The sequence below is a fragment of the Talpa europaea genome (assembly GCF_964194135.1).
Source record: "Talpa europaea genome assembly, chromosome: 8".
Classification (NCBI taxonomy): domain Eukaryota; kingdom Metazoa; phylum Chordata; class Mammalia; order Eulipotyphla; family Talpidae; genus Talpa; species Talpa europaea.
This window is the reverse complement of record NC_140075.1, coordinates 90,404,161-90,457,411: the sequence shown is the minus strand read 5'-3', so window position 1 is coordinate 90,457,411 and position 53,251 is coordinate 90,404,161. Positions and strand designations below refer to the sequence as shown.

The window sequence follows — 53,251 nt, the reverse complement described above, 5'->3', positions numbered from 1 at the left end:
CTAGCCCCCTGCCCTTCTTCCTGGAGAATCATCAGTTTATGATTTATTAAACTCCTCTGGAACCAAAAGAATTGTAGCTTTCTCCTGAAATGACACTTTCTAATTAAATGCAGACACAGAAAATGATTGGAGCTACAGATCAGTTTTATTAGAAAAAGAAGCTTTTTTAAAAAACGTACCTCACTTAATAAATTTTATTCGAAAACCATAAACAATGAATTTTTCAAAAGGAAACAATTTTTTAAAAAGTGTAAAATGTAGTCACCTGTGGATATGTAGATGTGAGGTTATTCATTCTAAGTAATACCTAGCTTTGTACTTTACATCAAACTGTACAGTCATAACATGCTAATTACAGGAGATTAAATTTAAGGCTTTAAGCTTTTCCACATTCCGTAAACTCACCCCTCTTCTATCTAAAATGATTATCTTCTCCCAACGAACTCTCAATAGCTGGCCTCAAAAGGTGTAGGTATACTACAAATTTAAAAACACAACAAGCAAAGGAAAAAGAAAACACCAAACCACTCGGGGTAGGTCAAGTTTCAATTTAATTAAGTATATCAAAGCGCATTCATTAAAATAAACTAAGTCTTTGGGTGCCTTAAAGGGAATACATATATTATTATATTTACACATATATTTAACTAGGTCAGTAGATGAAGACTAATTTTAAAAAACTTATACAGTTAACCACGTCCAACCAGCTAAGAGATCGGAGATATTTTTTCTATTCTACAAAGCACACCAACACTCCAAATCTTATTCTTGGAATTTGGGAAACAGTTCTACTGTTCACAGGGGGCTGTTTCATTCTCCCAGTATCTCCCCCACTCCATCTAAAAGTTTGGGGAAAGGCCAGATGTCCAAATTGAACATCACTAAGACAAAGGGCAGTGCTGAGCCCTGGCATACACCCGCCCAGCCCATTCAAAGGCAGGCGTGGCCTCGCTTCCCACATGCGCTCTCACACGTAGGCGGCAGCCGAGAGCAGCTACCCGGCAGCCAGGCGCGGCCCCCTGCGGCGGTGGAGCTCGGAGCCCAGGGGCGGAGGGCGGGCCGGCAGTGGTGCTGCGCCAGAGCACGTACCGGGGCGTGGTCTGCTGCACGGCGGGAGGGGTTTAGGGAGGCATCTTCAGGCCGCGGTGTTTCGCATCCTTACCGTGTATTAACAGCAGCACCAGGCACAGAGGGGTGCCGGGTTCCTTTGGTATCCCTGGTATTTTTCCCCCCCGCTGTCGGTCTCACCACTACTGCTCTCAGGCACCTGTTTTTCCTCTCCATCCCAGAAGGGAGCCAAACAAGGAAATAAAGGAAATTAAATAGTACCAGGAGATCGGGTGTCTGGGCAGCGTCTTGGATAAAACCTTCTACTACAGGTAAGAGTAAAAATTACGACCAAAGCTTTGAAAGGTGTGAACATAACAGATCTCCAGAGGCGCCCGTAGGAGGAGGATTTATGGTAAGGTGTAGCTCTTATCTTACAGGGGAACTCTTTTCTACCAGATTCTACAGATTGCACTAATTCTCTGTGAAATGATCTGAGACAGCAGGTTCAGCGCTGTTTAAAGGGATGAAATATGAACACAATGATTAGTTGCAGGCTTTGAAAACCGAGTAAAATATTTGTTTTTACGTTTTTGATTCCAGCTAGCAATGTTTGCGAAGGTTTTAACAAAACCCTATTGTTAAAACAAACAATTCTTATTTGCAACTTTTTAACATTGCTGTTAAAAAATTTAACTTATAGAACGCTTAAGTTTCTTCAAAACGAGCAACTTTAAGTTCATCTTTTCTGTATTTTTAGAGACTTTAAAGAGGCTGTATGGGAAAATTAAGATTTAGAATGGTACTTGTGAGGTTATACAGACTTAAACGAAAAACATGTCTATTATGTCATTAAATTAGACAGCTCTGGGATTCACCTTTCTTGCTTTATGTTTGTTTCATACACCATCTCATTTACATGTGATGGTAATGTGAGGTAATGTCTCCATTACCAGAGACATACTCTCTAGTTCAAACTCCCTAAATAGCATGACAAAACACCACTTTCAATCATTTCCTTTGCCTTGTCATTACTTTTTTAGAACCTTCCCTCAATGTCTTGTATTTCATTTCCTTCAAGGGACACCCACTTTCAGTTCCCACCCCAAATGATTTCTCCTGTTTGCCATTTAAACAGTTAACTCTGGGGACAGGGGTTAAGCCCTGTGAAATTGGCAGCAAGGCAGGGTAGTTAGCACCAAGATTATGGAGCTACCAATGGCCAGTTCAACACTGAACCTTAGGCCAACTCTCTAGAAAGTTTTCTCATCTACAAAATGAGATAAAGGTACTAATTAATTCATAGGGATTTTTTTTTTTTAATGTTATGAGATACATGCAAATGTTGGGCCCAAAAGACTAGCATACAGTAGTACTTGATAGATGTTAAGTTTATCTTAACTCCTAACTTAACTCCTAATCGAAGGGTCATTGTACCTAGTGGTAGCTTCTCAGGGGAATTATTTGTAGCTCCAAAGTTAATAGTAAGCTTTAAAGAAAAAAAGAACAAAATGCACTAAGTTTCAGTACTTTCTTCATATGTGAAAATAATAACTGTGGTCATTATTCAGCAGCACTAAAGAATGGGAAAGTATATGCATGCAAAGGGAAGAAAAGCTAATAAGGGTTACATTTCTTGGAAAAAAGCATTAAGAAAGGGCACAACACTGGGAAGAGCTGGTGGTGCTATTTTGAACAGCTTCAAAGCTCCAGGGGATTTTGTTTTCTGAATGGCCAAGAGGTAGGTGCTGGTTTTCTTCCAGCTCTCCAGACTAAAGCAGCTTTCCTCTCTAAATCATTTCGCGCACAGATCATATTCCTAGACTCCTGCTCATTACATAATCTGACGATTTACTAGTATTTGAAAACTATAAACAAGTTTTCTAAAAGCCAGTTTGCTAATCAAAATGAGCAGAAATTTTAACATTTCGACTTTGGAATAACAAGCAACTACCATTATTCTAAAACACCACCTCTAGGACTATCTTTAATTAAATGCAATTAAATGTAATTAAATGCAAAAGCATTTTGGTCTTAGTATTTGCACTGTACACGTGCCCCCAATATCTTAGACTGAGTCTAGAACTGAAAAAAATTTGTTAGCAAATTTTTGTATACTCATAATAAAAACCTCTTCATTCTAAGATAAAAACAACCACTTAAGATCTGTGGCTTGGCTCCTTTTGTTCAGAAAATTTTGTTGCCATAACCTTAGGCTGTTACATCTAAGACTCTGGTACTATCTATGTAATTGTCCATAAAAATTATCTGCTGCTATCTCTAAGTATATGGATTCATAGTGAGTTTTATATTTTTCATCTTTTTTCATCATGTGCTGATTTAAAAAAAAATAGTTAAGTATTATTTTTGATTAAAAGTACAGCTATTTAATTCAAAAAGACAACATGAATAAAAATTTTAAATATACATTATTATTAAAACAAAGATATTACTGCCTTTAGGGTATATTATGTAAAGTCTTTAAATTTCTTCATCTATGAATGGGAAAAACTAAAATCTTTAGAGGGATTTCTAGTCCTTATAAGATAATTATAATGTTCAGGATTTACTTCATTCATCCCATTCATATTAAATTTTAAGATTTTGTTTTACCAAAAAGGATCAAAAATTTATAAATGACAAGTTTCCTTTCTAAAAGCATACTTTTTTATAGTAGGACATGGTTTTTTTGTCACTACATATTACATTTAGGGACACATTCACATATATTTAGGTGGTGGCAATTAGATAAAATATGTAAATTGTCAATGATTTTATGAGATAAGGTATTGAAGCAAATATTTTAAGCTGATCAAAGGGGACCTGGTCCACAGAAGATGTTTATTTGATATAACAAAACAATACAGTTTAGTGTTAGATCCAACCACAAAAAGCAAAAGGAATGAAAAATTTGTACAATGCACATAGAAAAACAAGATGTTTACTGTGACAACTATATATTTCTAAAATAATGCTTCTAAAATTACTCAATTATTGAAATCTATATGAAAACATAAGGATGTTAATAGCGACAAAGTGCATAAAACCAAACAATCAAATTTTGAGCAAATCAACGTACTAGGCAATTCTGCTAACAAAGCATGATTTTTTTTTTTCATGTTCAGAATCTGCTCAAAACATTTTATACCAACAGGGTGGGCAGAACATTTAGGTTTAATATCAATTACACAATATTAGCATAACTTCCACAACTACAAATAGGGTTTTTTTTTTTTTTTTGAGCTGGCAAAGTGACTACAGAACATCAGATTGTTTCTCTGAATTGAGAATTTTATCCAAATAAATGCCACATACCTTCCAGATATATCTTTCTATATCAATGTAAATGGCTTTACCCATTTAAATAATAAACCATACAAGCATATAAGAATCATTATTATATGATTAACAATGTCATGTTCCAGGTTTAACAATTTCATACGCCAAAAAAAATTTCTTCTTAAAAACTAGTTTTATAAATGCAGAATATATTGCATGAGTAACTGCTGGTATTTTTTAAGAAAATATATTGTGCAATTGTGGCTACCATGTACTGCTGGCAAATCATTGTTTATGTAAAATGTGAAAAACTGAGTAAAAATTTTTCAAACTGATCATGATGAAAGGTTACTGCCTTCTTTAAAAAATTATATTGGCATTTTATTAAAAATAATCCAATAATGGAAAAACTCCCTAGCCCAAAATAAATAAATAAAAGGTGCATTTTTAAAATGAAGCTATTGCATTGCGATGGTTTAAATACCAAAGAACTGTGAAAATGTGGTGTCTGTGATCTGGCATTAAAGAACATACTTAAAAAGAGCACTAATGTAAATTAAGTACAAAGGGGATCAAAGTTGAACTAACCAAGTTTGTGCAGTATTGTAGCCAGGCTTCTAAAATTAGATATAGAAAATATAAATAGACTGCTTTAGGTAATGAGCCACCAGTGTCCAAAATAAGGAATGAGATTATGAAAAAGCTCAGTTAACTTGATCCAAAGCTCTGAGTAATTCTTCACCCTGCAGTAGGTTTCTGCTGCCTTGTACAGGAGCATTAACTTCACAATCATAACTGGTCAGCTGTGGTAATCCACTCTCATCCATTGATTGCCCCAGCAGTCTACATGCTAAATCTGAAAAACAAAGAGATGCCAAGTATTCATTCTTCTAGGCAATAAATATTAAATACCCACTATGTGCAAGGTATTAGGGAAAATAAGGCAAACTCTGGAACGGTTTACAGCTATATGCAAAACCACAGCTATGTGAATAAATAAATGCAGTTTAAGTGCTACTATTGCTAAGTCAAAAGTGTTTATAGGATATAGTAAAGGCAGACTCAGTGAAAAATTTGGAAAAAGGCATAAAAATTTACCAATTTCAGCCTCTATTCAAGATAGGTAGCACACAGTCATAGATACAGCAAAGATAATTACTAAAAATATAAGTTCTATCTTGAAACACTATCCCTCTGTTACACCTATTAGATGAAAGAGATTCCTAACTTAGCTAGAATCACTCTTTCATTTGGAGTAAAGCTCCTAAATAAAAAGGTTTGCTATATTTCAGCTGTCTCTGTGGTATTCAAGGAAATAAAAGAATAAACTAACCGGAGGGTATTAAAATAATTGTCTTTTGCTCCACTCCACTCTGTTCACTAGATTTGCATCCTTTAACGCGTTTCCAAGAGAGTGATGTAGTAGTTGCACGATCGTCTGACTGCTGTAATAATGTTCCCTAAAAACAGTTAAAGTTATTTCAATTGACTATGGTGAATTTTCTTAGATTAAAAATTAAAATAAGTGTAGTAATAATAAGTAAACAGTTTTCTTAAGTAAAATACTACTCTCTGTTAAATTCATTCTCTTATGATCAAGTTAGTTAACATTCATGACTAATGTATCTATAAATGCTTTCCAATTAATCTGGTCTGAAAATATCAGAATGAATTATAACAGCCCTGACTTATCCCCCAAAACACGTACTTATGTTAATAAGGGAAATTAAAAGAGAAATAAGACTAGTGACAATACTAGGAGTGTATTAAGGGAAGAACTTCACTTTTTACTCTGTATTATTTAGATTTTTATATATTAAATATATGTATTTATAATAAATAGTATGTACAAATTAAAAACCCAACATGTAACCTGAAAATCTAACTTTAGTAATTGAATGGAAGCAAGGAATTTTGTTTGTGTTTGTGTGTATACATATATAAAATGTATACATACATACAGAAATATAGCACATTAACTAGATTGAAAAGTAAACATACTCTCAAACTTACAATTCCTACTGCTTGAAAAAGTGAACCATCATGTTCTATTTTTCGTTTTCTCTGAGCATTTTGCAAAGCTAGTATCTTTGGATTTAGTTCTTCCTCAGCAACGGTAGTTCTAAAAAAAAAAGTTCAATAAAAATATAGTCATTATTATTTAAAAAAAAATAGCTAGTTCTTAAAACTAGTATTTTAAAACAATGCCTGTTTTCTAACATTACAGAATATAATATACATAAGAGAACTTTCCTAAGCTGCATCACCTTAAAAGCCAAAGGTCAATTTTTAAAACAGAAAATTTCCCAGTTTCATAAAATAGAACTGACATTTGTATAGGTCAAAACCAGATAAATATTGATCTTTCATTCTACTTAAAGCAGTAACATACAGATGTTCTTGGGACTACTGCAATACAAAATTCATTTGATATTTATATAGCATTTTCAGTTTGTAAGACATTTCATTAGTTAATTTTAACCTCCAGTTGAAACCTGTTGGGTAACCTGTTCAAAGTTCTACTAACTGTTGCAGATAGGGAAGATACTCTCTCAGTGACCTTCCCATTTTACCATCAATATTGACATGGCTATGAAACTCAATCTATCCTGCATCTAAAATTAATATTAAATAGTAAGCAACTGTTTCATGAGTCAAGTACACTAATTTTGTTATATCTACATTATCTTTCAAGTACCATAATCACAGTTGATATATGCTCTATTTAATATAGTTAGAATGCCATATATTACTTTTAAACTGTTTTACATTTAGTTTTGTTTTGTATTAAAAATTCTATAGACCTCTAATATATAGATAGGTTTTAAATTCTTACACAAATATCTTACCTTTATAAAGTATAACTCAGTCTAGTATATAAATACTATCTTATTAGCAAACTTTTAATGGTTTATCTTTGCTTTAAAGCTATAGGTAAATCTTCTGGTTTAGTATCGCACTTTGATTTTATAAATCATTACCTAGGGAAGTAGGGGGGCAAAAAGTCTACATAAATTTCCAAAAAGTTAAGTTCATCCTTTAAAGTGTCTAGTGAATGCTATTGATTTTTAGAACTAATGAAAAGAAATTGCTACCGTGATTATTAGATTTTTGTTTTGACACATACAAGGGGACAGCTGTTCAAAAAGCTTTATATCCCACGGTCCTCTATAGCTAATAGTAAACTATAAATTACAGGTTATTGCTATTTATATTACTATATTAATTCATCTGTCCATCTAGTTACCACTTATTGAGCAAGTACTGCATGTTAGATACTGAGTTAAAATGTCCAAGACATGTCATTGCCCTAGGAACTCAGTCTAAAGTCAGTTGGTGACATAGTAAATTTAAAAGTAATATAAAGCACATCTTTGTTAATCTAAAGCATAAAGTTATTTTCTTAGCTCTGTAAAAAGGCCTTTCCCAGAACTCGAGGTCAAAGTAGTAATGCAGGGCAGGAGAAACAGTCATAAACTTTGACTATGGCAATGCTGTTTCCAGTTGATAAGGATATCTGGGCTTAGTATAGGCACCAACAGTAGAGAAGGCATCACTCCTCTTCTCCACACACAGCTACACTGACCACCTAAAATGTGTTTATCTCTAATTTTAGCCTTAGATTTAAAATGCCATGTGCCATTACAGATTACGACCTAAAAATTGGGTGGTCAGATGTCTGTTCCAATGAATTCAGCAGCAGTGTTGTAAATTGTGCTTCGATTCCTATAGTAGCTCTTAACCTAGTTAACTAAGAATATAGCTTATGTTCTATAAAAATGTAATGAAAAATAAAGGCAACTGTAACACAAGTAACCACATAAAATTTAAAAAGAAAGCGTCTACGTATGTATTGAATATTAAGGATTGAAGATTGAAGCTCAATGTAAGGAAAATTGGGAAAGCCCTTACACTGGGAAGAGATCTCCAAGAGATGTAAAAAGTGCGTTAACTAGTCTGATTTAAACAACTGCAAACTGGGGTGATTTTTATACAAAAACGAACTTACTGGTGGTATTTTATTTTTCAAAGCATTATAAAGGCCCTCTGCCTCCTACAGAGGGTAATGATTAGATAGTGGTAATGATTATTAGATAGTGGTAATGATTATTTTGGAAAAAATATACAAGCTAATCTACAAATAATTTCTGGAGTGCCTGCTTTAAGTTCAGAATTTATGTCAATTTCATTTCATAAATTATATTTATATCAGAAAGTCTGCTATAATTTCTCATCAGACACATTTTTCAACAATAAAAACTATAACTTGAAGTGTTACACATAAATACCTTTGACTCAAAGTGACAGATAACACATTAGGGCTTCTTGGATGAGATTTTTCTGTCTGTTCTATGACTCCTTTTCCTGCTCTGTCTGGTGAGGTGGATCGACTTCGAGTTTCACTATATGGTGATGTGGCATTAGTAGTTTCTTTAGAAACGCGGGTAGCCGATGGAGATGCAATCAATATTTTAATGTCTTCCATACCATCTTTTGTCAATGTTTTTAATTCATCAGCGGTGGCAGTGGTAATGGTAATAGTAGGCTCTTGGATTTGGGAAGGCTGGAATACTGGAATTGTGCTTGAATTCTGAGGACTTGTAGAACTGCTTTCCAATGGTGACAACTGATCGAAGGAACGCAACTGGAAATCATCATCCATTGGGATATAGGGTGCTAACATCTCCAAGTCTAAATCAGTATCCTTTAAAACAACAAATATATGAGTTTTTATAGTGGCCATACTTTATAAAAGAAAAACAAGTAAAACCTATTCACTTTGTCTAACAATTAAATACAAAATATAATAAACAAGTTCATATACCTGAGTGGAAAATGGATTCTTTGCTTCTGTGTCTTCAGCAAAAAGTTTCTCTACTAATTCCAACTTGAATTCATTAACCATATCACTATCCACATCAAAAGAATATTCATTGGGACTGGTAGGCTATGAAAGGAATGAAATGTGTTTACTTTTACCTAAAAAAGCTTCCATATGTTTTACTAGTTGTTAGAATTATCAAGCCAGATCTTAGGGAATACATAACAAAGTCCATTTGTTCTAGATAGTTATTTTGAGCTTACACCTGTAAATAATTTTGTCAGTGTATATATTTCTGACTATATATAACATCATTTGTAAAATTAAAAGATGTCCTCATCTGCTTATTCTAAAGAATAAAACTTACCAAATAATTCAACTCTCACATGGTACTTCATTGGTCTACTAAATAGACCACATATATAATGGAATATACCTTTGTACTGACAGGACACACTCCTGATCTACCAAAAAAGTCTCACAGCTGTTCTGGAGGGTAAAGGTAAAGACTGCAGTTCGTTTACTTGCATTCACCTTACTGAATGTATTACTATTTTAGGAGTTCTGAACAAGAATCCTAATAAAAGGGGTCTCCCTGGTGACACAGGGGTTAAAATCTCAGCGCTATCAAGCTATCTTGCAGCCACTGCCACATGAGTTTCATCCCCAACAGGGAGCCAACCCACATGGTGCAGCGGACCTCTCCTGTCTCGCCTGCTGCTCTCCTCAATAGTGTATTTCAGTATTTCTGCCTGTTCTGCTCCCAACTGTCTGGTTAATCCTCTCACCCCCGACACCTCTGGCCTACACCCAGTTCTTATATGCGTAAATAAATAAATGTTAAAAAAAGTAAAAAATTCTAATAAAAATTACTATAGTTAGGTATTCTAAGCATAAACTTCTGCTCTCATGTTAATCTTTTTGCTAGATTTACTTTTCTTAGTTTAAAAAACAAAATGCAGGTCTCCCCGGTGGCGCAGCGGTTGAGCGCTGGGTTGCAAAGCTGCCCACAGCCTCTGCAGTGCCGGTTCGATCCCCAGCTGCTCCCAGCCACCGGAGGAGGGTCCCACATGGCGCGCAGACCTCCTGCCGCCCACTGCTCCCCTCAGCAGTGTACTTCGTCAGTCTGCCTGCTCTACTCTCCGCTCTGACTCTGGTGAATTCTCTCACCCTCCCTGACTGTACCCAATGCTTGTATAAAATAAAAATAAATAAATATTAAAAAAACAAAAACAAAATGCATCAAACATTTTGTGTCAGGAAGGTATACAATTTAATCATTCTAGATTTTTTTTTTAAGATTTATTTATTTATACAAGAACTGGGATACAGTCAGAGGTGCCGGAGGGTGAGAGAATTCACCAGAGACAGAGCAGGGAGAACAGGTAGATGGACCGAAGACACTGGTGAGGGGACCAGCGGGCGAGGCAAGCGAGGTCTGCCCCGCATCATTCTAGATTTTTAAGAGACCTGCATGATGGTACTTTTCATCTTGGTCCAGCCTAGCTTTTTATAGACTTTGTTTGCAAGACAACTGATAGCAAGATAGAACTAGAATTTTAAGAAGATATTACTCTGTATTAAACTTGTAATTTCATGTTACATTTTCCTACAATTTCAAAACAGTGATAGAAACTGAACTAAAAGGGGCAAAGAATTAAAAAGGCCCCTTCCCATGTAAAACTTGTCTGGCTTTTTGCCACTGAACAATTATACAATTCAAATGGTGAGAGCTATTTTAGGCACATATAGTATTGTTTACTGAGGGAAACAACTGATACATAAAGGAACAACAAGTTTTACTTTTTGCTTTATGTTAAGCCAGTTCCTTTCCATATTCTAGCCTTTGAGCATAAAACATGCGCTGTGGTCTAAGTTAGGCTCATAAAAAACTTTTTAAACAATTTTAAATCATGACATGTGGTTCAAATTAAAGTTTGAGTCAAATTTACAAATACATTTCTGAATATTAAACTCTAGAAGTTATCAGTTTTTTTAATTATATCTTGATACCTACCTCAGGTGAACTTTGTCTAGTGCTTCCATCAGAAGGACTGGCTGGCTGATCCTGAATCTGAGGCATGGTAAAAGAAAGTTCCAGCGACTCTGGATTTGGTTCTAATTTCAACGCGACTTCCTGATTGAGTGCAGGGTCAGCACTACTTCGAAGTGGCTTTGGAGATTCAGAAGCAGGTAAGGGAGACATTGCCAAATTTATATTCTGTAATTTTTCATTGGATGAGGGAAGCATTACATCATTATACAATGGTACTTCCTCAAGTTGTTGGTCATCAGTTTCTGTGTCTATAGGTGGGAAAAAAGCCAATTAAAAGATTATCTAGATCTTTATATCCCCCTTTACAAAAGGTTTGTTTACTTCATGCAAACAACAAAAACGGCACCAAATTTTTCTTAATGTGGAAAAAGTACAGATATGATAGAACCATTAAATCTGAGTTATTGTTTCAGCCCACTACTAACAGTTCCTATTACTTTATACAGCACAAAACCCTGAAAATCCAGCCTTTTCAGATCATTTATTCTTAAAATTTAGCCTAGTTAAAAACTAGTTTTTATTTTCAATGTTTGGTATCATAGTGTGGCTGTTTATTTCTCCTTTATTACAATTTAACTGAAACTATGGAGAAAATATGACAGGACATACAAATAGCAGAGCTGAGAAAAATTAAAGTGGAAAGAAGAAATACCTTAAGGGTATTTTGAAGCAAAATTTCTAACAATGTGACAAAAGTAGAAATGTTGAGAAATTATAGGGGTGAAAATATTTAAGCAATTATTTTTAAGATGATGATGAAAAACAAAATATATAAGGCAACAACATCAAATGATTTCCAACAAAATATGGTATAAAAAGTTCAGCTTACAGTAAGCTGATAGCAATAGACATAGTTTAGGCAATTAACAAAATAAATATTCACCATTACTGCCAAAATCTAAAGATATGATTGTGTCTCCAGCAGCTGGGGCCAGTAAAGTTAAAGCATCAGGTTCCTTCTTAAGTTTATCAAAGAGGCTACTTGTATCTTCTGATCCAACTTTGGTGAATATCTGAGTCATTTTCATATCTGAAGATTCAACTGGTTTGAGGATACATTCTGTTTGTTGAAGGGAGAAAATCAAGTCGTGCTGAATAATACCACTGTCAAAAAAGAGAGATTAGCAATTCTTAAATGAGTACTTCACAGGGGAGAGGGGAGGGGGACTATGGAATGCCTTTATCTCTCAAAAAATTTCTGCTTTTTCATAAGGAACATTTTAAGATTTCTTGACGTAAAGACATTATAAAGTCTATGATAAAAGATAATTCAAATATTTGGAACCTTCAGCTATCCCTTTGCACAAAGTACTGGTGACAAAGAAATGTAACCTGAAGGACATAAACAAGAGCCTCACAATTTTTGTGTTCACTCACATATCATAAGTTTGGCACAGAATAACTCTTGGCACTAATATATGAGGCATGACCTAAGGATGGTCCTAGAATATAGATATACATAAATGACCAAGGTATTTCTAAGAAGACTGCCATATTTTCTTTTATGGTAGGAAAATAATATGGTGGCATTACCTATAGGGTAAAGCTGAAGATGATTTATGAACAATAGTTTCAGCTTCATGTTTGGCATAAATATAAATTTCCTTTAATCAACAAATGTATACTAAGTGTCTACTATGTGAAATGAACTGAGAACACAATGATTAGAATACCTAACCCATGCCCTCAAGAAGTTTTAACCCATGTGAAAGCAGGCACGCAAATAATTTTAAAAAACTGATAAATGCTAAATCAGGTTTTCTTCACAGAGAGCTCAACAAATGAAATTTAGGTTCAAGTAGGATTTCCTAGGCATATTGGTGTGGGGGGGAAGGATATTACAAGTTGGTGATTCTTATATCATGGCAAAGTCACAAAATGGTGACAGAAGTGGGAAAAAAAAAAAATGACCAAAGTTTTCCTTAAAAAGGGTGACCACAGATTTTAGAATAAAGGCCAAAACTATGAAAACATGGGAGTAAGGAAAGTGATGGTAAGAAGCGAAGCTATGCAAGTAGGATTTAAAGTGGACAATAAAGGCATCTTTGAAACAATTTTAAAGAAAATTAATCAGATATGTATGCAAGAAAATTTAAAATGGTAGAAAATGGACTAGAAGAGGGCAGGAGTCCAATGAAATACATTACAATGACAGATTAATATTCACAAACCAATCAACTAAGAGAAGAGTTAATATATGAGACCTATGTCACATTATAGCCTTTTATAGTAATCTCACAAAGAATTTCATGGACTCATTACTGTAACAATTTTAAGCTGCATATTATCTATATAACCATTTGAAGTATTAGTCATCTCTGCTGTATACATGAAATTCAGAGAAATGAGAAGACTTCCCCAAGGCCAGGGAGCAGATGAGTGACAGAGCTAATAAATCCATCCCAAGGCCAATATTCTACCTGCAACTGAGATAATTATGTTTAAGTAAGACTGGAACAAACTAGTCCATGAGATTTGGTATTTTTTTAAGATCTTTTTTTTAAAGATGGGGTTGTAAAAGATGGGATACACAGCTATTGACAGTAGTTATTGGACAGTGCAATATGTGGCTTGAAAATCCAGGTCAGAAAACTGAAAAACATAATTCTAAAGAAATGTGAAACTAAAACACTATTTAGCTAATGTTTATAATTTTCTCTTCCTATAAAAAAGCAAAAGTATACAAAAAATGTTATTACTGCTTCCCCAAAATATATTTTTCCCAAAGCTTACCTCACAACATAATTTACACATACAATACACTGTGGTTGAGAGTTCTTATTGTTATATATGACCGTTGCTTGAGTTTCAACCCAGACATATCCACCTCTCTTGGCAAGCATCCTGTACTGCCCTGTGGTGACTTGTCCTTTAGTAAACACTAGGAATGAAAAGGAAAAGTCATGCAGAGAAAATAACTGAATTTTCAAATGAATGGATATTAAATATTAATCATTGTTTTAGAAAAGGGAAGAAATGCTGATTTTAATGGAATCAGTTGTTAACTGTTTAAATGAGGGAAAAAGCCCCAGCATAACTGAAAATATAACCATTTCATTCTTCTAACCCCCTCCCCCCAAAATAAACACCTTTCCTGCTAATTTTGACTTTAAATAAAATGAAGGTAAGGAGTGAGGGAAACAGTAACAAAAATTCCTTTTTATAGTTGAAAGTATCAGAAAAACTAAACAATAATCTTGATTGTAAAGAGAACATTCAAGAAAGTGGTACTGTTATCACTCCTTTAAATTCCTACTAGTTTCCAAAGAGCCAAAGATGCTTCAAATATCCGTGCTAGAATATGTGAGTTTTGACTATATTCTAAATAAGATTTCTGGCAATTTAGGCAATCTAAGTTATTTATTTGGGAGAAGGTACTGCATAAATATCAATAGTAATATTGTCATGAGTTCTAGGGCCCGAAATACAGACTTGGGCCACCACTGCAGTTCAAAGCAAATCACTCTGTCCCCATTTGCATTAGGAAGTTATGTTTAGGTACAGATATAACAGGCAAATAAGAAATTACAAAGCTTTACTTACCATGGGACACTTAAGTAACACTGATTTGTTAAAATTCAGAATTATATTTTAGGTTAAAGGTACCTGTTACCACTAGTACATGAGGATTGATCCCCTTCATGTCCACAGAGCAATTATTTTCAGAGTGCCTTCTATCTACCAACCAATTGTGTTTTGTATTGCCAACCACTGTTTTCATTGCTTAGGTTTGAATTCTGAAATGTTATCATAGTCTATGATTTTTTTGAGTCTTTGTATTTAAAATGCCAATAAAGCTTCATGTATTATTAAACAATTCTATTTTAGTGGCATTGGTTGTAACAAATACAAAATACAGATTTAATGATCAAGATTCCATATGAAAAGTTCTATTAAGATAAATTTAAATCTAGGAATACTAGTTAATTATTACCAAAAAGTCAGATGTACAACCAAATAGTAAAGAGATGGCAAGAGTTAAATAATTAGACTATGTATGAGTTCTTTCATTGTACTTACTATCATGATGAGTTTTGGTCAGGTGATCAGAGTCCAAAGCATGATAATATTCATAAATTGAGCGGCCCAACAGTTCTTCCGGCTCATATCCCATCAATTCAGTAATTCTGATAGGTAAAACATGAAAGAAAGAGACTAATGAAAAATTCTGCTTCTACAGAGTAACTGATATGTATTTTTTTATAGACAAGTGAATGTTCAAAAATAAAGAATGCCTTTTTCATGTACAGTGAATTTATATCTTCACCACCTTTAAGTATTCCTAGCTACTAAATGCAGTGCCATGTGTATCTTTAAGTCTCTGGGTTCATCCCACTTTTCTGACCCTTTGATCCCCTTCAACCAATTTTTTACCTGTTCTTACAATACCTTACTGTATACACTTTTGGTAACAAGACAGGATATAAACAGAGGAGAAGAACTACTAAATTAAGTTATAAAAGTAATCATTAGTAATTAACTTAAAATATAGATTAAATTCCTAAGATTACTTTCATCATAAAATCAATTCTTTATATAATGGTGCCCTTAGGCAAGGCTTCATTTTGGGGGAATCAATATCTAAAAAAAATCTTAGAATCATCAACCAAAGAGTATTCACACTAAACAGAAACTAAAGAAATAATTATTATGTTGGTTTTAGAAGATGCTATTGTACTTAAGTTTCTGAAATTATATAAAATCATAGGAGTTAATGTGCAATGAAACAATGTTTCCAAATAGCTGAACTGGAAAGTAATCCAGTTACCCCATCTATTACCCGGAAGTTCCTTTAGGACAGACACCATATCTTATTCTCTGTAACATAGTCTGAAATGGATCCCATTTCACGAGGAAGAGAAAGCTATCTTCTTAGTACGATACTAAAAGAAATATTCTCTTTCTTTGTGGGAAGCAAAACATGAGTTAAGCTTTTATTTCTCAGTCTTAAATTTCAAAGCACTTTATAACTGAGATTATGAGCAAAGTTATGTAATATACACCCCACCCCATCACGCTCCAAAAAACAACTAACTCTATACAGGAAGTACCTGGGAAAGATTTGCTTTCCCTAGAAATGTATAGAAGCAACACTATTTGTGTTGTATTCCAAAATAAATATAAACCTTTGTATTTGTAAAAGACCAAAAACTAAACCAAGCCAAGCCCAAATCCAGAATATTAGAGCTATCCCTAAACACACCAACACTAGGTGGCAGTATTACAAAGGAAACGTTAAAAACCAGTACTTCTTTTTAAAGATAGTTAATTGGTTTTACAAAAGCCCCTCAGAATTAATTTTTTGTCATTATTTAAATTTTCATATGCTTATGTATGCCTATTTTTGTTCTAGGAGTGAAAATGCAAAGACAAAACTCAACATATGGCTAATCTGGTCAACATCACATTACTTACGAAAGAATGTGGTTACAAGCAGTGATGAGAATCTACTGCAGAAATCAGAGGAAACACACTGTATCCATGAAGAATGACAGGATAAAGGATAGCTTCTTATAGGAGACTTAGAAGTTGAGTACAGGAGAAAGTAAAGAGAGAGCAAAACCATTTCACAAAGAAGGTATGTTACAAGCAAAGACAAGAGATGATAAAAAGTTCAACACTGTACAGCAACAAATAGTCTGTTGTGGTCAGTGGGAGCAAATGAAATGAAGCTAAAGAAGCAGGCAGGAGGACCAGGTTAATGAGGGTTTTGTATATCATAAAGATTTGATCTCAGTCAATGCTTTTTTCTTTTAAAGATTTCTTTCTTTATTTATACAAGCACCGGGTACAGTCAGAAGCGCAGGAGGGTGAGAGAATTCACCAGAGCCAGAGCGGGGAACAGAACAGGCAGACTGACGAAATACACTGCTCAGGGGAGCAGCGGACGTGGCAGGAGAGGTCTGTCACACCATGTGGGACCCTCGCCCAGCGGCTGGGGATCGAACCGGTGCTGCAGAGGCTGCGGGTAGCTTCCCAGCCCAGCGCTCAACCGCTGCGCCCCCAGGGGAAGCCCCTCAGTCAGTACTTCTTAATTTGAGCTGTGGTATGTCTACCAATATCAGATGCAAGACATCAAACTATAAACTATGTTTTCCTGGAAGACAATATTTACTCATATTTGAAGAAGATAAAGTTAACTTAGAGAATCACATAGTTTATATTCTGTACCCAAAAAAAGGAGTGATCCAGAAAATCTGATCAATTAACTATCTTTAAGTGTTTTTAACAGATAAGGAAATATATGATCTAAAACAACTATGCAGCCCACCATTACTTTACTGTGTCTCTGAGGGCAGGAAGTACTTATCTTTATTCCTACTTTAGTGTCAGTTACCATACCACAAATATAGAAGAAACTCAAATGTACTGAATAACTACTAAGTGGAAATCAGTATAATAAATAATAGTAGTTTTTAAGATATTCTGTATGTTATAAGATTTTCTTAAAACTGGGCAAAAATTTTTCTGTATCTTGGCTCTTAGGGGTTACAGACTGAGAAGGTCCTACAAAGGGTTCTAACCAGAAAACAAATCTGGTCAAATTCAAAACCTTTAGTTGATCGCTAAAGCTGGCTTTGTTCTTCTGTCATGGTCATTTTGTTAATTTTTTCATATAATCCAAAAGAAAAAGATCACTTTTCTCTTTTTCTCATTCTAGCTCCATCACTTTAATCCAGCCTACTCCTATACTTTATCTCAAAAATTAAAAAATTCCTTAAAAAAGAATGGGCAACTCTGTTCTATAATACATTCGTATGAATAGGACAAGAAATACTTCTTAGCTTTCCTATCTTCATTTTTCTGAAAGCTGACACCAGTGATAAAGTACTCACCATGTGCACTAGACATTCAACAAACTCCTTTAATTCTTGTTGTAGTCTTCTGACCCTTATTTTACAGATAAGGAACATGGGATTTAGAACAGTTAAATTCTGAGGCTAAGGCCACAGTGCAAGAGCCAGAACTGCAAGTCAGGATTATGTGTGAATCCAAGGCCAGTGTTCTGTCATATTTTCTTGTCTGATAGGGTGGCAAATTCTTATCTACTGTATTATGGCTAGTGCTTAAAATTGGTTTCCCCATATAATTTTCAAGTTGTTATTAAAGATGAAGAAACTGATGCATACAACAAACTAATGTATCAAAGATCATATCCAGCTATAGCTGGATATAGGCAACTAAGTCAGGATTTGGTAATCAGGTATAGAATCTATGCCCTTAGCCATTGTTACATAGCCTTGAGGCAAAAAAAAAAAGGGAGGGGGGAACAAGCAAGCAATTATAATAGTAGCATAAATGCTATGACCAGAGGTATGTATAAGGAATAGTGTAGTTTTTTTTTTTCTTTTTTTCAAGTTTTATTTATTTATACAAGAACTGGGGTACAGGCCGGAGCCGCGGGAGGACGAGAGAATTCACCAGAGACAGAGCAGGGAGAAGAACAGGCAGAAGGACCAAAAACATTGCTGAGAGGAGTAGCAGGCAAGACAGGAGAGGTCTGCTGTGCCATGTGGGTATCTCCCTGGCCAGCTGGGAATAGAACTGGTGCTGCAGAGGCTGCAGACAGCTTCATAGCGCTGCCCTCAACCCGCTGCGCCACCGGGGAGGCTCAGGAATAGTATAGTTTCTTTAACAGGGAAAGTTCCACAAAGGAGCAGATAAGGTAGGTGGTTCTTAAAAGTATGTGTTAGGAGGTGAAGGAAAGGTCAATGCAGAGTGGAAACATACATAGAGTGGAAAGGAACGAAGGCAATAAACACGTGGAACTCTCTGGCTAAAGGTATTAGGAACCACATTAAAAGGGGTCCCCTGCTTCTAATTAATTTGGGGAAATGTGCAGGGTCTACATCACAAATATCTTCGTTTGCCATGCTAAGAGATTTAGATTTTATTGCATACACCTATTTTTCTTTCATTCTATCAAAGTGCACATTCTTTTGGTTAGTAAAAATATCCCACCTTCCTCTAATATCTTTATAAACAGAACAAGTTTCATTGTACATGCAAATGAAGGGAATCAATGGAGTCATTTTCAATAGGAGAATGACATGATCTGATTTTCATGTCAGAAAATCCACGTTTTGGAAAGCTGGATGAGAGATTGAAATGGCTCAAATCTGGAAGATGCAGTTTAAGATATTGGCAACAGTTCAAGCCAAAGGTAATAATGAGCTGAGTGGCAGGAGTACAGGATGGAAAGGATCAAAATCTGTATGTAGATAGCAAATCTGTAAAATTCTTAGATCAATGGAGTGTAGCTAATGTGGGTAAAAGACAAGTGAAGGCAAGTTTTTGCTGGAATCATGTTAATAGTAATGTATTAAGCATGATAGATATTACAAGAAGAAAAGCAGTTTTTAAGTTGTCATTTTGGACCAATAATGGTATAGTTTAGTTACATAAATACTTAGTTTATGATACAGAAGATTATCCAGATAAAAATATTAAATTAGCCATTATATAGAAAGTGTTACAGATATAAATTTGGGAGATGGTAATAGAAACTACTTAAGGAAAATATGCAGGGAAAGGTGATGAACAAAGACTTTCCTTCCTTTCTAGTCCTTAACCAAAAGTAACCTATCCTTCCTCAAATTATGCAGTGTACATCTTTGAGCTATATTTATTCTCTCTTTTAAGTATATGAGAGCCCCCAAAGGAAAAATGCTTCATACATAAGTATTCAATCAATGTCAAAATTAATCTACAGAGTTAATATTACTGATGTATGAGTCTACTGAATTTAGTGGGAGAGAGCATATATAGTTCTTACTATAGTGAACAGCAGAAAATGCTGTGGACCTATTAAAAATTTTAAGTCATATTTTATATCTAATTTACCTTTCATCACAATAAGAAAATTTCATGTCCAGGCTGTGACGACTGAGAAAAGTCTTGCTATCTAAAGGAATTTCAATATTTGACGGATGAGGAATGGGTTCACAAATCAGCACCAGGCATGTCATGGGTGGTTTCTTATATCCACACTGAGACTGGTTACTGTTGGTGTCGTACACATGAATATGGCCTGTGCAGTGAAGAACCTGTGTAGGAACAAAGCAGTTTAAAAAATATCCAAACTGGGAAAGCAAGATGTAGATAAGTAGTTGAGTCTGGCATGTAAGTGGTAAGTGTTTGTTTGTTTGTTTTTTTAAGATTTATTTTTATTTATTTATGTATACAAGAACTGGGGTGTAGGCCAGAGATACGGCAGGGGAGAGGATTCACCAGAGACAGAGCAGGGAGCACAACAGGCAGGTCTGCTGAAATGCACTGCTAAGAGAACAACGGGCAAGACAGGAGAGGTCTGCTGCACCATGTGTGTTAGCTCCCGGCTAGGGATCGAACTCAGGCCAGTGGCTGGTGATAGCTTGGTAGTGCTGAGACTTTAACCCCTGCACCACCAGGGAGGCCCGGGCATGTAAGTTTTGAGAAAATTTACAACCATTTATAGATTAACCATATTTTTGAAAATCATCAAAGTTCTCCCTAGGACACCACCCTCAGGAACTATACATCACTGTTTAATTTACACATTTTAGTTTGGGCCTCAAAGTTTGGATTTTAATTCTGCAAATGCCAAAAACCACTGTAATTTTCCATCACAATGTTAAAATGTATGAATATATCTATAAAGCAAATGTATCACCATTCACGAATCATTTTTACTTACCTTCCATGTTGCTGACTTTATGTTCATAGTTCTCCCCCTGCTAGTTAGGGTACATTTCATTCTGAGAAAAAAGCTTCTCTGTGTGTTTTGTTCTTTACCCTTTTTCACAGGTCCTAATGAAAGCATGAAATAAAATTTAAAAACATGACTATATATTCAAGTTTGTTATAGTAAGAGACACACAGGACCTAGATGCTATTCAATTAAAAGTTTCAGCAGCATGAACGCAGTGATTCCCAAGTTCTTTGCCCACTCCAACACATCCCAGAGATCAACACACTCCAGTCAAGAACAAGGGTTCATGACTGCAATGATCCTGAGTTGTCAGGAAAGAATCCATATTTGGGACAACAGTCAGTCATTTTGGATTCAAGACAAAAGGCTTTGTGAAATTGCAAAGAAACATAAATTAGCATAACTTTGCGCCATAAGTGCTATCAGTGTACAAGCACACCTCCCAAAAAAAAGAACTTCTGCAAACTCTTATGAACCTTTACTAAATGTGTTAGTTCAATTTATAGTAAGCATTTCATGTATTTATAATACTTTTATGAGAGCAAATTTCTTTTCAATGGCAAGTAATATTTTTTTATATCTGTTCTTTCCTTAAATCGCCTTGCAAAGCAGGCAGGAAATTAGTTCCATTTTGTTACTAGGATTAAAACAAAACATTTGCTTTACAAAGCAAAGTTAGGAGTAAATAAATTCAAGCCTCTATTCACCCACTCCAACCTTAAATAACTAAAAAATTAGATTATATCAAGTGACAAAGCAAATAGCAACTTGATTTCTTATCTTCATTGATCAGTATGATTCAAAACAAATACAAAAATATTCATTACTCAGAAACTGAACTACATATTATAGGCAACACAAAGATGAATAAGTCACACTCTCTGTCTTGATAAAGTTAAAAAAATTAGTAGACATAGAAAGGCCAATGACAATGCAAATGCAGAGGAGTATGCAAGACTTACAAGAACACTTTAAAGAAATACAGATTAGGAGAAAATGTCTAATCAAGAGAAAAATCAAGAAGTGCTTCCCAGAAAAAGACATTAGAATTTCAATGAGTAGAGATGAGTTAGAAGGGTATTCCTGACAGGAGAAAAGCATGAAAAGCAGAGATAGGCAAAATAGCACATGTTGGGGGACCAATAGACAATTGGGTTTGGCTGCAATATAAAGTACTTGCAGAAGAGCAATGAGACAAAGTTAGAAGGGAAAAGTTAGGACCATGAGGGCCTTGGATGCTGAAATCAGTACACCCATATATAACATGAAGACTCTAAAAAATCTGAGTTGGGAAATAATCAGAAACTTATGGACCTTAATCTAGTGAAAATATATATATTTTAGAATAAGAATACAATGGTGATAATGAGGGGCTGAGCAATAGCAGCAATGAAAGACTGGTGGTAAAAGACAAAGAGAATCCATAAATTGATGGATCTGAGGAGAAAATTTTAAGTCAGCTAGAGATTTTAAGGCTAGTACAATGACAAAACTAGTTAGTTTCAGTAGAAAAGAAAGAAGGTGATTAAGTTCAAATTTAGCTAGAAATACTGTACTGTGAGGAGGAAGAAGATGAGTTCTACTTCATTCTCTTATTTAATAATGAAACTAGGGTATTTGGGGGGCAGTTTTGGTGTTGATGCAAGTTATTTGGTTTACTTAAGGATGAAATGAATTTGCCTTCCTTAGAAACATTTGAGGAGGGATTTTTGAAAGATGTCACAAAAACCATACTGCTCTTGATGATAGTACAGGAATACATGTGGTAGTAGGCATAGTGGTAGGTGTGGGGATAATAGTGGCAGCAGAAATCCACATGTAAACTATGGAGTATTTTCAGTGCTTCATAACCTAAGGTTGAATTCAGCTGAACTTCAGAAACCCAAAGCCTTTGAATTGAGACATGAAAATAAATTTAAAAACCAAGGGTATGGACATTTTCCTAATGAAAAAAAATTTTTAAAGTACTTAATTTTATGTCCCAAAAAATAAAATCATAGTTAATAATAATTGAACGTACTTATTAAGTCATTTTTTATAGAATTTAAATTAAATGATCATATATTGTGTAAATACATAATGGCTCTCACTGTATCAAAATGTAATGTATTGCAGCAGCTCATTTTTTAAAATAAATTTTATTTTTATATCCCCCATACAACTGCAACCCCCTTATTTTGACCCCAATCCCTCCCCTCCCCGCCCCCCACCCCATATAGAGTGTCTCTGGTTCATAGTTTTTTGTTGATTTTGATTTTCACTTTCTTATAGTTATTCATTTTCCTGGTCCCTTATTTAAGTTTTCTAGATTCCTGCTATGAGTGAGACCATCCAGCATTTTTATTTTTCTTTCTGGCTTATTTTGCTGAGCATGATCCCTTCCAGCGCCATCCATGTTGCTGCAAATTGCATGTGTTTATCTTTTTTGAATGTGCAGCAGCTCATTTTGTCTCAAAGTGAATATATGCACTTTTGTTTCCCAATGAAACATCAAAAAAATCATTAACTGCATTAGGAATGATTTCAAAAATGTTCATGTGCTTAAAAAATCATTTGGCTAAAAACACACATTTAAGCTGTATTAAGTAGACTGTATGTGAGTTAGTATATAATGCATTATCATTGTTACAAATCAAGATTTCCTAATGGTCACCCATTCATTTATAGTTTAGCCCAGGGAAAGCACTGAACAGACAATATAAACCTCCAAGTCTAGATATTAGAATTCACATTAAACTCACTGACAATTCAGACCTTTGCTCATATACATTAAAAAGTATGCATTTGCTTTTTCACAGTAAAAATACCAGTTTGAAATTAAAAGACAGGAAAAGGTTATTACTGACAAGGTGAAAATGGCAGTTAAGTGTAGTAAGAGTTGAAGAACATGAAAAGAGTTAACAATTGTGGACTCTGTCCCTAGTCTTCTACCTGGGCTTAACCCACACTACGCAATTTACTAACCAACTATTCTTGGGCAAGTTACTCAATAACTCTGTGCCTCCCTTTCCTCAGTAAAATAGAAATAGTAACTTCACAAAGTTGTGAGAAATAAAGGAAATAAAGCACATAAAATGCAGGTCTAGACCTCTGTCCTGGCACAGAGTGATCACTCAATAGAGGTAAATTATTACTATAAATGAGATAAAGAAAATCATAAAAGAAAAACAAAAATACTCTAGACCTGAGGCTGTTTAATACAGTAAGCATACACATTTAGACACTTAAATTGGATACCTGCAAAGAACAAGTGCAGAGCAAGATGACAAGCTTTCAATGTAGTAACTTTTAGTCATGAATGGAAGGTCAGATTATGAGCAATATACCCTGTTTAAGAAGGTAAAGGAGTGAAAAGACTTTAAGTGTTAAGTTTTTATAATTAAAGAGGTAATCTTCCAAAATCTTAGAGTATCTGATCATGTTTAACAATTCATTTTGGAGAGTAAGAGGTCTTATCAGTCATTTTTATTATTACTAATATTGGGGCATCCATGATGTTAACACTTTGTTATCTAATACTTTGTAATAGTCTCAGATGATCATGAAAATCCTGAGAAGTCAAATAAGCAGATGATCTTTAAATGCTAGTGAACATTCACTTTTCTTTTTCTTGGGTCTTAAGAAAGCTTGACCTCAAACAGGTACCTCAACTTTAATAACTAAAATCCTACTACCTGCCATTTGTATTATGACTTCCCCTTGCCTTTAAGCTGTATTTTTATTTATAATTTCCTTGATGCTGCTTTTTATTTTTCCATTTTATTTCCTCTATTTTTTATTTGCATAATTATTTATGGATGAAGTAGGCTTTAAAAAATTTCAGATACTTTATGAAATGTCTAAAAAAAAGAATATGAAAAGATTTAACAAAGTACTGAGTGACATTTTATTAAATGTGGAATGGTATTATTGCTTAGATTAGAACAAGAGCAAAATTTTTAAATTCCTAACCATATCTGGTTAAGTAAAACCATCTGTCTCATTAAATTAAACAAAAGATTTTTCTTCTTACCATTTCTGTGTGTAAGCATTTCTCTCATTTCCTCATGGTCACATGGATGAGTAAAATCAAACACACTGTGTCCAGTTAGTTCAAACTGTAAACACATTTTAAAAAATTAGATCTACATCATCTATATTGTAAAAATCACAAAAGCATACAGAAAAGTTTTGTGTGTGGGTATGTGGGTATTTCACCTGAGTTAATCCCATGTATTTGTTCACATTATCAGAAATGTAAATCATGTCACCATCATCTGTGAGAACCATAACAAAACCATCTAAGGCTTTCAAATAAAAGCAATTCATCTGTGCCTTCATTTCATCTTCAATATCCAAATCACCTTAAAACACAAGAGGAGCAAAATAATTAAAGAATTATACTTAAAGAACACTAGTATTTAGATGTTTTTACAAATTTTTCTCCACTTAAATATACACGGTATCTATTTTTTCTGTGCATTTTCTTGTTACTCTTTTTAAAATACGAAACAGTCAAGGCCAGAGAACAAAACTAAAATTAGATTTACCAGCTGTTTCTCCCTGCTTCTCATTAAAGTAATGCACCAAGGAAAACCATTGAAAAGAGAAAGGATCATAGGAAAAAGATAGGTAGGCAGGCAGGTGGGAAAAAAGCCAGTATCTTAAAAAAGTCCTGGTTTAATTTTAAGTTTTAAAAACAGGTATATTATATTAAAGAAATATGAGCACCTTCTAAAAATAATTTTTAATTATTTCAATTCTAATTTGCGGGACTATTTGTCCTTGTAAAACAACTCACCAGCATCCAAAAGTTTCCTCACACGCAAATAGCTGATGGTAAGCCTCATAACAGAAGCCTTATCAAGATGAGAGCTCACATTATGAGGAAGGGGCAACTGATGAGCAAGCTCATAAAAAACTTCAGACTCTTTACTTCGACGAGATCTGGCTGCATCTCTAGATTTTTCTTTTCGACGTTCAGAACTTATCCTATTTAACAAAAAAGAACAAGGAGAGAAAAGATACAGAACATTTACATAAGTTCGTTTGTCTTTGCTTGAACACAACTAATTTCACATTTTTCTGCTTACGATTAGAAAATGACATGTACTTAAATAGAATTCTGTCTACTACGTGAATGTGTTTTTATAAAAGTCAACTAAACACATTTTTGGATTACTACAGACATAAAGAATTCTCACAAGAAGTCTGAAATGAAGCTTAATTTAAACCTGTCCAAAGTAGGTTTTTCTTCCTTGGCATGTCAAATTGAAGAGGATGTTTTGTTTTTTTTTTTTTAAGATTTATTTATTTATTTATTTATTTATTTATTCATTGGCATGTCAAATTGAAGAGGATGTTTTGTTTTTTTTAAGATTTATTTATTTGTTTATTTATTTATTTATTTATTTATTTATTTATTTATTTATTTATTTATTTATTTATTTATGCAAGCACTGGGTACAGTCAGAAGCGCGGGAAGGGCCTCCCCTGGTGGCGCAGCGGTTGAGTGCTGGGCTGTGAGGCTGCCCGCAGCCTCTGCAGTGCCAGGCCACTGGCCAGGGTCCCACAAAAAAAAAAAAAGCAGCAGCAGCGCGGAAGGTGAGAGAATTCACCAGAGCGGGGAGCAGAGCAGGCAGAAGGACCGAAGTACACTGCTGAGGGGAGCAGTGGGCTGCAGGAGAGGTCTGCGAGCCATGTGGGACCCTCCCCAGCAGCCCGGAATGGAATCGGCGCTACAGAGGCTGCTGGCAACTTCACAGCCCAGCTCTCAACCGCTGCACCACCTGGGAGGCCCGAGGATGTTTTGTTTTAACCAGAATCTTAAAGAAGTCTGTATATTTAAGGCTGCACCTTCGCAGAAATTCAAAAATAGTCTCAATATAAAGTCTAGAGAACCTGAAGTATACATAATAAAACAGTTGTTAAAACACAACAGTAAGAGCAACAAACTGATTAGTTTCTTTTGGCTCCAGTATTTTTCCACTCTCTTCTCTAACATATCAGACCATTAGCTATATGAAATTATATTAGGTATAACAAGCTACTGTTTTGAGTTTACTCCCTAGCTGCCCCCTTATCTATTACAGGAACAGGTAGCAAATAAATGCAGGATTATGGAACAAAAAGGATGTGGTAGAATACTAAGAACTTAAAAGAACAGGTTAGCAAAGATTAATAAAGATATCAATATAATGATATAACTTTAGGGAACTCTTCCAAGAATAAAGTCAGTCTGATTTTCATAAGCCATACCAAGCAGAGCTATTGTCCTTTGCTTAACTGTCTAGCAACATCTAATTCTTTTTTTTTTCCCCCAAAGATTTACTTATTTATTTATTTATACAAGCACTGGCTACAGTCAGAAGCGCGGGAGGGTTAGAGAATTCACCAGAGCCAGAGGGAAGAGCAGAGCAAGCAGACTGAGGAAGTACACTGCTGAGGGGAGCAGTGGGTGGCAGGAGAGGTCTGCGTGCCATGTGGGACCATCGCCCGGCAGCAGGGGATGGAGCTAGCGCTGCAGAGGCTGTGGGCAGCTTCGCAACGCAGCGCTCAATCGCTGCGCCACCGGGGAGGCCCTCTAATTCTTCTTGACCAAGTTAAAGGTAAACAAGGTTAAACTTCGTCCTAACATAAGCTTCTTCTTTAATAGCTATTGTTTATTAAAGCCTACTACGTGCCAATTACTACCTTGTAATCAATGACTATTTCCCTCATAACAACATATAAATAGGTTAAATATTATCCCTCTTTTACAGTGGAGGAAATATTATCCCTCTTTTACAGTGGATTCAGCAGAGTGAAAACAGTCATTATGTAGCAGAAGGGATTTGAATTTGGTATTTCTTTTACTCCAGTTGTTGCTATTCCACAATGTCTTGTCCTCCAGAATGGAAAATACTGATTTTACCTCAAATACTCAGCTGCTCTCCTATGCCCCTCAATTCAACCCTATTAGGTCAATTACTTATTAAATGTTGAAAATAGCTGTATACCATTTGTGGCACATCATGCTAAGAATTTTGCCAGTATTATTTTACTTAATCCTTCTTACATCCTATGAAGTACTTACATCCTGTCTCCGCTTCAAATATCTCCTCCCTTCAAATGATCCAAAAAGTTGCAAAGTTCCTGGCCTCCCTGAGGGTGTGCAGGGGTTAAAATCTCAGCTCTATCAAGCTATTGCCAGCCACTTTTGGCATGAGTTCCATCCTGGCCAGGTGGCTAACCCACATGGCAGCAGACCTCTCCTGTCTCAAACACTGCTCCCCTCAGCAGTGTATTTCAGTAAATCCACCTGTTCTGCTCCCTACTCCGTCTCAGGTGAATCCGCTCACCTCCGGTACCTCTGGCCTACACCCTAGTTCTTACATGCATAAATAAATAAAAACAAATCTTTGAAAAAAAAATTTGCAAAGTTCAAAGTTCAATTACAGAAGCAACATTCTCCAAAAACAATCACTGTTCTCAAAGTGGGTGCTTGGTATAGTGTATAATAATAAGTAAATATTAAATAGGCATCTTGTGATTAGTGACATTTATTTATTTATTCATTTACTTACTTACACAGAAGAATTGGGGTGTAGGCCAGAGGTTTAAAGGCACAGTGTGTGAGAGGATTCACAAGAGATACAGTGGGAAGCAGAACAGGTGGATTTATTAAAATACACTTTTAAGAGGCGCAGCCGGTGAGACAGGAGAGGTCTGCTGTGGCGTATTTGCATTAGCTAGCTGGCTGGGGATCGAACACAGGACATAGTGGGGATAGCACTGAGACTTAACCCCTAGGCCACCATCATATTTTTAGCACTTAAGTTTCTGTGCTTATCTGATTTTTATGCTTAAATGAGAAATGTTAACAATTGTTAATAGCCAAAGTTCAATACAAAAATTTCAAATCAGACACCTGAATCAATTTAAGCTGCTTAAAAAGAACTATTAAAAGCTATTACTACTTATAACTACTTTTTAAAAAAAGGATATGAAAAGCTTTTTAAGCCATCTACTTTTCAGACCACAGTAATAGAAATACTTTTAAGAGAGTTGGTTTGTTTTAAAGTCTATTCCATGAACAAGGGCAGTCACAACTTCTAAGAGGTATCAAAACATGTTCTGGTGAAAATATTTTCACTTTCCTAAAATTATAGCCTGTCTTCATGTCCAACTACATTTTACACACACACACACACACACACACACACACACACACAATTTGATCTTTTTCTGTCAGCAAAAAAAGGGGAACAATTTTAACTCCAAAACTGATTAATATTAGAGTAGAAGGAAGGTAAAATTTTTGATTGGTTGTTTTTTATAATTCAGAAGAGAGATGAAATCAAAATATCTGCAACTGTCCCTAAATTCACATCTTTAAAAGGTCCTTTTCTCACTCACATAAGCTCATCCGAATCACTGACATCCTGGATTGAAGTAATAGTCTCAACTTTGATTAGAGATGAATAGATCCTAAATTTATCTATTTCCCTCTTCTTCATCTCTTCCTTTTCATTTCCTGAATTTAGGCTTTTTTCTCTTTCCTCTCTTTTTTTCTCCGGCGCTGCAGAGGCTGTGGGCAGCCTCTCAGCCCAGCGCTCAACCACTGCGCCACCAGGGGAGGCCCCTCTTTACTCTCTTTACAATCCCAACTTTCTTCCTCTGCTGTTAGATCTGGGAACTACTCTGTTTTGGTTTTTTCGATCTAGTTCAGGATGTGACTCACTTTCTTCTTCACAGTCACAGTTTTCACATCCCTCTACCTGTGAAAGCCTATCTGTCCCACATCCATGTCAGCTGTTTTCTTCAGGTTGGCCAGGGACACACAGACCACAGTGACAGTTGTTCCCTTTGCAACCATGAATACTAAAAAGTGGTCACAGTCCATCAGCACTTCCTTTGGAATGTCTGTCTTCTCTTCTTTATGCTACTAAAGATACACATGAGTTGAGGAGAGTTTGTCCACATGAAACCAAGTATCTTCAGGCCAGCCATGCTTTATTAAGATCTTCAGTTTTGCATTTATCCTTTCCCTGTAAATTATGTAAGCAGATGGAATTAACACTGCTGCCGAAGTAGAACATCAGGATCTAGCTTGAAGCAGCAGCTCTCTACTCCCAAGCTCCTTATCTACTGCTATTACCTCTTGTAACTACTAATTTACATGAATCAGGACTTTCTTAGTGCTATACAGCAGAACCTTAAATAATGTTTTATTGTAACACTGATGACAAAAAAATATTGAAAGAAACCGTGTTACTCTACAATGTGATTTCATTATGGTCATTTCGTTTAAAGGCACAGTTTCCAAGAACTTATTGACCATGTTTACTACTTACCTGTACAATTTTCTAAAAAGCATATAAGTAAATTAGGCCCTTAGGCTACCATGAAATGCAACAATGTCAATAGTCTGTAACTTTATTTTCGATGTGCATCATAACTGCCTTATTGACTTCAAATGTCTTAAATTTGAATGTATAAAAAGATGCATGATATTAAGTCTGAAAAAAAATCTGTACTATACATACATTAGATTTTCTGGAAATGGTATGAGAGATCCAGTGTGTCCCCACAGGCCCTAAAAATGTCAAATACTGTTTCTTCTCACATGTACCCCTTTTGAATTGGCTAGCAGGAAGCAGTGGGACACAGATCCCTATCTGATTCAAGTAAAATCACCAAAAAAGAATGAGCAATGATTTCATGATAAACCTGAATATTAGTTAAAAAGCTACAATTAGTCTCGGTATTCAGAACTGTATCAGCAACTCTTCCATCCTTCTTTCTCTTAATTATGCAACCAAATCTAAGCTACTAACAAATGACTATCCAAATGAAACATTTGGTAAAAAATTCAAATCCTTACTACCTGCTGTACTCTTTTAAGGGTATCTAATCAAATTAAGAATAGCTCCATATCTTTAGAAACCTTGTTCAGACTCTGAAGAAAATGATTATTCAAAGTTTACAACCAAATTTATAAGACAAATTAACAAGAAATGTGAGCTTGGATATTAACATTTAAAGGAGTAAAGAGTGAGAGAATAAGAATTTGAGCCTAAGGTAGAATTTGGGGGGAAAAAATAAGCCTTAATGAAATAAGTAATATAATTCAAAAGCTGACAAATCAAAATTATAGAAGTAATGTCCTTTATCACTTTAACCTAGTCATAAAGCAGAACTGTAATAGAGATTTAATGAAGTTGTTTAATGATATTCTTTACATGTGATTATGGCGTTCTTAAACATTTCTTAAATTTAAAGCCAAAGGTTCCAAAGTTCTTAAATGTTTTATCATCTGACTGTCTAGCCTATCTACTCATGGGGAAGCTATTTTTATCAGATCATAGCCCCACTGAATTATAGTACTAACCAAGAATTATTTTCATTAGACCACAGGCCCACAGAGATGAATCCTGCATTGTTTTTTGTTCTTCTTAGAATACATAATAAAAAGTTTTGTAGACCAGAAGGAAACAGACAGGTTTTCAGTGTGCAAATAAGGTCACTTTAATTGATCAATTCCAGTTATGTTGTTTTTATTAAATACAGATCAAGTGATGTTCTGGTATTGAAATGTCTACAAAAGATGGTATTTCAGAGTCTGTAGTCAAACTGGAAGTCAGCTAAGAATATGGTCAAAATTCTGTCTTTTGGATAGTTTACTTAACCATTTCCATGACTGTTCTAAAACTAATGTTTAAGTAAAGTAGCAAAATAGCTCAATTTCTGATATTGTAGTTTTCACATTATTTTATGATTATTTAACAAACCATTGGACAAGAAGCTAACAACTGTATCTTGAAATTATTTTGTGCAGGAAATATATTTAGGAAAATAATTTAGAGTTGTTCATCATATGCTTTTTGTGTACAAAAATCATGAATAGTTGTTTTACACAAAATGCTTATTATCCTTTAGATTAACTAGAACACAAAATACAGATATTTTAAGTCATCTATTTGTTGTTTACTAATTGCACAAGAAAAGCCTGTTAGCAATCTTGATTGTAAATATGTGACTTAACTAAAATTAGGGCCTCCCTGGTGGCGCAGGCAGTTGAGCGCCATACTGTGAAGCTGTCCGCAGACTGCAGTACGGGTTCGATCCTGGCTGGCGAGAATCCCACATGGTGGGGCAGACCTCTCCTGTCTCGCCCGCTGCTCCCCTCAGCAGTGTATTTCATCAGTCTGCCTGTTCTGTTCCCCACTCTGTCTCTGGTGAATCCTCTTACCCTCCCGCACATCTGGTCTGTACCCCAGCTCTTATATATATATAAAAAAAAAAAAAAACTTAAAAAAAAATAACTAAAATTAGATCATAACCATTCAAAAGTTAACAACTGGACTTCTTTATAATAAAATTATTGTATAAATTTTTAAAACTCTCTCAAGTACTATTTGGCAATTTAAATTTTGTCTTGAAATTTTTGGGGTTTTTTTTTGCAATTCTATGATACTATCTCTATAAGGTGTATGTTCTGAAGTGAAATTCCATGATCTAAAAGATGTAGCATTTAAATTTTTCTCTCCATTGACGTGTGTGCCCATTTTTGTCTTCACCCATCAATGAATATGTATAGATAATTCCTCATGAACCCCATCTAGCGGTATGGATTATCATATGGTATGGATTTTTAGTATATAGTAGCATGGATTATATAGCAATATGAATTTTTAAGATTTTTTTATTTTTTTTTATTTTTGCCAATCTGACATGTGAAAATTGTATTTCACTGTACCAACTGCCCCATACCTCTTAAAATCACAGGTCAGAGGAAAATGCCAATGAAATTTGTCTGCAACTTTAAATTCAAACATCTATATATGGTGTTTACTAAATACACAGTGTATTATAAACATTTCTGTTCTATTAACTTTTTTAATCTTTATTATCAGCACCATGTTACTCTATAAACAACCTGGTTAAATAGCTTGCCCAAGATAACACAATTAACAAATGGTAGAGCATGCATTCAAGCTCAAGCAATCTGACTCTAGAACCCATGATATAAACAATGACTATGCTGCCTCTTGGGATCTCATTCTAATTACCAAGATAAGTATTCATGAGCTCAGGCCATTATTACAGAGCTCAAAATTTGTCTACTTTATATTCAAACACATAAAGGAGAGTTGAAAAAGTTGGCTTAAGAATTTAAGGCTTGCCCCTACGCTATTCAGAATCCCATAGGGAGACTCTTTCCTGGAGCTGGCTTATAAATTAAAAATTCTAACTGAAAGGCATCTACTCTGCTCCACTGTCCAACCACTAAGAGAGGAAATGAGAACAGTAATTCAATTTAACCCATATATTCCCACTAGACTTTATCTGAATATTTTAAGTTACTATTATTGGTGTTTTATTTGCTTAACATATAGATCCAAAAGTAAAACCAATCTGCATACCCACTTCAAGAGATGTAGCTAAGACTCTATATAAGCCAAATGTGAATATAATCATACAATGTGCCCTGTGAGCAAAGTGTGTTCATGTATTAAATCATTTAAATATCATAACTTTATAAAGATCCAAAATACTAGATAAGATACTATCCTCAGAGTAACTTCCTTCAATCAAAAAACATTCATTATTTATTGAGCGTCTATCAAGCCATGCATTGTGCTAGGAATATAGAGATAAGCAGAACAGACCTCACAGGTCTGAGAAAGCATCCCACTTAGCTTACTGAAATAGTTCCCTAATGCTATAATTTCAAATGCTCCAAATGCTCATAATCACTTAGCAACAGTCCCAATTTCTGGGCTCCATCTTTATAAATTCTAATTCAGTAGATCTGAAGGAAGGCCAAAAATCTGGATCTTTAAAATCCCAAGATGTACATGATCTAGATAGTAAGATTTGGGAACCACTGACTAAACTAATTTTCATTGCCACTTTAATTCTCCCTTTAAGTTAACATAATTATCATTCTTAAAAATAATTCTGATATTATGTCCTGCTTAAAATCCCATCAAAAGTACATAGGACAGAGCCTATTTTTAAAGGGGAATTCTTCCTTAGTTGCCCGTCCATTTCTTTATCCTCATTATTTTTTACATTCTTTGGTCATGCTGCAGTTACTCAAAAGCAAAATATTTCACTTCTTTCTGGCTTAGTCACCTCACTTGCTCTACACCTAGGCCACCCTTTTCAATGCATGGTTTGAAAAACTACATGGGAAATGTTCAAGATTCAACTCTAGTATTGTTTTGTCTTCCAAAATGGCTCTTCTCTCCTATATCAGACCACTCTGGTTATTTTGCTATATTTATTTTCCTCTACAATACTTAATATCTCTGCTGGTCCAGAAACGGTACAGAGTCTCTCAAAAAATCTTTAACACCCCCCACCCCACTTACTATATAAAGTATTGGATAAACGAAAGAAAAATGTACTTGTGAAGCTTTTAAGGTAAAGGCTGCTCAACCTTGGATTGAATCACAATTATCTAGAAGGGTTCAGGTTATTATGGGTCTTATTGCCACAGCTTCTGAATCCAGAGAGTTGGATATAGCCTGAGAATAACCATTTCTAACACATCAGCATGATGCCGGTCTGGAGAACACTTTGAGCCCCTCTGCTCTAAGTAAAAGACTGCTCATCAATACCCAAAAGTAGTTTAATAAATACTTTCTCTTAAAAAATCTACCCAAATGCTTCACAAATACAGGAAAACATTCAACCTCTAAGACATTAATACTGCCACATACTTAGAACTCAGTAACTATAAAGTACATGGACTAAAACTAAACTGACTAGTCAATGGTTGACCTATGTACACCATTATCACCAATGGAACTTACTTCCCTCCAGACATATATACCTAGACCCCAACTGGTTTAGCAGGTTATTTTGAAAAATAAAAAAAGTTTACCTTTAGTTGCACCAACATACACAATGACAATATCCTCAGTCATTCTATATCCTATGACTATGCCAGCCTGCTACCATATGCCTAAACTAGAAATAAAATTTTAAAAAGGAGTGGGACAGTTGATGGGACAAATGTGTTGGGCTAGGCCTGTCCTTCACTAGCAGATAAACTATCCACAGAAAGAAGGAGAATCTAAGTACGTCGATTTGTTAATACTGGGTTTTATTCAAAAGAAGGTTGGAATAAGAAGTGAGAAGTAAAACTCATGATAAACCAGAAATAAAAGAGTTCTTAATAAAACATAGTAACTTTGCTTCAAAAATATAAAAGTATAATTAGACTTCAAAGATGTGATTACTACAGAATTTTTTTCAAGTCTTTAAACAATTTTTTCATCTTTTAATTTCTTTATGAGTGCCATAAACATCAACAGGTTCAGTCACTGTCCGTGAGCAACAACTATGTGTTACTGGCTTCCCCCATATCACATTACCTATTCTATCACTTTTCTCCATTTGTATCCCCTCATCCTCAATTTGAAAATGTTTTCCGTTGCCTTATTATATGCTATGTTATATCACACATAGTAACACATATAATGTTATATCTGATCAAATAGGATTAGAACTGAGACTGGAACTGAAGGTAACACTAAACTCTATAAAAGTGTATGTTCAGAAGAATGTACCTTTAATTGGAGATATGTAAACTATATTATCAAGTAATTCTCTAATAGGAAAAAAAATCACATGTATCAGAATAAATGTATATGCACAGAAATCATATCCTTAAGACTTTTCTGATTTAGTTCTAAATCCTGACCGTGATGAAGATTCTGTAAACCATAACAATGGTGAAGTTCTCTTGAAACAAGTATCTGGTTTTCTACCTACACAAATCCTTTCTAGACAATGCTACCAAAAAAAAAAAAAAATTCCCCCAAATAGCTCTCTAATTCTTTTTTATTATCTATTAAAAAGGGATAAGTAACACTATTAATAACTGCCAGGTGTCAGGTGCACCTAAAATTGAAGCCCTTCCCCCTACTTAATTATACAGTTCATGCCTATGAGCTCTACACTCTTTAAATTAAAAAATTAAAGAAATTTGGGGATGGTTTAAATCAAAACAGAAGGAAAGGTCATAACAGCTACCTGTAGATACTGAAAGGAAAGTCTTATGTAAGGCAGATTTGATATTGAAATTGGGAGTTACAACACTGCAGGGTTTTGTTCAGTAGTTCAAGCAGTGTTGCAGGTAAACTGAGACATTAAAAATAGTGCTCTTATTCTGGTGAAAATGTAAAAAAATAAAAAGCATATTCTGGATCATCTGAATGATCTCTGTATAGGTTTATATTCTTGCTACAAGTTTTCTGTACTTGTGGCTGCATTTGTTTAGAAACAAGTTGGTACCGAACGATCAATAAAAGGATCAGGGCCTCCCCTGGTGGCGTAGATGGTTGAGCACAGCGCTGTGTAGCTGTCCGCAGTCTCTGCTGCGCAGATTCAATCCGGGTTCAATGCAGGCCAGCCAGCGAGAATCCCACATGGTGGGGCAGACCTCTCCTGTCTCACCCGCTGCTCCCCTCAGCAGCGTATTTCAGTCTGCCTGTTCTGTTCCCCACTCTGTCTCTGGTGAATCCTCTTACCCTCCCGCACATCTGGCCTGTAGCCTGGTTCTTATATGCATGAATAAATAAATATTTAAAAAAAATAATAAATAAAGGATCGGAGTTACTTTTTTTTTTTGAGAAAAGACAAACTTCAATTGCATGCACACAGAGGCCCACACATAGACAAATGAACATCCAGAGCAATGCTTTTAAAATGTGGCATATAGCAGGTCCTCAAATAATGTTGTGTTCAGTGTTGTTTCATTATAATAATAAGAGAAAAATATTGACTCCCAGCTGGGCCACCATCAGTGTGGAGTTGTCATGTTTGCCCCATGTCTCTGTGGGTTTTCTCCAGGTACTTGGTTTCCTCCCATTTCCCAAAGATGTGTGAAGATTAGGTTAACTGGCTATCTCAACTATTCCAATCTGAAGCAGTTTGGAGCCAATGTGATGGACGGGCTGTCCAGTATTGATTTCTACTTTGTACTCTGAGATGTGTGGGGTAAAATCTGACTACCCATGATTCTGAAACAGAATAAGCAAGTGTGAAAATGAATGATTGAATGAATAAAACTTATTGTTCAACATTACACCTGATTTAGGTCTTTATTTAGAAGTTCAGTGATTTTTTTTTTTGACCAGAAAAATGCTGTAGGAACTTACCTCCTATCTATATTAATTTATGTATCATTTCACTTGAAGTTACAATCTTTTTAAAAAAAGATTTATTTATTTACATATTCATAGAAGAACTGGGGTATAGGCCAGAGGCGTGGGGGATGAAAGGATTCACCAAAGACAGAGCAGAGAGCACAACAGAGACAGAGCGAAGAGTGGCAGCTTCCCTCAACAGTGTATTTCAGTCACTCTGCCTGTTCTGTTCCCCACTCTGTCTCTGGTGAATCCTCTCACCCCCTGCACTCTGGCCTGTACCCCAGTTCTTGCATGCATAAATAAATAAATCTAAAAAAAAGTTATGGATGAATCAATTAAAAACAAAAACTGAATATTCAATTGTGGCCTGAGTTATCAGTAATTCAAAGTTCTGCTTAATAAATTAGAGGCACAAATACCTGTTAAATAAAGGAATATACAATAATCTGTTACAGGCCATAGTTAGTAGATGCTAAAGCAGTGATGTGCAATTGAAAAATTTTTTTGAACCACTAAAATAAACAACCTTACATATTACCCAAGAAAATACCCTTTCTTCTATTTACAGTGAAGTGAAGGTTTCAACTGCAAAGACAGGCAATTTTCAACTTTCCTAGGCAAACAGGGTTAAGAGACATTTAGTGAATTCTTGATACCAAAAGGCCTTAGAAAAGTAGATTTTCTTAGTTTTCAATCCTTTAACAGCCAAATGAATACTCTTGGGAATATTTTTCTTCCTTTATTATCACTATGGAAAATGATTATTTTATAATATGCTTATACAAAAAAAAAAAAAAAAAAACCCACCCATCTTTATTTAACTTGAAAACATCAGACATTCACGGAGGGAAAAACCAAAGTTAGATTGTTCCCAAAAAAGGAGAGAGTGATTCTAGAAATATCAAGAGACATCAACTGAGTGCAAGTCTTCTTAAAACAGCTTAATAAATATTATAACATGAATATAATGATAGTCTTTATTAAGCCCTTACTTTGTGTCAAGAACTGAGTGTTCACATGGGTTATTATCTCACAACAATCCTGTAAGGCAATTATTTTCATCAACCTAATATACAGATGAAGAGAGACCTAGAGAGGTAAAACAACTTGTGCAAGATCGAACAGCTAGTAAGTGGCAAAATGAGCAGCCAGCCTCTAGAGCCTAAGCTCTTACTCATTAGTTATTACAACTTCTTTCTTAAGCAAACTGAATGAAAGCTATAATCCACAAAAGAGATTGGAAACTTCCCAAAAGGCATGAGAATAGCTGAAGAACTATGTAGAAAACTTTGCAAAAAATGTCATAAAATATAAATTCAGGTGATTTGCAACAAAAACCATAGCCCATTACAATACCAGCATGATCAAAGTCCCGGATATGTGAGGAGATGATAATGTATAACAAGATAATCAAATAATCTACAATGAGGCATTTGAATCAGGTAGTTATCATGTAGTCAAGGAATACCACTGACATGGCTAAAAATAAATGTCCAAGGTCAAAACGGTGTTCACTCAGGGAAGGGATATATGAGTATTAGGAAAAAAGAGGGTGTTCCCTTCCTTCCTCACTTCATTTTTGGGAAAGAATTACCTTTTTTTTAAAATCACAAATTTCCTGAATGCACAATGCTAGTCATGATCTCTCAAACTATTAAGATAGCATGTCAGCATATGAACAAAGTAATAATTAAGAGAAAGGCAGGGATTACACTTTGAGGATGTCATTGCTATTGTTTTGAATTAAAAACAAACTTTAATGATGATAAAGTACAAGAAAATAGCATTCTCAAATGTTGTCATCAAGTATAAACCAGTTCAAACTCTAAAGGCATGGAGGCTGATGTTTTGAAAGCTTTAAAATTTGTGGTGGGCCTCCCTGGTGGCGCAGCAGTTGAGCGCTGGTTTGCGAAGCTGCCCGCAGCCTCTGCAGCGCCGGTTCGAGCCCCGGCTGCTCCCTGGCCACCGATGGAGGGTCCCACGTGGCGCGCAGACCTCTCCTGCTGCCCACTGCTCCCCTCAGCAATGTACTTCGGTCTTTCTGCCTGCTCTGCTTCCCGCTCTGGCTCTGGTGAGTTCTCTCACCCTCCCGCGCTTCTGACTGTACCCAGTGCTTGTATAAATAAATAAAAATAAATCTTTAAAAAAAAAAAGTATACATTAAAAAAAAATAAAATAAAATAAAATTTGTGGTAATTCAATTTTTCAAGTTGTATTACAAAATAATCAGTAATATAGATAAAAAGCTATTAACTACAACAGTGGGATTAATAGTGTGATTAGTAGGGAAATAGCAGATTCAACCTAAGTATCCTAAATAGCAGAATGATGGAACATTTATATACACTACCATATTCAGCCTTTAAAATTGTTATAAAATATTTTAATGATCTCAATAATATTACTTAATGTTACGATCTACTAAATGTTAAGTACATACTGAGGTTTGGTAAAGACTTTTAGTTAATCCTTACAACCCATGCAAGTAATAAATTACTGATTCCTTATTGAATCACAAAAATCTCAGGAAAAATATAGTTTCAGAATTTCTAATAAATGTGCTTATCTTTATTGAAGGCAGGTTTTGACTAGGTAATAATGGTAAAATAGTCTATGCCCAATACGCAGAGAAAATTAAGAGCCATATACCCCACACAAATGTCTTCTCATTTTATCCTCACAATAATCCTATAAAATTCTAAGAATTCCACTTTTATACAGAAAAAAAGATAAAAAATCTTAAAAGGTTGAAAGTACACTCTAATCCTACATTTGCTAAAACACACACATCTCTTATCATCTCTACACAAAGAACAAGACAGAATAGCTGCACCAAAATGCTGACAGTGGTTTCTAGGTAGTGAAATAGGTGACTGTGTTGCTTTGTGCCTTTCTCAACTTTTTCCCATAAATAAAATTTCAAAATCTCATAAACATTTTAAAAAGTTTGCTTATAGAAAGCTTAGCCACATCAAATGATTTTGAATATACCCAGAGAACTCTTACATAAATACCATAAAGCAATGAGAATTATCAAGCCCCAACTTTAGAGCAGGTTTCATTAGAACAGAATGTTAAATGTTAAAAAGAATGTTAAAACAATGTTAAAAAGATTTCTTCTAAAATTATTATTTGTATTATCATTGTATGGTTGGGATGGATAGGTTTCATTTTTTGGCCAACTCCATGATTGCTATAGGTGCTTGGAATATTTTATTGAAGCCTATTGTGGTACCAATGGGAAAAGGGTGATGCTAAAGTCCATAAAGAGTGTGCAAGAGGTAAGTGGTGGCAGGTTTACTCATATTTATGGCTCTTAGTAAGGCTGAAGTAAATGTTGTGGGATGTTACAAAGTAATGTAACATACTAAGAACAGTCACAGGAGATTCTGTAACTTTCCTCTATCAATCAAAATATCTGAGAGAAAGATACTGAATTATAGGAGAAAATAACAGTAAATACAATATTAAGACAAATAAAGATGACACAAGAAAACACTCAGACGTAGGAGCTTGATGACTAAAAGAAGTAAGTAGGTCAGGTGGGGTAACATGACACAAAGGTTATGAGAAACACTGAACGAATCTAATACAAAGGCTCTGAAGTAAGCGCCAAGGATCCTGGAGTTGGAGTATGGCTCATGGACTTTGCATGGAGATAACATAATCACAATCAAAGGAGAACAAACAGAACACTTCCTTATCCCCAAACTCCTATTTTCAAGCAGTAATCAGGTGTCTTCACAGCATTTGAAACAGTTCATGTTATGTTATACATCTCACAGACTTTAATAGTCTTAAGGAATTTTAAAAATTATTTCCATCTTGGACCAGCTGCACCAACTGTAATTTACAATCTTTGTCAACAATGAATTGGATTTCCAGCTAATGATCACCAATTCTGCTTCAAATTATAACTTCAACATTAAATAAAGTATACATCTTAAAAATTCAAAATTGGAGAAGTCATACTTTCATATTAGATAGTAAATGATACTCATTTTTACTACTTAAAAGCACAGTCATTTCTTCAAAAAGATATTCCCAAAAATGCATAATATTTAATCAGGATGATTAAATATCCATGCTAAGAAATATTATGAGTCAAAGAAAATGAAGTAGTTCCGGTTTCGGGCAAGGAAAAAGATAACCAAGTTATAATGCTAAAGGAAAAGGACTGAATGTATAAAACACTCAGAGCTATGCAGGACACATATGTACATAAATTGTGTAAATGCAGAGAAAAGGGTCCACGAAAAACACAAACACTATGAAGGATGATTACCTAAGCAGGTTGGTGAAGGGAATTTTGAGTTTTTACTCCATATATACTTCTCTATAGTTTGACAACTTTCACAAGAACAGATTTATGTATTATTTGCATAATTTAAAATGTCTATCAATTAATAAGAATCTTAAACACTAACCTATTTTTTTATAGACGTTAGGAATGCCGGTGCTTATGTATTCAAATGTGTAAATCACATTCTCTGAGAAGGGCTGGACTGCAGTCAGTCATACAAAACGTAAAGGTTAAATCTGAAGTATATTTAAATTCTCTGATATCGTGAAACATTCTTGTTCTACTATAATAGATTTTTAACTACTAGACACCTTCCTTAAGACTGTAAACACTCTACAATAAAATAAACTATGGTTGTATTTAGATTAACTGCCCCATAGTCTAGACTATGAACTTTCTGAAGGCTCTATCTTAGTCATTATTACAGCACCAGCACCAGGTACCTTCACACAATAATAGTTATCACTTATATTTATTATGTCACATACACACATACAGTAAAATCCTCACAACACCGAATACTGAAGCACACAGAGGTTAAGTCTTTTATCCAATGACAGAATAGTGGAATTGCTGGCAGTACTGCAAAACTATGTGCATGCTGGTGTACGTGTGCATGAGCGCTTTCTCTCTCTCTCTCTCTCTCTCTCTCTCTCTTTCTCTCTCTCTCTCTCTCTCTCCCCCCCCATATATTTTATATATATAGTACATATATATGCTAAAGATGAAACAAAAATATTCCTACATATTTACCTAGCTTATTTTCCATAACCATACTCATATGCTTTTTCAATAATTTTTTAAAGTCAATATTCTGAATGCATAGAATTGGCAGACACTGGCTTTTTACATTTTTTTAAAGATATATTTTATTTATTAATGTGTACAAGAACTGGGTATAGACCAGAGGTGCAGGGGGTGAGAGGATTCATCAGAGACAGATGGGAAGAACAGGCAGATCTACTGAAATACACTGCTGAGGGAAAGCAGCGGGCCAGACAGGAAAGATCTGCTGTGCCATGTGGGTCAGCTCCCTGGCAGGGGATCAAACTCAAGCCACAGTGGCTGGTGATAGCTTGATAGAGCTGAGACTTTAACCCCTGTGCCACCAGGGAGGCCCTTTTTACATATGTTAAAGGAACACACCAAGTTACTTTTAAGACCTAGTACATGTCACATAGCTGTATTTGTTAACAAAATATTTTTTTATCCTGGTTCTAGGATACTATAAATATTTTAATGATAAAAAACTAAATTTCAAGAGTCAAGAAAGTTTTAAAGTAACACAGAGGATTCCCAAGCTTAAGAAAATTTCCTATGAAAATTGGAACATAGAAAGGAGACCACAATGACTTCCAAAAAAGCTTCCAAAAAAATCTTCAAATCTTTTTCTGTTGTCTCTTCTCAATTATTCTTTCATTGTTTACTCAAATCTTAAGAGCTCACTGTGTCCCATCATTCTCTTTTATAGCACAAGTTTCAAATTTGATGCGTTTGTGATTTTGCTTATTGAAACATGTATCCAAATTTATAATGGAAAAAAGGGTAGGAGTCATTTAGAGAAGTTTATTCAGCATCTAAATTTATAAGGAAATCTGTATGAAAAGAAATACAGCACAACTTATAAAAATGTAAAATGTTCGGCCTTTATACCTCCTGGCATTTTTTTTTCTTTCTGTAGTATATTTTCCGCTGGAAAAACAAATTCTCACAAAATATTAGGAAAACCACAGAAGAACAGTCATTGTTAATTAGTAGACACTTTTAGTGTCTAAATATATTGTGACTTCTAAAATAACTGGGTGAAGAACTACTATAAGACTAGTTCTACAACTAGATTTTTGCTCCATTTACATTTTGACAATCATACTTTGAAATAATCTTTATGTTTAATATAACCAATCAAAATTTTAATGAAGATTAATAAGTGACAGCTGAGATCACCAGAACAACTACAAAGATAACATCATGGGGTTAGTTTTCTTAAAAATAAGTCTTTTTCTGAAATTGTACAGGCATACAAACTTTTAAGTCACTAATACTAATTATTTAAAATTTAATTCCTTTTAGAAGTGCTTAACTTCATCATTTTTTATAAGGATGTCACTGGCAACAGTTTTTTATCACTCACTTTAAGTTGCTTAATTATTCACAAATTCTTAAAAACACAACATTTCAGCACACTTATTGACTACTATCAGAAAAGCAGAAAATAACTGTGTTGAAGAGGTTGTGGAGAAGTAGAAACCCATGTGGATTGTTGGTGGAAGTATGAAATAGTGAGGCTATTATGAAAAACTGCATGGTGGCTCCTAAAAAAACTAAAAATTGAGCTATCCTATGTCCCAGCATTCTTGGGTATAGGTTAAAAAGAACTCAAAATGAGTTCAAAGAGATGTCTGCACACCCATATTCATGATACCCAACAGATGAAAACAACCTAAGTGTCCATAAAAAAAATGAATGAATAAACAAAATGTGGGGTATATGGTGACTATTATTCAGCCTTAAAAAAGGAACCTCTCATACATGTTACAATGTGGAATAATCTTGAGGACGTTATGATAAATGAAATAAGACAGTCACAAAAAGACAAAAACTATGATTCCACAAGTATGAGATATTTATAATTCAGTTGCATAGGAAAAAAAAATAAAAGAATGATGTTTGCCGGGGAATAGGAGGAAAAGAAAACTGGGAGTTGTTTAATGGTAATAGAATTTCAGTATTGCAAGACCAAAATCTTCTGGATAGTGGTCACACAATAATGTGAATATACTTAACACTATTAGACTTAGAAATGACTAAGGTGGGAAATTTCATGTTACATGCTTTTTTTCTAAACCACAAAGAATAACCACATTCACTTCAAAAACCATAGGGAAGTCATCAGGTAATCATTTAATACATTGTTATACATTTTTCTAAAAGGGCCCTGTCTAGCAAATGGATAGGGGTTTACTATTTTTTCTTGTAGAAAATACACAAAATAGGTAATTCTTGATGCTTCAAAAGACAGAGGGATACAATTATTTTCAAGATTTCAAGATCAAAAGTTAATTTTAAAATTCTCATAATACTTTTACCAAAAGTTCTGAGCAACAAGAAGACTATCTTACCCCAATTTTTTTTCTCTAACTCCCTAGTTAAGCAAAAAAATTTTTAAAAAATGACCGTACATAAAACATACAAGTAGAAGGCTTGTTAAAACCCACCAACAGGACAATTAAACCCAACATTAAAAAAATAATACAAGAACATTCTTATGAATTAAAATAAATTTCTTAAGAAAACTAACCAACACATTTAGATTTTTTCCTAGTTCCTATGTTACAATCTTAGATATGAGAAGAGTAGTTTTTAAGATTCATCTAAAATTTAAAAATTGTATTTAAATGGAACATTTGGAACACTTGTATGAACAAGGATAGTAACTTAACACAAATCTGTAACGTCCATGCATGACAGGTTTTTAATTTCACCACCAAACAGCATAAAGTATTACAAATTCTTCGGGAAAAAAAAAATCAGTCAGGAGATTAACTCCCCTCAAGCTTCCTACACACACCATTCTTAACATAAAGCAACAGATTGTAACCACAAAATCTTAACCTTGAGCCCAAACACCATTAGACCTGCAAAGATAATGGAAGCTAACAAGTAGAAAGATTGGATGTTGTCCAAACTGCACAATATGTTTTGTAGTGGACCACAGGAATGAACACTTTAATGAGTCTAAAATAATATGATAGTTCAGTGAACATATAAATATGGAAGAGTGCTCTAATAAAGACTTCATATAAACTGAGCCACAACAATCAGACTAACAATACAGGCTTGAAGCCTTGCCTTAAGCTGGAAGCCAATGGTATTAACTCTCAAGAAATCCATAAGCAGAAGGCAGTTTTTCTACCCATGTAGGTAGAGTTTTACTGAGAGTATTTCATCAACACATCAGGCTTAGCAAAGATTAATATTTATAAAACTGTCTACTCTAAACTGTAGGATTAAGACAAAAAAATGTTACTGCCAGTCCTAAGACTACAGTGCCTTGCACATACGGTGCTGAAATGAACTGTATGACTACTGTATGTTTACGACTCTAATCTATATAGAGTCCAGGTTAAATATACTGTGTGGCCTATATGGGGAGGAAATAAAGGGGTAGGAAATTGCAAAAGGTGGTGAGCCAGTAGATCAATGCTCACAAAGAGCACTGATCTAAATGACATTAGATATGTCAGCATTACCAAGGGAAGTATTGTTTTAACTAAAAAGAACCTCTTTTTTTTAAAGCTTGAATTCAGGGCCTCCCTGGTGGCCTAAGGGTTAAGTATCACTGCTATAACAGGTATGGCCTGAGTTAGATCCCAGGCCAGAGAGCTAACAAACCCACATATGGAGCAGCAGACCTCTCCTGTCTTGCCACTGCTCCCCTTAGCAGTGTATTTCAGTAAATCCACCTGTTCGGCTCCCCACTCTGTCCCTGGTGAATCCTCTCACCCTCCATACCTCCAGCCTACACTCCAGTTCTTCTATACAAAAATAATTTTTAGAAAAATTTAAAGCTTTGAATTCCATGTCAGTCTTCATTTTTTTAGGATATAGAAAAGATGCACAAAGAGGGAGGACACAAAAATCTAAAAGTATTTGAAAGACTTGAAACAAGTTTTTAAGTGTTGTAGAAATTTAAACTAGAATTTTAACAGATAATGCCAATTTCAAGTATACAGTATTACCAAGACTCCTAAACCAGTCCCTGGACATTATCTCACTGAATCTTCATGATACCAGCTATTATTATCATCATTTCAAAGGAAGGAAATAGGCTCAGAAGCAGTCAGTAAGTTGCCCAAACTTATAATGCAATAAATGAGAAAATGAACTCTAACTCACAAGTATCTGGCTGGAGATACTATGCTCTTAAACCACGCTAGCATGAGCTTCTTCAAATAAGAGCAAAATCAAAGTCAAACTGTAACAAGAAAAAAAATTCACTAACAAATGAGAGAACCTCGATTTTTAATGACCAAAGTTAAATAAAGAAGTTAAGGGATGTCCATTCTCAGAGATTTTACTTTAATGATACAAAACTACTTGTTTTGAAAATCTTTGAAGGAATTTAGCTTGAAAATTGAAACATAACAATGAACCGCCTAAAATTTCTTTGAAATCTAAAAATCTACAGCATTAAATCCAGTCCCTACCACTGAGGAATTAACATGAAATGTGCTATGCTAAATCTATTATAATTATACACCTAATTCTCTGTTCTGATGTCTTCTGATCTTTTAAGCTTTTTAGTTTCCTAGACTTTCTTTTAAAAAGACAAGTTTATCTACCCCACTTGGACTCTTGAAGGTTCATTTAAAATGGAAAATTCCAAGGACAAAATCACTGCTCCTCAACCTCTCAGTTTTCAAAAAGTTTATAATTCTTTAAGTATAAAAACCAGACACTGAACAAACATCTAAAAGTTGCTGAGCAGCCACCATTTATAGTCTACCCCAATATTTCAATGAAAATCTTTATATTAAGAGCTACCATTAAATCTGACACACATTTGGTAAATTTTCAAATGAGAAAATGGGAAACAAATGATGGGATAAACTAAATGCTAATTTAAAAACTGGGGCTGATGCACACTATCTAGTTAATTCATTTATATTAAAGCTGTTTATAGTATTTTCGACTGACGAACTGCAAAGGAGAAATAACTACAACACTACATATAAAAAGGAAGTGATTGGTGCATAACTTGATGCACAGTATTAAGTATGATTCAGCATATAATTAAGGACAGAAAACTGGCACTACAGAGATCATCTGCTTTAGATTTACAATCTAGTAGTCTCATTTTATCAAAAGCATTGCAATCACGTCTACAAAATTAATTGCAATTAGTTCTTGGCAACTCCTGGAATTCTATCTAGATGTGTTTACTCACTTTTTGAATTTTACAAGTGCTTTCTCTGGTTTCTACAAACTGGGACTATAAGAAGGAACAAAAAGAGACCTACAAAATAGCAAGAACATAAACAAGTTTATCGTCTACTGATAACTGATTAGGGAAGTTAATCTCCACCAGAAGAGTGGAAGGACTGAACAGTAAAGCCAGTCTACCAACCACAACTCTTACTATACATCTTCAATTCCTTAAAAAGATTTCCTCAAACTACCAAAATGGATCAAATTGAGTGTGTATTGGGGAAGGGGGGAAGGGGTGCGGTGGCAGGGAATCACTGGATCCCACTGATTGAATTCACAGTTCCTATAAAGTACCCCGTAGACTCCAACTTCAAGGTGTTTTCACGACTTGCATTAGTTCTAACAATGATTATTTCGGATATAGGCTGAAGGTTTTCTTTTAACATGTTTCAATTTCAGGAAAATAAGAAGTCTAGAATTCTGCAGTATTTTAGCGTTGGCTTCCTTTACTCGTCTCACATACTTTCATTTCAATCTCATTAAAATGGGTTGGTTAATTTAGCCAGTCGCTATGTTTACACTATAATATTGTCAAAAATGAACGAGGCAGATTTGCACTTAGAACATAGCCTGGGCTCTCTTGACAGATGATAGAATCACACGCATCTAATTCCGATGTTCTATTTAAAATGTTGCTGTTTCTCCACATTCCCGTTACTCCGACTGACAATCTAGGCAAGTTTTTCAAGGCGATTAAAACAAAACAAAACCTGCACGTGCAAATTAAAAAAAGTTCACATCTGCAGGTACATCCAGGCAAAGCCCCAACGCACAAAGGCAAACACACCCGCCGCGGCCGGACCGGCGCGGGGCGAGCCCGCCGCGGACCACGCGAGCCTCTCGGCCGGGAAGCGGGGGGCCTGGGGGCCCACAGGGCAGCCAGGACCGGCGCGCGGGGTCCGCCCCGGGGCCGAGTTTTCAATGGAACCGGAGAGGATGGGGGCGGGAAGGAACTGCAGCTCGGGTGCCAACCGCGGCGACGGAGCCGCAGCTCGTTTCAGTTCCCGGGGTTTCCAAGCGAGGGGAAGTCCGCCCGCACCCCACCACCCGCCACCCGCCACCCCCCAAGGTTCCAGCGGCGGAGAGGGAGGGCGCGCGAGGCCAGGGAGGGCGCGCGAGGCCCGGGCGGCCGCCGGGGAAGCGAGGCCAGCGCTCAGCCCCCGGCCCCTGAAAGCACTTTCGATGGGTCTCCCACCCCCTACGACAAGATGGCGACGTGGACAGAGGGGGAGCCCCGCCGGCGAGGTCGGGGGAAAGCGAGGGGAGGGGAGAGACAGAAACAAAAAGGCGCCCCCCCACCCCCCCGCGGACGCCCAGGCCGGCCCACGAGCCCCGGGCGGAGCCGCCGGCGGGGAACGCGGCGGCGGAAGGAACGGGGGGAACGGGCTTACTTTTTCTTGTCGTTCGCGCCGCCGGCGCCCTCCATGGCGAATCGGTCCCCGCGAAGCCTTCGACGCCGGAGGCCCCCAGGCTCGCTCCGGCCTAAGCGCAGGCTCCCTCCACACGCGGAGAGCGGAGCGGCACGTCCAGAGGTGGGGGCGGGAGGCGGGAAAGCCCTCGTGAGGCCAGCGGCAGGGGGAGCGGGCGGCAGCGGCCGGGGTCCAGGTCCGGCTCCGAAGAGCCTCTGCTCGGGCGGCTTGTCAGGGCCCGGCCCGAAGCGGCGGGGAGGGCGATCCTCGCGTCCCCTCAGACGAGGCGGCTCTGTGCTCTGAGGAGCTCAAGCAGCGGCAGGCGGCGGGCGAGGGCGGAGGCGCGCTCGGGGGCGCGCCCGCCCGCGGACCCGGCGCGCGCTCTTGCAAACCCGCCTCACCTGAGGGGGAGGCGGGTTCCTCGAGGACCAATGGGGAGCGACGCAGGCGGCCAGGCCCCACCCCAGCCCACGTCGCTCCGAGCCAATCAGGGGGCGGTCAGCTGAGGCACAGCTGGGACGCGCTCACGTGCTCGCCTGTGTGCTGCTGCGGAGGGAGGAGAAAGGAGCTGGGCCGTGGCCAGCCTGGACGCTGCGCCTTCTCCTAGGGAAGGCTGCGGCTGGCTTTGGGAGGCGCTGCCGAGAATGGATCTCGTTTGGGGGTCCCAGAGGCTGCATCACATTTTCTGCTTTCGGTGCACTAAGTCTCCCGCACTACGTCTTCTCGGCGGCAGTGCTGTGTAGGATTGCTGCCAGCTCTGTTGAGTCCCAGTTCAAAAAAAAAAAAAAAAAAAAAAGCAGACTTTTCCAGTCGTGGCAGTAAATTGTCCCTTCGCTAGGCTGTATTACAATGGGGTCTTTCTTGTCGGGTTACCTAACCATGGTCTGTGTCACCGACCACACTCTTTGCCAGAGAACTCAAGGGTAGGCTCCTGGTACACTAGATTCTTCTGTGATGAAGTTTGATTACAAATCCAAATTTAAAAAGTACAAAACAAACTCTTGCTGTAAACCTGTGAGGGAAGTACTGAAGGTAGCAAGGAAATCTGAAATAGCTAAAGTTAATGGTAGCATTTACAATAGGTGTAAGTGACTTTAATAAAAGAGCATAAAACTCAATTTCAGGGAAAGTATAGGAAAAAATGGATTTCCATAGACTTATATTTACTCTCTTGTGGCTCTCAAAAGAGCTAAAGATAATCTTTGATTGGTTTGGAAAAAGAGGAAGGTGACGCTTAGTTTGAGACTGACCTCCTTGACTTGAGTCACTGTGTGGACGCGAAGGAGGGATTCCTGAGCAGAGTGTATGGTGACAGCCCGTATTGTCTGTTTGCTGACATGACTTTGCAAAGTACAGAATAAAGACATTTCTTTTCGAATGTAGAAGCATACCTTTCAATTTCATTAATTTTTTTAATATTTATTCATTTATGCATAGAACTGGGGTGTAGGCCAGAGGTGCAGGGATTCACCAGATACAGAGTGGGGATCTACTGAAATACACAGTTGAGGGGAGCATCTGGCAAGACAGGAGAGGTCTGCTGCGCCTTGTGGGTTAGCTCCCTGGCTAGGATGGAACTCAGGCAGCAGTGGCTGGTGATAGCCTGATAGCCTGAGACTCTAACCCCTGTGCCACCAGAGAGGCCCTCATTAGTCTAATAAATGTTTTTAAAAAATATTTTGAGCTCAACAAAGGATTATACATACTTTACTTGACACTAGAGTCTTTCACTTCTCACCTTTGTCTTATTAGTTATAGTGTTACAATGTAGCTTTGGGTTGAATATTAATGTGGATATCTGTAGATTTCAATTATATTGTTTTGTAAAACAATGGTCTAGATAACATAGCATTAAACTCTGATAAGAGGACAAGTGACTCACAAAGTACCTGTTTTTAAACTGATCAATAGACCCATACAAATATGCCTAAAGAGTGGTTCTACTTTTACTCCCCACCCTCAGATCTACAACACTAAATAACGTGCTATTAAAAAAAAAATGGGAAATGCCTAAAAAGAGAAATGAACCCAAAACAATGATTGTTTTTTTAATTGCATAAAAAATAACAAGCCTTTTAATTTAGTATTTTGAAAACTCAGTGTTAAGAACACTGGCACCAGAGTCAAGAGTAAGTTTAAATACAAGTTCTGACAATTTCTAACAAGTCATCTAACCTCTTTGTGCCTTGGTTTACTCAAATGTGTCTATGGCGTGGTTAAATAAGATATAACATACAAAGCACTTAGAACAATATCTAACATGTTGTCAGCAATCAATACATGTTAGTATTATTGCTGGGCTTGTTATCATTATCTTATTTTTGTAACCCCAAAATATGTGCTGCTTCTGGCAGTTATTACTTGGGCTTCTGCCACAGTTTAGCCACTTTCAACTATCCAAAAATGCCAATTATGTTAATATATATTTACATATACTCTATTTTCAACTTTCAAACAGCTCACAGAGTACCCACCTCATATATGAGCATGGTTGCAAAGATCTTTAATCATTTTCTTTCTATTATATTTATAAAAAAAATTCTTTGGTCTATGATTATAGCTAAAGAATAAAATGTTTATGACATAAATGAGCATTTTATAATAGCAAATTAATTCATTTTTAAGTTTCTTAACATTTCAAAACTTAGAACTAGAAGGATAATTCAATCAGCAGGAGATATTTTTGAACATTCATTAAATTTGCCCCCAAATTAAATTTTCCTTAGCAAAAATGAATAAATGATATATATATACCTACATATATGAACATGGAAGCAGTTATGTTGAACCAAACATTATAAAGTATGCTGTATGCTTAATTACAAAGGAACCAAATAGTATTTTCTAATTCAATCAATCCTTGTTAAATAATAGAATCCTAAAGAGCAAATTTTCTATGTGATAAAACTTTAAATAATTTTCTTTACTACCACCTATTAATAGATGCATTTAGGTTGTTAAAATATGAGTAAATTTTATTGAACTGTCTCATTTCTAATCTTTGTAAGTGTCCAAATTTCATTTGAAATTACTTTGCAGAACTTTCTAATGAGACTGAAAAATTACTTGCAAATGACTTGGTTGATACTTAACCCATATTTAGTAGAAAGTTGGGCAGTGATTCAGGAGGAAGAAAGGTTAAATTTGAAATATGGATAATTACTAAATAATATAAATTACTTAAGCTTTTAAAGAGTGAAACATACCCGATGTGGATAATCCCAAATATATCAAACTATATAAAAGCTGTAGTAGTCAATAAGTGATTGCTGCTTTATTACCCTTTATATTGTTCCTCTTCTCTTTGACCTATGTATAACAACAGTAACCAAAAAAACACATCAATTTGAAGGAAAGTGATTAGAAGATAACTTACATTAAAATCTTTTTTCTATTAAAGATGAAAACAGAAAATGTGTGTGTTTTATCTGAGTTTATAGAAAACATGAATTGACTGAAAATTTAACTTTTCAGTTATAGATATTTTAAGCATAAATTTACAAAAGAATGCTGAGGGATTTTTCTGGCCCAACTTAGAAAGAACTTGGAAGTTGTCACTCCCATCGCACAACAAGAAAAAAAACTGAACAAACTGAAAACCAATAAGTCTTAAATCCAACCATTCTCAAATCCAGATAGTTGAGGTCACAGGGCAAACTGCTGCCCCCACAACTGGAGAGACAGACAGTGGTTATGGAGGATCACAGCTTACCAAAGGATCATGGTTTACCAGGCCTGGAAACCAGCAGCTGAAGTCAACATCACAACTGGAGCCAATATGACTAGGACTGCTTTAAAAAGTGAGGAAATATGGCAGACTCTGTGTGGACTAGTTTGAGAGTTAAAATCTCCAAGAGGACTCAGCCTTAGAAAGTCCCACAAATTTCCTGAGTTTTATTTCTAGGAACCCCAACAGATTCTCACTGTTAAGATCTGAGAAAAATCCCCTATAGCTTTTAACAGTAAAAGAAACCAATTTTTAATTACTCCCAGAGCTCTCTATTCTTAACAAGTTCTTTCCTCAAGGGAAACTATTTTATCAGAACCTAAACAACTGGAGTTTACCAAAGCCTAACCAAGCTGGGCAAAGGGAAACACCCAACTCCAGCTCCCTCTTGTCTTCAATAAAGTGTAAAGGAGGGAAAACACAACTCCACTTATATTAGCACCCCCAAAAGGAAATAGCTATAAATCTAACTTAATATGTACAAGACCTATATGAAGAAAACTATAAAACCCTCATGAAATAAATCAAATAAGAACTAAATAAATGGAGAGAGATTTCATGTTTATGGCTAGGAAAACCTCTAGTATATGGAGACTCCTGAAAAAAGAAAGAAATAGAAATGAACAGACCAATTACAAGCAAAGAAATCTAAAGTCTCCCCACAAACAGTAGTCCAGGAACAGATGGTTCCACTAGTAAGCTCTACCAAGCCTTCAAAGATTAACTAACACTGATCCTCAAACTCTACCAAAAAATTGAGAGATTTTATGAGGTCAACATTATTCTGCTACCAAATGCCAAT

General features: G+C 35.8%; 1 protein-coding gene and 1 pseudogene across 3 annotated transcripts; both read right to left on the bottom strand.

Moving 5' to 3' along the window:
- Positions 1-4,962: 4,962 nt before the first annotated feature.
- HIF1A (hypoxia inducible factor 1 subunit alpha) lies at positions 4,963-48,739 on the bottom strand (the record flags this gene model as incomplete). Of its 2 annotated transcripts, none has more annotated exons than XM_084241034.1 (15): positions 4,963-5,182; positions 5,660-5,786; positions 6,328-6,448; positions 8,616-9,031; positions 9,152-9,274; positions 11,166-11,452; positions 12,088-12,308; positions 13,938-14,085; positions 15,225-15,331; positions 20,049-20,251; positions 20,881-20,993; positions 24,908-24,992; positions 25,093-25,238; positions 25,676-25,866; positions 48,705-48,739. In XM_084241034.1, the coding sequence occupies 15 exons, from the start codon at positions 48,737-48,739 to the stop codon at positions 5,031-5,033; spliced, it is 2,475 nt and encodes an 824-aa protein (XP_084097160.1). In that variant the 3' UTR covers positions 4,963-5,030. The 2 variants fall into 2 exon arrangements, with proteins under 2 accessions (XP_084097160.1, XP_084097161.1); XM_084241035.1 differs by having other exon boundaries at positions 6,340-6,448.
- Positions 29,268-29,954, bottom strand: LOC311176104 (coiled-coil domain-containing protein 25-like; annotated as a pseudogene). Its single transcript has 2 exons — positions 29,506-29,954; positions 29,268-29,434 (listed from the first exon to the last, which is right to left on the bottom strand). The product of its transcript is annotated as a coiled-coil domain-containing protein 25-like (transcript).
- Positions 48,740-53,251: the final 4,512 nt, after the last annotated feature.